Genomic DNA, 72089 nt, shown 5'->3' on the forward strand with positions numbered 1-72089 from the left:
GCGATCGCGCAGATCGCGTTCTCTGAGGGAATGGCGGAGATCATTATTGCCATCACGGCGATCCCGATTGCCATCCTGGTTGACCCTACGACCGTGGTTACCACAGCGATTGTCATGGTTGTCTCGTCGATTATCGTCTTGGTTGTTGCGGCAGTTGTCATCCTGACCACCATCATGACCACCATTTCCGCCTTGATGGTTGTCTGATGGGTCATTGTTGCGTGAGCCACGTTGGTTGGGTGACTGTGGGCGACTTGAGTACTAGCGACTGTGGCTTGATTTGATTGAGATAGACGGAGCCCGGGCTTGGTTTGCAATCTCTGCGGTCTGGGCTATAGCAGCCATCAGGTAGGCTTGTACATCATCATGAATTGCCTGGATTTCCGGGGTATTGGGTAGTTGTTGCATTATCGCCATAGCAACAGCTACGTTGGCGCTTGAAGTCCTAAAGACCTGCTTTTCCCCTACCCTATCAAAGGCATTGTTGAGATCGCGTGGCTGGAACCTTATGCGTCATGCCTCCTCTTCTGCCTCGGCTTTGGCTTGTCTGTGATTAAACCGGTCAATATTGCGTGCTTCGCGTGCTAGCCTTTCTTGTTCTGTTTCACCAACTACCGGTGGTTCGTCATTACTAACGACATTGATCAAGTCTCCTCGCCTTGGTGGGAAAGATGGAAATCATGGAAAACCCGGGGAGTGGTCTGGGATATCCAGATCATATTCAACTTCTCCATTATCACGATGCTGGAGCTCAGTGTGGATGGAGCCAATAGATGCGATGCTGGATGGGGAGCTTGAACCGCCCTCTTGAACTATGTGGACCGACCCTTCTTGATACTCCTTGATCCAAACCATGTTAACGAAGTTGCATGGCTTTGACCTAGGTCGATGTATAGAACACAGATCCGAGCAGCGTTGTATGTTGTGCGCGTAGTTGGAAGCAGTGTTCCGCAGGCCGTAGGGCTGAGCCTGGTAGTTCTCCATCGAGGCTTCACACTCGGAGAGCTGGAGACCCATCGCGGGGGCTGGTCGGCGACGAATGGAGCGCCCTTCAGGAGTAGACGTGACCATGAGATCTGTACCAAGTCGTGTAGGATGACTGGCCCGAGCTGGTTGGGTAGATCTGTTGTGGGTAGTGGTTACCTACTCGGTAGGTTGATTTTGAATCGAATGTACCAGAGCTAGGATTTCAGCAAGCTTGGTGCCGACCCGATCGATGGAGTCGAGCAGGTCGGTGTTGTCGATCTATCTCCCTTTGTAGCGAGGAAGCGAACGATAGGTTGTCGGCGTGGCTGAAGACGATGCTGGTGTTGCCGGAGCCAGGTCCAACGTGGTCGGAGCCATAGCCGATGCCGGTGAAGTAGTGGTCGACGCAGATTGGATCCGCGCCTCCTCCGTGGTCATGGCGATGAAGTTGTCGGTGCCAGTGGTCCAGGTGATCAAGCCGATGGTGAACGTGAGGCCGTTCGGCGTAGCCATGGATCCAGGGATGATGACCATCTTGTTCTTCTGAGGAGCAGTACGCACACCCCCTACCTGGCGCACCACTGTCGATGAAATATGGTCGGCAGTCTACCTAGGGGTATGCCCAAGGTAGTAGATTATCGACAGATAGATGCACAAGCTACGAACAAGATGGTGACGCAAAACAGACATGAGGTTTTATCCAGGTTCAGCCGCTGTGAAGGCGTAATACCTACGTTCTGCATCTGATTGTATTGTTGTATGTCAATGAGAGATGTTTTTGAGAGGGGTCCCCTGCCTGCCTTATATAGTCTAGGGGCAGGGTTACAGATCTGGAAACTAATCATAACCAATTACAATTGCCATAGATGGCCGGATAAGGATTCTTATTCTAACCGACCAGGATCTTGCTTGATCTCTAAGTCTGCCTTGATTCCTTGCACGGGACTCCGAGCAGATTGGCCGGGCCGCACATCGTCTTTTAGTGGGCCAGACCCCCTGGTTCAGGCCGGCCCAAGCCTAGTAAGGGTATAGGGGTTAATACCCCCACACCAACACAAGATGAGGATCACACAAGCTACGAGCAATCCACTAGAGTACCTTTTGGCTCCCCGCCGGGAAAAGGTCAAGAACCCGTCACAATCACCATGATCGGAGCCGGAGACAATCACCAACCTCCGCTTGACGATCTTCGCTGCTCCAAGCTGTCTAGGTGGCGGCAACCACCAAGAGTAACAAGCGAAATCCACAGCGAAACACGAACACCAAGTGCCTCTAGATGCAATCACTCAAGCAATGCACTTGGATTCACTCCCAATCTCATAAAGATGATAAATCAATGATGGAGATGAGTGGGAGGACTTTGGCTAAGCTCACAAGGTTGCTATGTCAATGAAAATGGCCAAAGATATGAGCTACAGCCGGTCATGGGGCTTAAATAGATGCCCCCACGAAATAAAGCCGTTGTACCCCTTCACTGGGCACAACGTAGGCTAACTGGATGCTCCGGTCAGTTGACCGGACGCTGAGCCTCCAGCGTCTGGTCACTCGCAGTCAGCCACGTGTCCTGACTTCAACAGTCATCAGTCTTGACCGGGCACTGCGCTTAAGTTGATCGGACACTGAACACCAGCGTCCGGTCGTTTATAGTAAGGTTCCAAAACCAACTTTTGCCGACAGGACGCGTTCGGTCATGCTCGATCAAACCCTGCCAGCGTCCGATCACACTGTGACTTCTTACTGTGCTGACCAATAACACGACCGGAGGCAGCCCTTCAGCGTCCGGTCGCTTAGCGACCCAGCGTCCGATCAGTTGACCGATGCCAGCATCTTTGCGACCAACTCTATTTTACCTCTAACTTCTTCATCATTGCTCAAATGTGCCAACCACCAAGTGTATCACCTTGTGCATATGTGTTAGCATATTTTCACAAATATTTTCAAGGGTGTTAGCATTCCACTAGATCCTAAATGCATATGCAATGAGTTAGAGCATCTAGTGACACTTTGATAACCGCATTACGACACGAGTTTCACCCCTCTTAATAGTACGTCTATCAAACCTAAATGTGATCACACTCTCTAAATGTCTTGATCACTAAAACAAAATAGCTCCTATGGTTTATACCTTTGCCTTGAGCTTTTTGTTTTTCTCTTTCTTCTATCCAAGTCCAAGCACTTGATCATTACCATGGCATCATCTTCATCATGCTATGATCTTTGTTTGCTTCGTAACTTGGAGTGTGCTACCTATCTTATGATCACTTGATAAACTAGGTTAGCACTTAGGGTTTCATCAATTCATCAAAACCAAACTAGAGCTTTCAACGGCGAGATCAGCCAGTGAAAAGACGAGAAAAGATCGATGATGGCTGCAGAGGAAGAAATGAATCCATTGCAATATTCCATTTCTTTCTGCTTTTGTACAGTTGAGCGCATGATTTAGACGAATGGCTGGTTCTGAACTCTTGTAACAAATGTAAATGATCAAACAGTGTCTTGCAGGAATTCCAAATTTTAATGGCTAAACCGTGTAAGTGATTTGAAGTAAATATGGCCTTGTGGAAAGCTATATTATCCAGAAATGCATCTGAAATTCATTGGGAAATATATGTTACATATATATGACTTTTTCTGCTTTCATTGTATATTTATTTAGGTACCATAATGAGAAAAATAAAATCATCGCATAACGCCACAACTTCCTGACGATAATCAGAGTTCATATGTTTCGAAGAGCTTCACAAGCAGAGAATTGCTGAATTGAATGTCAGAAAACTCTATTAGGTCAGTACCAATTTCAGATGAGTTATTTATATTTTGTTATTATGGTATATTATCCTAGAGTACAATATGTGTTCATTATTTCCCTCCATTATGTCATTCTTCTAATGCATAGAAGTTTCAACAGTTTGCATCTTTGCACTCTTTTGTATACGCAGCTGAGATTGTTCAGACATGATATAAGAGGAAGATTCCAAGTATTGTGCTTAAGCTGGATTTTGCAAAAGCATTCGCCACTGTCAACTGGCTCGGTTCAGACAGTATTCTAGCTGCTCGAGGCTTCAACTCCAAATGGAGAAGATGGATGCGGTGTATTCTCAACTCGAGATCTGTTGTTCTTGTTAATGGAGTCCCAGGGCCATGGATTTGGTGCAAATGTGGATTAAGGCAGGGCGACCCCATCTCGCCATACCTTTTTCTTCGAGTTGCTTACACCCTACAAGCACTCATTAAAAGACTTTCAAGCACCACCATGTTGGGCTTAGGATCTCCCGCACGGGTGAGCCGATTGTTCACCGGGCGAGCCGACCGGTCACCGGCGTTCTCGCACACACATTGGAGGTAGAAGATGGAGGGAGAACAGAGCGCGCGCACACACAAAACAAGCACCAGCGTTGGCCGAAGCTCTGCAGAGGAGATGGCTCTTCACTAAGTTGCAGTGCGAAGCTATATATACAACTCTACCCATCTAATCCTAGTACACAGACATGCCATGCTGCTACAGCGACTAGATGCGACAGTAGGGCTGACTTTGGCGTCTGCCCCTGTTGTGGCTACAGTGCGGCAGGAGAGCCTTTCGACGCTTGCCCCTGCCGCGGCTATAGTGCAGCAGCAGGGAGCCCTTTCGATGCCTGCCCCTGCCGCGCCAGATTACTTTAGACATCAGACATCCGATTGACCAGGCGTCAGGTGCTGTGACCCTGCAGTACGCGGATGATACCTTCAATTGTCCTAAGTAAGGATGAAAACGGAACAGAAATATCCCGAACCGAACCGCATCGTTTTCTATATTTAATCCGATCGAATCCGCATTTTCTTGTCCGACTTTACCGTTTTCACTTTCGTATTTCAGATGTTTCATATTTCAAATGTAAAAGTAGAAAACGGTTTAGACATTTTTCGACTGTTTTCTAATTTTCTACTTTTAATTTGAAATATTCTAGATTGAAAATTCGGTTTAAACCGAATTTGGCCAACTGCACGGGTCATACAACCCAATTACAGGTTATTCACCACACAGCTGCGTTCTTTCTACTGGTGGCCAGCTGCCCTCTCTTATAGACGGCATCCAGCCTCATCTCTCTTCACCTCACGAGATGGTGCTAAATGTCAGGAAACCAGCAACATCTACACGAAAGCTCACCTGGGCCATAGCCCATCAAGCTCATCGGTTTAACTCTCACCTGCAAAGTCAATCATTTGATAGTTTTTCATCAGCCGAATAAATCTTTGTTACTCAAAAGAAAAATTTGAATAAATCTTTAAAATAAAATACTACATCTATTCTAAAAAGATTAATAAAATTATTCTGACTCAGTGCGAGTTCTTGTTTCTATAATATGCACTTGTTAATTATTATATGCACTTGAACTTGATCATGTATGCACTTAGTCATGCACTTGGTCTACGGGTCGGTATTCCGTATTGAGTTTTCGTATATCGACCGTGTTCGACATAAATCCGTTCGAATTGGTTCGTTTTCGAAATTCTCGATAATTCGTAAGTTCGTGTTCGTTTTGGTGTCCGGTTTTACCGTTTTCGTTTTCGTTTTCGTATTTCAAATGTAAAAGTAGAAAACAATTTAGGAGTTTTTTAACCGTTTCCGACCGTTTTCATCCCGAGTCCTAATAGGTGAGCCCAGTGGAGTCTCTAAGCTCAAGGAAGTACTGGACATGTTCTCCAATGCAACTGGCTTAAAGATCTGAGATCAGAACAAGCGACGGAGCAGGAGCACTGGCCTGCAGCACTCGAAACCCCCGTGGGTACTACCGGGTAGGCAGGAAGGGGAACCAGTGACGGACTGACCGCGAGTCCCGCACGCCACGCCGAGCGAGAGTCGTCGGTCTCGGTCAGCCGATGCGGGCCGGTCCAAGCACGTACGACAGTCCGTTCGACTGGCCGGAGCCGGTTGCTTCCTCTTAAAAAAAAAAAAAAAAACTATTCATCTATCGGACAGAACAGTATTTTTCTTCCACGATAAATCAGCCAAAAACGATCCGTCGGCTTTAATCCAGCTCAGCCGGTTTCCCGCAAGCTTCCAGGCACGACATGCACGTGCGCCCGGCGGCACTCCGTAGCAAATTCAGCGTGACGCAAAGCCGGACTTCATCAACAGGCTAAATAGGGGCGTTAGCGGTAAATCCATCAGTAGTCGTCGCCCTTGGGTTTGTTTAATTTACGTAGCTAGTCGCCACCGCCATCTCGAACGTTTGTGTTGAACCACGCCGTGTTGCCGTGTTGGACTATGCAAACTCTGAAGACTTCACCCTGATTGGTCACACGTGGATTGTCCACTTCGGTATCTATAGGAATTATTATAATTAGCCGGATTTTTATTAATAATATAAGCGATAAGTCCACTTGATTCGTCCGTGCACATAGGATTAGGTTATTTTTTATTGTGCAGAAGAGTGGTTAATTTACGAATAGATATTAGGCCACGAGATAATCAAGTAATATACATCTTTTTTTTAGAAACATATACATCTAATTTTATTGCCACAGTGTGTTTTAGTGAACATGGGTTTACTAATCTTCTTTATTTCAAAATTTCAATTCTATTAGTGAAATATGTGTCATGGCACGGTCACGAAAGATAATGAAGCTTACATTAAGCTATTTCCACAATATATAATAAACAAGAAACTTAATAGATCTAATGGGTATTTATACTAGAGTACTGATTTCATGGCTGTTATTTCTAATTTTTAGCATTTTTTAAAGATCTTTTTCTTTAACGCGTTCAGTGAGGATTAACATGGATTCTCCGATTAGTAATAATAAGATGCTATTACAGTTTTTTCTAGTTTTAAGATATGCCATCACTATTTGCATACCTTGGTGAAGATGTGAGGTAGCCGGTATCTTCTCGCCGAGTGGGCCCACCATATCGATGTGTAGTGATGGTGTACTGGACCCTCATGGTGGGTGAGTCATGTCTAGAGGTGAAATCTATAGATGATGAGGGTGTGGAAACCTAACACCAAGGCCAAGCATGTGTGGTTGGGAGAACAGATCAGGAGTGCCATAGAATGTACGCTCATAGGGTGCATCAAGCAAAGATAAGGATGTTCACAATGCCAAATAAAGCTATCTAAGAGCAAAGCAAGCACACCTATTGTCATGTGTGAAGCCTGGAGCTTCGTGGCCCACATCAACAAGAGAGAGTGGAGCCTGCAAAAAGAAGATAAGGGCAATATGGGGCCTGCTTGGAACCTTTGCTAGCTCTCCTTGCCTGCACACATGGGCTAAACTAGCTCGGCAAAGCAAGATCAGTGTTTGATCCAACGTTTGGTTTACTTGCTTGTACAGTGCTTGGGTTCAGTTTGAGCAGATAGCGAGTTGGACGCAGCGAGTGAGCTTGCCCAGACAGGAGAGCCAATTTGGCTCGCCTCACCGGGCAAGGAAACCCTTGCCGAGAGCGAGTTTGCCGGGCGAAGCAAGCTTTTCTGCTGCCACCAAATCATGCACGTCCTTGGTTTTGAGGGAAAAAACGTCTAAGAGGTATGACACGTTCAAATGATCTATGTTATTATAACAAAACAATTTGAAAAGCACGATGTAATGGTATATTTCAAACCCGGAGACATAGGCCGTGTTCGGCTGGCTGGTTGCCGGCTGGCCAGCCACCTCACAAAAACACTATTTACGTCCTGCCAGAACAGTATTTTTCTCTCACAACAATCAGCCGGAGGCAATATGGGGCCTGCTTGGAACCTTTGCTAGCTCTCCTTGCCTGCACACATGGGCTAAACTAGCTCGGCAAAGCAAGATCAGTGTTTGATCCAACGTTTGGTTTACTTGCTTGTACAGTGCTTGGGTTCAGTTTGAGCAGATAGCGAGTTGGACGCAGCGAGTGAGCTTGCCCAGACAGGAGAGCCAATTTGGCTCGCCTCACCGGGCAAGGAAACCCTTGCCGAGAGCGAGTTTGCCGGGCGAAGCAAGCTTTTCTGCTGCCACCAAATCATGCACGTCCTTGGTTTTGAGGGAAAAAAACGTCTAAGAGGTACGACACGTTCAAATGATCTATGTTATTATAACAAAACAATTTGAAAAGCACGATGTAATGGTATATTTCAAACCCGGAGACATACAGTATTTTTCAGTCCTGCCGAACAGGCCGATACTTTTTGTTTCTTTTGCGATTTAAAAAATGATGACATACGATGGTGTGCAACCAATAAATTCATCTACTCCATCTGTTCCAAAATAAGTGTTTATTTTGGGTTCTGTGCAGGTCAAACTCTTTAAAGTTTGACAAGATTTATAAAAAAAATATTAGCAAAATTTATATCTCTAAATAAGTTAATTATGAAAATATATTCAACAACTCATTTAATGATACTTATTATACACCCTAAATATATTCAATATATTTGGTCAAAATTAAAAGCTGATTTTTCGGAATATGAGAATTATATTTATTTTGGAACGGACGGAGTATCTTGTATCTTTTGTAGCCGGCCCCGAGGCGTGGGTCCTTGTTCGTTTATATACTACCACCATACATGAAAGAAAATGAAAGTAGTGATTGAACCGTTGAAGTCCAGGATCGGGCTTCATTCTTCAGCCGCTCAAACCCAGGCTAGCCAAAAACTAGTCGCCGTGTTTGACCGGCGCCCTGTCCTGGTGTGTACAGTTTTCGTTGGCCGTCGGAAGAAAGGTTACCAGTTACCAGTTACCAGTTACCAGTTACCAGTTACCAGTTAACCACGAGCGGAAAGTGATCCCGACGGCGACGGCCCGACCTAAACATCGCTATTCGAGTTCAACGCGTGCAGTCAATAACGAAATGCTTATTCTAAGTGGCATTAACCTCTACGTGCTTATTGCTCAAACTTTATAGAGCACTCTAGACTTCTTCTAGAGCGAAGAACCCAGCTGGAGCCCTGAGTTCCACCGAGCAGGCAATGAAATTCTCCGCGATCGACACCGAGCAAGGACTTTCCGTCGGATCACTGTTATCCCGACGGAAAAACCACGCGCTAATCCAGGAAATTAGAAGCTTCGCAGCAATCACCTGCCAGGCTGCCACTGCCAGCAAAGCATAATGGGCGCATACCAGTCAAAGGTAGCTCGGCGTACAAAAAAGCTGGTGGACTCCGTTCCCGACGCCGAATTTGCTTACCGGAGCAAATCGGCCTCCCTATCCCCACCCCACCCCAGACCCCACCGGCTGCCAAACGCGGCGGCCGCGCGCACCAGTCAGCACAACCAAACGCCCACGCCACCGAAGCCGGCGGAGACAATGGCACCACCGTGCCGCGCGTACCCACCATGCGCGCGCAGCTACTTCCTCCTGCTGCTGCTCGCGCTGCTCGCCAGCTACCTCGTGCGCCGAGCGGCGGCGCAGTCGCAGCCGGCGGACGACACGCAGCTGCTGCTCCAGATCAAGAGCGCGTGGGGCGACCCGCCCGCGCTCGCGGGATGGAACACCTCGTCCCCGCGCGCGCCCTGCGACTGGCCATTCGTCGGGTGCGACGGTACGGCCGGGCGCGTCACGAACCTCACGATCGCCAGCGCCGGCGTCGCGGGGCCCTTCCCGGCGGACGCCGTCGGCGGCCTCTCGGCGCTGACCCACCTCGACGTCTCCAACAACAGCATCTCCGGCGCGTTCCCGACCGCGCTCTACCGCTGCGCTTCGCTCCAGTACCTCGACCTGTCCCAGAACAACCTCACCGGTGAGCTGCCCGCGGACATCGGCAGCCTGGGGAAGAGTCTGACCACGCTGCTCCTATACAGCAACGGGTTCAACGGCTCCATCCCGGCGGGTCTCGGCGCGCTGACGAGGCTTCAGACCTTGTGGCTGGCCTACAACCCGTTCCTTCCGGGCGTGCTGCCGGCGTCGTTCAAGAACCTCACCAACCTAGTCAGCCTCTGGGCACAGCAGTGCAACCTCATCGGCGACTTCCCGAGCTCTGTGCTTGAGATGAAGGAGTTGAAGTTGCTGAGCCTGTCCAATAACATGTTGACCGGAAGCATACCTGCGGGTGTTTGGAACCTGAAGAACTTGCAGCAATTGTTTTTGTACAGCAACAACCTCACCGGCGACGTGGTTGTTAATGACCTGGCCGCGACGAACTTAAATTACATCGACCTTTCGGAGAATTATAAGCTTACTGGAGCCATCCCTGAAGTATTTGGGACCTTGAAGAACCTTACAGATCTGTACCTCTTCAGCAACAACTTCTCTGGCGAGATACCAGCAAGCATCGGCCAGTTGCCATCACTGTCAATATTCAGGTTTGCCAATAACAGCTTTACTGGCACGCTCCCGCCGGACCTTGGAAAGTACTCAGGCTTGACCATTGTTGAGGCTGATTACAATGAGCTCACCGGTGCTATCCCTGAAGAGCTGTGCGCCGGAGGTCAGTTCCGGTACCTCACCGCCAAGAGCAACCAGTTGAACAGCTCCATCCCTGCAGGCCTCGCAAATTGTACAGCTCTGGAAACGCTGGCTCTAGACAATAACCAGCTCTCCGGCGACGTGCCAGAGGCTCTGTGGACGGCGCCAAAGCTTAATTACGTCACACTACGGAGTAACCAGCTCTCTGGGAGCCTTCCGGTCACCATGCCCAGCAACCTTGAAACGTTAGCCATGGAGAACAATAAATTCCGTGGCAGCATTCCAGGCTACTGCAGTTGCGCTCAGGAAATTCACGGCCGAGAACAACCAGTTCTCCGGCCCAATACCGGCCAGTATTGGTGACGGGATGCCGCAGCTCCTGACACTGGACCTGTCTGGTAACAAGCTCTCCGGCGATATCCCGAGGAGCGTTACTAAGCTCAGCCAGCTGACGCAGATGAACATGAGCAGGAACCAGCTCACCGGAGAGATACCGGCAGAGCTGGGCGCCATGCCGGTGCTCAGCGTCCTTGACCTGTCGTCCAACGAGCTCTCCGGTGCCATACCGCCGGCGCTTGGGAAGCTGCAGCTCACCTCCCTCAACCTGTCCTCCAACCAGCTTAGTGGCCAGGTGCCGGCCGCCCTTGCCATCGCGGCCTACGACAGCAGCTTCCTCGACAACCCCGGCCTCTGCACCGCCGTTGCGGGACCCGGGTACCTCGCCGGCGTGCGCTCCTGCGCCGCGGGGTCACAAGACGGAGGTCCTTCCGGAGGCGTCTCGCATGCGCTCCGCACGGGCCTCCTCGTCGCTGGCGCCGCGCTCCTCCTCATTGCCGCGGCCTTCGCCTTCTTCGTGGTCCGCGACATCAGGAAACGGCGCCGCGTCGCGGAGCGGGGCGACTGGAAGATGACGCCTTTCGTCGTGGATCTTGGTTTCGGGGAGGAGCCCATACTCCGGGGGCTGACGGAGGGACAACATCATCGGCCGCGGCGGGTCGGGCGCGTGTACCGTGTCACCTACACCAACCGGCTCAACGGGAGCGCAGGCGCGGTGGCCGTGAAAGCAGATACGGACCGCCGGGAAACTGGACGGGAAGCTGGAGCGCGAGTTCGAGTCGGAGGCTGGCATCCTCGGCAACGTCCGGCACAACAACATCGTCAGGCTGCTGTGTTGCCTCTCCGGCGCCGAGTCCAAGCTCCTCGTGTACGACTACATGGACAACGGGAGCCTGGACAAGTGGCTCCACGGCGACGCTCTAGACGCCGGCGGGCACCCAATGGCGAGGGCGCGATCCGTACGGCGTGCACCGCTGGACTGGCTGACCAGGCTCAAGGTGGCCGTCGGCGCCGCGCAGGGGTTGTGTTACATGCACCACGAATGCGTGCCGCCCATCGTTCACCGCGACGTCAAGACGAGCAACATCCTGCTGGACGCGGAGTTCCGGGCCAAGGTCGCCGACTTCGGGCTGGCCAGGATGCTGGTGCAGGCCGGGGCGCCAGAGACGATGTCCGCCGTGGCCGGCTCGTTCGGTTACATGGCTCCCGGTAAGGATCCTCATCCGTGCCTTGCTTCTTTACGGTGGATCTCGGTCACCATTTTTTTCCAGATTCTGCTGCATAACCGTGAAGTAACTACTGTAGCAAAGTTCCCATGTTCTTGTACTGCCGGACCTTATAGATTGGGCCTTTGATGCTTATCTGCAGAGTGTGCTTACACAAAGAAGGTGAATGAGAAGGTCGACGTCTACAGCTTCGGCGTCGTGCTCCTGGAGCTCACCACCGGCAAGGAGCCCAACGACGGCGGCGAGCACGGCAGCCTGGCGGGATGGGCAGCGGCACCTCTACCTGTCTGGAGGGAGCATCCCCGATGCCACAGACAAGAGCATCAGATACGCCGGGTACTCCGACCGAGATCGAGGTTGTTTTCAGGTTAGGCGTGCTCTGCACCGGAGAGATGCCGTCGTCGCGGCCAACCATGGACGACGTGCTGCAGATCTTACTCAAGTGCAGCGAGCAGACGCACGAGAAGAGCAAAACGGAGCGTGTCCCTGAGTACGAGGAGGATCCACTCCTGCTGCCACAGCGCGGTAGTCGCCGGAAACAGCTCTCCAACGGCACGGGGATTGACATCGAATCGAAGAGCGACTTCGACAGCATTGTCTGAAGAAAGGAACCGACCACCGCACATATCAGTGAGTAAGTTAGGACAGCGTTAATGAACAGCTATAGTGATGCTTCATACTACATTTCAGTAGAGTACAGCAGGGAAATCATGCTTCCAAACTTGTCACCAGACGTCTTGACTCTAAATTTGTGTTTGGAGCTGTAGATTTGTTTTAAGCGCACACATTAGACAACTAAAACAGAACAAATAGCAAAGGTTACGATTACAATTTCTTTCTGAAACAAATGCAGGTCTTGTGCACATGCATTCAAAATATTAGTACGATTAATAGAAGATAGAGATATGGCGTGTCCCTTCCATCTGGTGAGTGACACGTGATCCCGAGAGCTAAGCATTCGAATGTGATTTTTTTTACTTTTAATTAAGGCTTCGTTTGGCACAGCTCAGCTTTAATTGTTTTTTTTGAAAAATAGCTTCGTGAGCAACTTTCTAGGTAAAGCTGAACTGTTTTGAAAAAAATGTTTAGCAAAACAGTTTCGCCAACGCCTTCATTCATGGATGAAAGAGAGAAATGGGGGAGAAAGCTAGAATAAGCTACTTTTTCCAGCTTCATCCAAACTCATATCTTTGTGAGTCACAACAGCTCGTGAAGTTGCTCTGAGCTGTGCCAAACAGGCCCTAAGTAATCGAAAGTGCTAGCGCGCGGACGTTCGAATGGACGCGCGCCCGAACGCTCGTGCAACCTGCCTTCGTCCGCAGATTTTTTTTTTCTCTCGCCCCGCATACGAACCCCGCCTCATCGCAGCGTCGACGCGTTCGGATGACTCGCCTCGCACACGCACCCGCCCCCATCACGCCTCGATCGCCAGCCCCGTGCGCCCCGTCCGCAGGACACCGTCGCGCCGCGCGCCCGTTCGTCGGCCCCAAGCTCATCACACCCTATTCCTCGGCGCCCGTGCCATGCACCATTATTCCCCGCACCCCCTGACTCTCCGAACAACATGAAACACTTGAATGCAATATACTTATGAAACAAATGAACCACCTGAAACATACATTGGCAACATATGTGTAGAATACATACAACATCTAGATAAAACACCTGCAACTTACAACATGAAAACACTTACTGCAACATAAGACTAAAACATGTGAAACATTTGGAACACATTGTTGCAACATATATGGAAAAGATATGCAACATCTAGATTAGATTGCTTGCAACATACATATGAAACAGTTGAAACATTTTAAACAAACCTCTAAAACGTTTGCAATATGCCTCTGAAACACTTGCAACATGTGCAACATTCCCGATCTACTTTTACAACATCCGTATGAAACAATTGCAACGTAACTCTGAAACATCTAAAACACTTGCAACATATGCTTTCATCACAACATCTCCTTGCCGAGGTCGCGTGTCGTGGCGACCACGGCGTAGACAACGACCATGACCTTCTAGAGGGGATTGGCGACGTCCAAGATCAATTAGAGTTTACCAAAAAAAATCTAGAAATAAAATTCAAAAAAATATCCATTTTTTTTTTCTGGTAAGAATATGCAATTAAAAAAACCTAAAATCAGATTTGATCTTAGAAAATTGTTTTAGCTAAAAAAATATGACACTAGTTTCATTTTTCCTAAAATCATTCTCTATATTATAGCACCTAGCATAGAATTGTTTGAATCTTATATGATCTCTATTGTTGTTTTTTTAGTAGATTATCTTTTTATGTGTTATAAGTAGTCTTGCTGATGATCTAGACCACCTAGAAATTCAATTGACTTTGGTGGTAACACACGTGACATGTAACCACCTCTTACTTGATCCTATTTAATATGAACACAGGTGTTACTTGTACACACATGATCATAACATGCATGCACACTCAAAATATGAACGTACACATTCATACGCTTCTCCTTTAAGGCTAGATCTTGAGATTAATAAAGTCATTATAAACATTTCATTGAAAGTTTGTAATAATTTGTTAACTCAATTCCACAACATTCTCCCGTGTGTTTTGTGTTAATTTTGTGCTAATAATTCAAATCTCATCAAGTATATTTTGTTTGCATGTTTATAAACAAGAAATAGAAAATAAAAGGACGTTTCTTTGCATTACGATGGTATTTATATCATGGGGCATGTTTGAGTCAACACAAACTAATTATAACATATATAACTAGAGCATCTACCAGCAAATAAACATCAACGGAGACTATAAAAGATTTAAATAATTCTAAGGTAGGTACCATAATATAGAGCATTATCTTCGAAAAAAATTGAAACTGGTTTCATATTTTTCTAAGCTAAAACATTTTTCTAATATTAGTTTGGATTTTGGGATTTTAATTTTAGTATTTTCTTGAGAAAAAATATCTAGACAACTTTTTTGAAAAAAACTATAATTTTTGATAAAGTAATAGACTCCTGACACGTCATGTCAACTAAAATCACTTTCATCTTATGAACAAATTCGGGCGGTTTTAAATGTTGGATGAGATAAAAAAAAAGAACCTGTTTTTTTTGGTTGGATGAGGTAAACCGAACGGTGAAAGTTGAATTAGGTTAAATGGACTTTTCTGATAATTTTTTTAGTGGATTTTTTTTGTTTACTTCCTCCATACTCAAAAGTAAAGTCGTTTTAGACAACGACACAGTCTCCAAAGTACAACTTTAACTTCTTGTTTTTATAAAAATATTTATCGAAAAGTGATATATATATATTTTTATGAAAGTATTTTTCAAAACAAATCTATTTATATGGTTTTCACATTTCTAAATCAAACAACTTAAACGTTGTTTATGATTTATATTCTGAATGTTTGATTAAAGTCTTATTCAAAATGACTTTATTTTTTTTTTAGTACGGAGGCAGTATTATGCAAATAGACCCTGAGTCTCCGTCGCTCAGGCCCACGGCCCACACTAATTGCGTGTTTGACGGAGCACTATTATGCTGGGCTGACCAGTCTCCGGAGACGGTCAGAATGAAGATTTGGACAGGGGCCACACGACCCCTAAATTTCGTTGTTTATAATGGTGCAGTGAGGAACAGAATTGAATTTCCTCTAAACTGGCATCAAACCACGTACTTGCGGATACTTTAGACCGCAAAGACTTCCGGAATCCGGAGCACTTCCCATCTGAGGTCGGTCTTTCAACCCTCGACCGTATGAATCACTCCGGAGTCCGGACGGACCAAAAAGCCACGTAAACTAAATGGAAGTCATTTTTAAAGCTTAACTAAAACAAACCGGACTTTTGTGCCGTCAACGGTAGAGTTGTGTTAAACAGTGAAATTTTTTGTATTTTGGTCCCTTTTGAAAACATTTTTTTTACAAAAAGACCTATGTCAAAACGTTTGCTGAAAATAGATCATTTTTAGACGTCTTAGAACATGACGCCAAGGTATGAGGGTCGGCGTCGACTGACACGACGTCGAGGTCTTGCCACGTCACGGACGACCCCGGTCGACGGCGACACGGTGGCGCATGGGGTCCGACACGTCGACGTTGTGTCAGCCAACGCCACAGGCCCAACCTCGGCGTGGTGGGACTACGCGCCGAGCTATTGGCATCATCCGGCGCGCGGCCCAGGCGGCCCAACAACGCTTCGTGGCCCAATAGCTCGGCACTGGGTCACTTAACGCCGAGCCACCAGACTCGGCGTGGCCCGACTCAACGTCGAGGTCTGGACTCTTGAAGCCGCGCCGCGGCCCCCTTCTTCTTCCTCCCTCTATTCTGAAAGCGCCGGCTCTCCATTCGTCTCCCCCCACGGCCCCCACGAAACTCTAACCCCCAAATGCGACCCTAGGTGCCCGAATCTTGTCTCCCGAAACTTCCTCGAGGTAATGGTCCCTCCCCTCCTCCAATCTATCCATGTAGATGTGCTTGTATTGTCTCTAATCATGTGGAATCATGGGTGTATGGTGTTTTGGTATATGTGTATTTGCATTTGTAAAATGTATGGCTTAGGTTGATTGAGTGCATTGTTGTTTAACTGTTTTATGTGCTGAACATGTTAGGTTAGTTTGGTTTCTAGTTATTTTGGTCATTAGGGTTCTTTGTTTATTATAGGTGTCATTAGTGTTAGTTATTTGTTGGTATAGGTTGAAATCATATTTGCATGATTCAAATGAAAAATCTTTCTCAATGATTTCTCTTCTACTAACACGAGTTATACTAATATGAGTAGACATGCTATATTTATGTTTGTTCCTACAGGAAAAACCGAAGGTTGGTTCGATTTCAATCCTCTATTTTTAGAGAGAGTCAAATCTTGTTCTTAGTTTGGGAATCAACCATAGTACATGAAACTTAGAGATAGGTAAACTGCAATTTATGAAATAGCGAATGCACAACGATTATACTCACATCAAAACTAACAATGGCATGTCGCAAACTAAACCTAGCATGCCTTAGGGGATTAAAAGAAACAAGTGATACAGACGTTGCAAAGGTACTACGATTACACACTCACATGAAAACTAATAATGACATGTTGCAAACTAAACCTAGCATGCCTTAGGAGATTGAAAAGAACAACTCATACAAGCATTCCATATTTGGATTGACTAACAAAGGTTGGTCCTAATAATGCTCCTACATATTGAACTGAGTTGTGCCTTCCCCATAGTATCCTCCAGTTGACGGCGGCGGTGGTGGTGGCGGTGGAGAAGGAGGCCCGTGCTTCTTATGGTATGGGCACTGGCAGTACGGATTATTGCATAGTGCCTCCTCTACATCATTGCTATTGTCGTCGTCTGACTTGTCCCTGTTACCACTTCTAGGGCCATACTTTAGGTCAAAGATGCATCCCTGTAGATATGTGATGTACCGTTGATGGGGATAGATAGGAGGAGGGTCGACCCATCTACTGAAGCCACAATTATCTGGACAGCTTGAATCCTGAAAACCATCTACCAATAAGTACTACTACAAACCAAATGCAAATCTAAAAAATGAGAGAGTTCAAAGAAAATACAAATCCTCGCGGGCATCTGAAGAAACGACGGTCTCCACCGTCACAGTCGTTGTACATCTGCACAACGCAATACAAACCATGGCGGCATTTTGGTCAATCTTCAATGCGCTTGTCGTATGATCTAAGAGGTCTCTCACGGGTGAAGTCACTCTTCCTCTCCAAAGGAAATTCCTCTATTGGTTCTTTAAAAGAATTAGGACCCAGAGAACCCTCCCACACAATTGGAGGTCCCTTCCTCACCCCCTTTCCTCTCCCTCCGCCGAAACCCTTTCCACTCGAGGAACCTCCACTCGACATTTGCTAAAACTAAACCAGAAAACAAGTTGTGTGGATGTGGAGCAAGACATGGAGCAATATATATAGAGATGAAGGCAGGTTCACCATGAATGCTACTTGACAAAAAACTTATGTGCGTACTCATTTATTGAATCTGCAAAGGCTAGATGCTTCATCTAAAAAGCCTACAACCATGACTGGTCATTTCATCTGAAAAGGCTACACCTGTGTTTTGTCACTTCATCTAAATGCAGTACATCACTCTGATATTAATTTATTGCGTATACAGATACAACAGTAAATGAATCTAGGCTTTTCAGTGAGTTTTCAAATAGACTTTTCATTGACTGCAACAGTACTTGTAGCCCTTTCAGTGACTGCAACAACACAAGTAGCCTTTTCAGTGATACAAATAGTAGCACTACAGTCCTAGGATAGTTAACGAAGTACATGGCATAAGACCATCTGAAATAAAAGCATAGTGCATTACAACATAATAAAAAAAGTCCAGGGAATAAGTTCATCTGAAATAAAAGCAGAGTGCATTACAACATAGTAAAAAAAGTCCAGGGCTACACGACATCGCTCATGAATAAACCAAATACCTACTAAGTGCAACGAGGCCACTTTCCCTTCCTCTGGGCATCGGGATTCTCCTCCATCGCTGCCTTTGCTCGGCGCACACGCTTAAGCTTCTTCTCCCTCTCCGCCCTATACGCAGCAACACGCTTTCTTTCCTCCTCTTCCTTATGCTCCTTTTCTATAGCCTCCTGTCTGCATCTCTGTTCAAACCTCTCCTTAACCTCCGCATCCTACTCCTTCAGGCCTTCTAGATGCTGCTTGTCCGACTCCTTGATTTTAGTGTCAATCCACTGCTTAAAGTCACACAGTGGTGGAACGGTCTGCAAGAAAAACAAATTATTACCAAACAAATAAATAAGCAATACTTAATATCACAAGAAAATTAATTAATACACAATAAAAATTCCTCACAATCGATGCACGGCGCTGTTGCTTTGTAGGTTCCCATGCATAATTGGGACACATCTAGTACCTTTGTCTATATGTTTTCTCATCTTCAGAGATGTCTACCTTGCAAGGATCACCACAAAAGCACATGGGTCGAGGAACACCTTCAGGGAGAGGCTTTAGGTCGTAGGGATTTGCCCTCTGGCGACCATAGCTACAATTGAAAGAATTTAGTCATATTAACGGAGAACCAAACCTAAACCTAGGGTTTTCTATTTGTTGCACAAATAATGAATAAACATTGGAATTACCTTGGAATACGAGCTTTACCACGCCTTGGCATCCTAACATTACATAGAAAAAAATCAATCCAAAGTACCTTGCAACGAATGTAAAGCTACTAACACTAAATCACCATACCTCCCAAATAAGCTTTTCATTACAAACCCTAAGTAAATTTGAATCCCAACAAACACAAAATTTAACTCAATGATTATAAACCAGAACATATACAACAACAACCATACATTTGGGTCATTCAATCATTTGAACCATCATACATTGCACGAATGACATGAACATGAACCAAACCTATAATGCCAAGTTAAAAAAAAACACAAACAACCGAATCTAAATGAATGAAATGAAAGAGGAGTACCTTGGCAAAACGTTCTAGTCATAAAAAATTGAAATATAATGACCAACAAATAACTAAAATACATACTAACCCTAATGACCAACAAATACTAACCCTAACGACACCTACAATAAACAAAGAACGCTAATAACTAAAATAACTAGAAACCAAACCAACCTAACATGTTCAGCACATAAACAGTTAAACAACAATGCACTCAATCATCCTAAGCCATACATTTTGTAAATGCAAACACACATATACCAAAACACCATACACCCATGATTCCACATGATTAGAGACAATGCAAGTACATCTACGCGGATAGATTGGAGGAGGAGAGGGACCATTACCTCGAGGAAGCTTCGGGAGACAAGATCCGGGCACCTAGGGTCGCATTTGGGGGTTAGAGTTTCGTGGGGGCCGTGGGGGGATTTGGGAGACAGAGAGCCGACGGTTTCAGAATGGAGGGAGAAAGAAGAAGGGGGCCGTGGCGTGGTTTCAAGAGTCCAGACCTCGGCGTTGAGTTAGGCCGCGCCGAGTCTGGTGGCTCGGCGTTAAGTGACCCCGCGCCGAGCTCTTGGGCCACGAAGCGTTGTTGGGCCACTGGGCCGCGCGCCGGATGGTGCCAATAGGTCGGCGTGTAGTCCCACCGTGCTGAGGTTGGGCCTATGGCGTTGGCTGACACAACGCCGACGTGTCGGACCCCATGCGCCACCGTGTCGTCGTCGACCGGGGTCGTCCGTGACGTGGCAAGACCTCGACGTCGTGTCAGTCGACACCAACCCTCATACCTTGGCGTCATGTTCTAAGATACCTAAAAATGGTCTATTTTCAGCGAACATTTTGGCATAGGTCTTTTTGTAAAAAAATATTTTCAAAAGGGACCAAAATATAAAAAAAATCACTGTTAAACAGGGGAGAACACTTCCCTCTGCACTTTACCGAACACCTCCACTTCCCGCGTTCACCGCGGCGGCCGTGCCCATGCACCACCGACGCCACGGCACGAAACACAAGCCCGCCGAGGCATGGAGGCACCACGCCCGTGCCTCCCTGGCCTGCTGCTGCCTGCTGCCCTACGCGGCCCTGCAGTCCTCCCAGCCGGCGGCGGATGAGGCGCAGCTGCTGCTCCAGATGAAGCGCGCATGGGGTGACCCGCCCATGCTCGCCGGATGGAACGCCTCGGTCGCGGGCGCACACTGCGCGTGGCCATTCGTGGGCTGCGACACGGCGGGCCACGTCACCAACCTCACCCTCGCGGACGCCAACGTCTCAGGCCCGTTCCCAGACGCCGTCGGTGGCCTCGCAGGCCTCACGCACCTCGACGTCTCCAACAACAGCATCACCGGCGTGTTCCCGACCACGCTGTACCGCTGCGCTTCGCTGCGGTACATCGACCTATCCGAGAACTACTTCGGCGGCGAGCTCCCCGCGAACATCGGCAACCGCCTGGCGGCGACCCTGACCACGCTGGTCCTCAGAGGCAACGAGTTCAACGGCACCATCCCGAGGTCGCTCTCCAGCCTCCTCAACCTCCGGCATCTCGAGCTCGACAACAATCGACTCGTTGGCACCGTCCCGGCTGGGCTCGGTGCGCTGACGAGGCTTCAGACGCTGTGGCTGGCGTCCAACCCGTTCGTCCCTGGCGAGCTGCCGGCGTCATTCAAGAACCTGACCAGTCTAGTCAGCCTCTGGGCGGCGCAGAGCAACCTCGTCGGCGACCTCCCGAGCTATTTAGCGGATATGCAGGAGTTGGAGGTGTTGGACCTCTCGGAGAACTCGTTGACAGGAAGCATACCTCCGGGGGTTTGGAGCCTGAAGAAATTGCAAAAGATGACAGTGTGGCAGAACAAGCTCACCGGCGACATGGTCGTCGACGATGGCTTTGCTGCAAAGAGCTTGACCATAAGTGACGTCTCCGAGAACAACCTTAGTGGAGTCATTCCGGAAGTCTTCGGGCATTTACAAAACCTCAGAAAATTACACCTCTTCAGCAATAACTTTTCAGGCGAGATACCAGCGAGCATTGGCCGGTTGCCGTCTCTATGGACATTGAGATTGTACAGTAACAGGTTTACCGGCACGCTTCCGCTGGAACTCGGGAAGCACTAGGGCTTGGGTTATGTAGAGGTTGATGACAACGAGCTCACTGGCGCCATTCCAGAAGGGTTATGCGCCGGAGGCCAGTTCCATCACCTCACCGCTGAGGACAACCACCTGAACGGCTCCATCCCAGCGGGCCTTGCCAACTGCGCAACTCTGGTAACCCTGGTCCTATACAATAACCAGCTCACCGGCGACGTGCCATAGGCCGTAACACCCTCAGTGTTACACTATAAATCATTTACTAAAATATGTCATGAACATTATATTTATATGTTAATGCATGTAATATAGAGTGTAGATCAAGTTCCATAACTCAAAACGATCAACGGAAGTGCGAAACAAAAGTTAATTCTATAGTCATGTTTTATTACTTAGGGTTTAAAACTAATTTTTATTAAGCAAAAATGCTATAGAACATGTATGTGACACTTGAATAATGTTTGAAGTACAAGCTTAGTAGATGACGATGAAATACATGCGGTCGAAAAATAATATCACTAGCTGACATTTCTAATAGCTTGGAAATCAAATTTGAAGCAAAACCCACACAAGACTTGGTCAGTTTCTTAAGTCTGAAAATAGTTTGACAAAGCTATGTATGGTAAATTTTGCTGAGAAATTGGGTTAAGGAGTGATGTTGTATTGTGGCTTATTTTAGTAACCTAATATACCCTCTTAGCTAGTTTGGGGATTGGATCAACGGTTTAGATTTTTAGAACGCTTTCAAAACCGTGCACAACATGCTCTCGGCTGGTTTCCTCACGTGGCCGTGGTCACCGTGCCTCGGGGGCATGGCGTTGCAGCATCGGCTCATCCGACGCACACACACACGCGCACCGCCGCGCTCGGCGGGTCACTAGGGGGCGGTTGGCCTGGCCGCACGGTGTCGTTGCCATCGCGGGCCCGACGCCCTAGCCGATTCGATGCCGTCTGGCCGCTCTGCCACACCGTGTCGTTGCCGCTGCCGTCGTGTCATGTCTGCATGCCTGCGCTGCGCTGCCTCTCTGGCAGGGTGGATGCCTTCCGCACGTGGCCATGCACGCTGCCGCTACGCCATTAATAGCACTGCAGCGCACGGGCCATGGCATGTTGCTGACGTACTCGCTCGTCCCCTACGCTTGGATGAGGGTCCCACGGCCACGGCACCCGCACCCCGCCATGACACGTACCAGTCGAATCCTGACCGAGTCCCGCTGCCGTCTCGTCCGCTCGCGTGCCCCTGCTTTTCTCTTTGCCGTCGCCGCCGCCTTGCGCCCACGAGTGCGCCTGATATAGGTCACCTCTATTCAATTTGTCTCGTCCGCACTTGCGCTCTCTTGTCCTCTCACCGCCTATGCCACCCGTAGCTTTGATGACGGCCGGTCGAGCGCCAATTTGGCGTTTCCACCCCGGCAAGCCGTTAAGGCCGCGCTTGGCCGTGGGCGCGGATAGCTCGCTTGCCCTTCACCCACTGTCCAATTCGCCGTACCACTACCTTCGCCTAGGTCTTTCCTTCGTTCCACGCACCTCAACTAGTCGCTACCGGCTCGCCTTCGTCGCTGACGCGATCGTGTCACCGCAGTGCGCTGCCGCATTCTACCACCGCACGTGGCCAGTCCAATTCGGGGAATCCCCGGCCAAACCATCACCACAGCCGCACCTTGGGTACGATAGTGATGCTTTAGCGTTAGCTAGCTCTCCCCACGGTGGCTGTGGCTAGCCGACGTGGTCGCGCCACTGTCGCGCATGGCCGCGCGCCGTGGTCGCCACTTCCGTGAGCTCCGCCGCTCCTGTAACCTAGGCTGGCGTAGGCGTTAGGGTTGTAGACGGGGGTCGGCCCGTTAATGGGGCCGACGTGGGTCTCAGCCGGCCTGTGTGGCCGCTCAATGCCTTCGCCGCCGCACCGGCGCGCGCGCGAGTGGCCGAGGGCCTCAGCGTTGTAAAGAAGAGAAAGTTCCGAGGGTTTTTTGCATAAGTGTTGTCTCTTGGAATAGTAACATAGACTGCGGGTTAGTTTGTCCAGAGTTTAGGGGCGTTTTTGCATATGTGTCGCGCGAGCGGGCTCCCCCGTCGCGGGTCGTTTGAGCACGTGGGCCACGCCTGCGGGTCGCACGTGCGTGCGCGCTGCGCGCGGATGGGCCGCGCGAGGTTTGGTTTTTCTTTTTCCAGAGAATTAGTAAATGCTTTTCCAATTTAGTTTTGAGCTGATCTTTGAAAAATTATTGTAAATTCTATAGGTGTCCAAAAATAGTGAAACAAAATTTGTTAGGTTCATAAAAATGTGAGCTATCTATTGGTGTAGTTAGTTTATAGTTATCTGTGAGGATGTTAGGTTCATTAATTCATTTAGGAAAGCTTAGCATTATTTAGTTTAATATTTGTAGGAATTTTTGTGACAAATTGGTAATAGCTTTGACCATAAAAAATTTACAGTATATTCAATGTATTATTATGTGCTCACTGTAATTTTTGTAGTCTTAGAATAAGTTGATAAATATGGTATCTAGTACTCCTTAGTTGCTAAGATAATACGTGAAATGTTTCATACCTGTTGAGTGGGAATAATAGGTAACTTAGTGTCTTAGTCATTAGAGCTAGCTTAGTAGCTTGATAGATGTATTCTTATTTTATGTTACTGTTACCGTATTACTAAAAGTTGCATCATCATTTCATGCATGTAGATAACGAGTTGGTAGAGTTCGTGACCGCGAGCGAGCAAGAGTATGAGGAGGTAATTGAAGAGTATGAGGTGGAGATTCTTATCCAGGAGGGAGCCCTAGAGCCACCAGCGACTGACTTTGCTGACACCACACCTGCCCAAGGCAAGCCTCGTTGCATAACCCTTATTTTGAATGATCACTGGATATATACATGTGATGTGCATTTATGTTATATGTATTTTATGAAAACTACATGCATAGATGTACCTATCTATGAGTCCTACTAGCATAGGTCGAGTAGCTGCTATGCTTAGGATTTTTTGGTAGCGTGAGTAACCTGTCGTTACTCACAATAGGTGATTATTATTATCACTCTTATGATAAAATGGTGAAAGGAAAAATGGAGACCGGGCAGGGATATGATATGGGTATTGGTGGGTGTAAGAGGTTGTGTTCCGTGGCCAAAGGGGCATAGCTTGGTTACACTATTTTTCCTGTTCGTGTCTGTTAAGGACCGACCGTTGCATTGGATTCTAGTCAGATCACAGACTTATTATCCTGAGCACATACTTGTTTATGGGAGCAGGAAAGGCTCGTTGCTCTCTTATCATGGGTTTCGGCTCTTTTCGAACCGACTGATTAGAGGCAGGGATGGTGGAGGTCTAAGCACCACACTGAGTCCGGGACTCAGTGTGGGGGCTTGGAGTCCAAGTTTAGACGAAGACCTAGACCCCTTGACAGGAGAGTGATGGGTTGGTCCTGCTTGTGCCTGAGGTACAAGCGGGGCATGTGTTTTGGGGTACCCAGCTAGGCACATTGATTCACGAATCGCCGGGTAATCTGGTATGACTTGTCTACAATCTAGCACCGTAGTAAGAACTGTAAGATGAAAGATGGTGAAATGGATCTGTTTGCTCAACTTTTGCTTGAAAGTAGAACATGTGCTTACCTAGAATGGTTAGATAATGAACTAATCATGACTGCTTATAAGAAACATACATAAGGATTCACTGCTAATATTGCTTTCCATAAAAAGGAAACCCAGCAAACCATAATGCTTATCATATCCTTTGGAGTCGGGAAATTATTCCCACTAGTCGAATAAGTCTTGCGAGTACATTGTGTACTCAGGGTTTATTTACCCCTGTTGCAGGTGTAGCTTGAGGAGTAGCTGTTGTGTGAAGGATTCTTCTGGTGGGCACAGACGGATCCTTGTATTTTACCGATAGATGTTTATTTTAATTCTGCTGTTAAAATTCCACACTCTAAACTTGGTACTATAATAATGTATTTCTAATAACTCTGGTTGTATAAAATGGACTAAGTATTATAAACTCGTTCTCATTATTAGATCCTAGAGTAAAAATGTTGATTATTTGAGTTCTCACTTGGGGTGGGCTCAACAGAACTGCTCGAAGTATCTCGCCTTCGGGGTGCTTAGTTTCTGGTGAAAGACGAGCGCCTCCGAAAGCATGCTATTTCGGGCGGTTTTGCCATAGGTGGTATTAGAGCCAATAATGAGTCTACGAGTTTCATAACTCTTTTCAAAACCTAAAATTTGACCAACACAAGTTTTGAAAAAAGTAGGATGCGATAAAATTATGTAAATAAGTATAAGCCTTAGCAATATGGTCTATCTAGGATAGCGACACTGGTTTTATCTAATCAATTTTCTGTAGGTACACTAACTTACACTGTGTAAGAATCGTTTAGCATGCAGAAAGTGAGTGTGTGATGTGCCAAATTTTTTTTGCGAATGTTGCTATATTCTGGCTTGAGGGAACGGGTAGGCTGATGCATGCATCATGAAAGTAGAACCTTGCTTAAACTAACTTTCCCCCCCCCTACACATATAAATTGGATTAGTGAATTGATAGGATAACCTAAAAGAATGCTTTAATAAAAGTCTTATCATTTCTATAAATCTCTTGTTCCTAATCTGGAGAGTTGTTCCTAATGGCTGGTTCCTATCTGTTTATAGATGAACCTGAGCATCGGTCACAGGAGCACTAGTGCTGGAGCAGGCCATGGTCTTGGCGAAGGCCAAGGTGAAAGTGGCCGGGGCAATAAGAACAACAACAGGGAGAGCCATGAGGCCCCACTTCTGGCTCCTCCTCCTCCTCCTCCACCACCGCCGCCTTCGATGACTCATGCGGAGATGATGGTGGAGATGTTGGCTGCTCGTCGTGAGTCAGCCCGTGCCATGGAGCTGTTAGCACAGGCTATCGGTGGCGTCGCCCATGGAGGCCACAGAGGCAATGGCAGGAATGGGGGTGGTGCCCATGGTCTTGAGGGACCCTATTCTTACTAGGATTTCTTAAAGACGCACCCACCCATGTTCACGCCGACTGCTGAGCCTCTAGATGCGGAGCATTGGCTTCGTATTATGGAGCAGAAGTTTCAGCTGCTCACTGTAACTAAGGAGCAGAAGGTGCGCTTTATAGCACAACAGCTGTTGGGTTCTGCTAGTGCATCGTGGGACACGTTCAATGCCATGCAGTCGGTGGATCACCATGTGACTTTGTAGGAGTTTACTGCCACTTTCAAAGAGTACTACATTCCTGCTGGTGTGCTGAACAAGAAGTTGATGGAGTTTCTAGACCTGAGGCAAGGGAGCATGTCTGTGATGGACTATGTAAACAAGTTCAACCATTTGTCACAGTATGCTAGGACCCACATTGATACCGATGAGAAGAAGAGGGACAGTTTCTATCGTAGCCTCTCTTGAAGTCTATAGAAGGAGTTGTACACAGGAAACTATTAGACCTTTGGTGCTATGATGAATACTGCTATTGACATAGAAGGACTTCAGCATGACTCTCAGGCTGAGCGGAAGCGCAAGTGGGTGGTTACTGGGTCTTCCAGTCTCCCCCATGCTTAGAACGTATAGGTTATCAGGCGGGTGCCCTATCAGTCTTTGGGTGGGCAGTCATTACGCCATCCTCAACAGACCTACCAGGCACCTCCCATTCAGCACCGTGCACCTACTTAGTAGGTGCAACAACAGCAGCCCTAGGGACGGTAGGTTCCGTCTTATCAGGGGCTCGGGAGTGTTCACAGAACCAGCCTACATAGTCTGCTCAGCCCTCAGCTAACTCCTGTCTGATCAAGCGAATGATTATTAAGAAGAAGGTGCCCATGAGCCGCTCTAGGCAAGTTAATTTCATTGAGGCTGAGGAAATCTTATAGAATGAACCGGTGATGGCTGGTATGTTTACCATTGATTCTCACCCAGCATATGTGTTGTTTGATTCTGGTGCATCTCATTTATTCATGAGCATGGGGTTTGCACAGAGGTAAAATACATCTCTTATGGCTATACCTATTGCCTATAGAATCAGTACTTCAGGTGTGCAGTTGTGCGTTAATACTCGGATAGACATAGTTGGATTAGTACTAGCCATTCACACTTACCGCCTTCAGTTCTTGGTGCTGCCTGGCAAGGCATTGATGCAATTCTGGGCATGAACTGGTTGTGAGTATATAGGGTAGTCTTGGATCTTAAGCAGAGAGTTGTTGAGTTATGGCTTCCTTCTTCTGAGGATAGGATGTCTCTTCTTATGCCCTTAGATCTAGTCTTACAAGTTGTTGCTCATGTTGAAGCTTCTCCTAATCTTGCCTCTATTCCTGTGGTCTGTGAGTTCCCGGATGTCTTTCCTAAAGATCTACCTAGGTTGCCACCGGATAGAGATATAGAGTTCTCCATTGAGCTAGAACCTAGCACTGCTCCTATCTCCCAGCGCCCGTACCACATGGCCTCAAAGGAATTGGCTGAAATGAAGATGCAGTTAGAAGAGTTATTGGAAAAGAGATTTATCCATCCTAGTTCTTCACCATGGAGTTGTAACACCCTTGGTGTTATGCCTTAATCAAAACACTAAACCATATCATGAGCATCATGTTTATGTATTATTGCATGTGGTAAATGAGAAATTAAATTTTATTACACTGATTCTTGAATTGAGCTCTAATTTATTTCTTGTCCAAATACTCTCCAGCACAGCTCGACTCACTATTGTCATCCTAATCCAGCTACATCTCTCGTTATTCATCTTCTTCATAAACCCCGTAGCACGCACAAGGCACATGCTCTGCTTAGCCCACGCAGCACGTGCACAATGACGACCGACCATAGCAACAGTATCGCACACGCTACGCATTAATCTCAATCACAAGCTCTGCCCGCCGCGCACTCCGCTTGCTCGCTGCTTAGTTGCTTTGCAAACAAAGGGCAGACACCTTTTTCCACATGCAACACTGTAGCAGCGTGGAACACTATTCACGTGAAAAAATACTGTTCACTGTGGAAAACCTTTTAATGTTGTACCATGAGGTACAAGACCGTCGGTCCTTCATTGGGCAATGAGCCACAAAATGTCCTTTTTCTTAACAATGGAAACAAGGATTGACTGGGGTCCTACCCTGATGAGACTGAGCACCTTTTAATGATGTACCATGAGGAAGAAGACTATCGCTGGCTTGCTGATTCCGAGAGTTCATCTTCACTTCACTTATTTCACTTGTTTGCTTCTTAGCATGCTTACCCTTCCAAGGCTGAATTCCTTATAAGTGATACTCCACCCATCTAGGACTATCTTGTGTGGATTCATCCGAGCAGCACGTAGTGCACAAGCAGCTATTTTTGACCTGTGGTTTTCTGCTCCATTAATCTCTTGACCTGCATGAAGGCACCAGCACCTTTCCCTCTCATAATCATGGAAAGTCTAGTCCACCACCCGTCCAGCACGTCATGTGAGCAGAACTGCAGCAACACAAATTCACTATAGCACCATAGAAAACACTGTAGCGTCGTAGAAAACATTATAGCTCCATAGAAAACACTGTTCATCTGAGATTGATAGACGACCCGAGCAGCATGCTCCGGCCAGCAACAGCTGGAGGTCACACCACCGCACATGGCATGGAGCCAGAGGGCAACCCTACCAACTCGTTCCGTGCTTCCAGACTACCTAGCTCGTCGTGACCACTCACCAGCGCTATATATGGTTATGCTCCGCTCCGCGCAGGGCAAGCAATTGCTAAGCTCTCTGGTGTCTCTTCTCTTGGATTGCCTCCGCAGATCGATCACCGTAGGCGGCACTTCATTCAATTCCAAGGTAGCTAGCCAGCAAGAATTCCTTCATTCTCCTTCTCCATTATTTCCTTGACCCATGGTCTCATCCATTATTTCTAGATCCACAGCCATGTGCAAGTCAACAAGTCCAATAGCATGATTAGCCTCCTCCAATAATCTCATTTCTTCATCTCTAGAGCTCATTTGAATTTATTGTGAAATAAATTTTGTTAGATTCCTAAATTCATGATCTATCTGTTAGTGTAATTAGTTGGTATGAGATCAATAGAGCTAGCTTGTTAGCATGATAAGCGTGTTCTTATTTTTAAGAGTTGCAGTTGCCTAAATATTAATTATTGCATCATCATCACTGCATGCATATAGAGAACGAGCCACTAGAGATCATGACCTTCGACGAGCAGGAGTACGATGAAGTCGTCGAAGAGTACGAGGAGGAGATCCTCGTGTAGGAGGACATTCTAGAGCCGCCCGTCACTGACTTTGCTGACACCGTGCCCGCTGAAGGCAAGCCCCGGTGCATAACCCTTATTTTAAATAATAACTGAATATATATCTATGATGTGCATTTATGTTACAGGCATTTTATGGAAACTACATGCATAAATATATCTACTTATGAGTCCTACTAGTATAGGTCGAGTAGCTGCTATGCTCAGGATATCGGTAGCGTGAGTAACCTGCCGTTACTCGCAAATAGGTGATAAATATGATCACTCATGATAAAATGGTGGAAAGGAAAATGGTGACCGGGCAGGGATATGGTTGGGTTTTGGTGGGTGTAAAGGGTTGTGTCCTACAGGCAACAGGGCATAGCTCGGTTACACTTTTTCCCTATCTGTGTCGATTAAGGACCGGTCGTTGCATAAGGCATCGTGGGCAAGTCACAGATTTATTGTCCCGAGCGCATACTTGGGTATGGGCACAGGGAAGACTTGTTGCTCTCTTGTCATGAATCCGGCTCTTTTCGGACCGAATAATGGGAATAGGAGATGGTGGAGGTCCTTGCACCGCACTGAGTCTAGGACTCAGGAGTGGGGGCTTGGAGTCCAAGTTTGGACGGGGACCTAGACACCTAGGATAGGAGAGTGATGGGTTAGTCCTGCTTGTGCCTGGGGTACAAGCGGGACGTGTGTTTTTTGGGCACCCAGCTAGGCACATTGATTCACGAATTGCCAGGCGATCCGGTACGGCTTGTCTCGTGTTTAGCACCATAGTAAGAACTGAAAGTGAAAGGAGAAGAAATGGAACTGATTGCTCAACTCTTGCTTAAAAGTAGAACAGGTGCTTATATAGACTGGCTAGATGATAACTTAATACGGCTGATAATAATAATATATAACTAAGGACTCACTATTAGTATTGCTTTCTACCAAAAGAAACCAGTGAACCCTAAAGCCTATCATGTTCCTTGGAGTCGGGAATTTATTCCTATCAGGTAAGTCTTGCGAGTACATTGTGTACTCAGGGTTTATTTACCCCTATTGCAGGTGATGCTTGAAGAGTACCTTTGTGTGGAGGATCCTTCTAGTGGGCTCAGACGGAATCCTCGCCCCATACTGCTAGATGTTAATTCTTTAAATTCTGTTGTTTATTATTTTGCACTCTGGTATTTGGTATTGTAATAATGTACTTTTAAGAAACTCAGATGTATAAAATAGACTTGTATTGTAACTCGTTCTCATTATTGGATCCTTGGGAAAAATGTGGATCTTTCGAGTTCTCCCTCGGGGTGTGCCCGACGGATACCGCCCGCTGTAGACTGCTTTCGGGGTGCTTAGTGTCTGGTGGAAGATGAGTGCCTCCGTAAGTGTGCTATTTTGGGCGGTTCTGCCACAGTTGGTACCAGAGCCAATAATGATTACGAGTTTCATCACTCTTTTTCAAAACTTAAAAATTTGACCAACAAAAGTTTTGTGAAAAGTAGGATGCGATTATATTAGGTAAATAAATATAAGCCCTAGCAATATGGTATATCTAGGATAGCGGCACTGGTTTTTTCTAATCAGTTTTTTGTAGGTACACTGACTTACGTTGCATAAAAAATCGCTTAGTATACGGAAAGTGAGTGTGCGATGTGCCGAAAAATTTTCCGAATGCCGCTATATTTCGGCTTGAGTGAACGTTTAGGTCGAAGCATGCATCATGATAATATGATCTTACTTCAACTAAAATCCCCCTTCACGTATAATTGAATTAGTAAATTTATAGGACTAACTAACGGAATGCTTTAATAAATGTGCTGTCATTTATCTAATCCCTTGATTCTGATCGGGAGGGTGCTCTAATGGATGGTTCATATCTCTTACAGATGAATCTAAGGTCTAGACGTGGGAGCACTAGTGCGGGGGCAACTCACGGTCTTGGCGAGGGCCAAGGCGAGAGTGGCCGGGCCCATGAGCCCAACGGGGAGAGCCATGGGGCTCCACTTCTAGCTCCTCCTCCACCACCGCCTCCGTCGATGACTCCCACAGAGATTATGGTGGAGCTATTGGTTGCTTGTCGGGAGTCAGCTGCTGCTCATCAAGAAACAACCTGTGCTATGGACATTATGGCGCAGGCTATCACGGGCCTTGCCCGCGGAGGCCACGGGGGTCATGGTGGGAACGGGGGTGGTGCCCACCGTCCTAAGGGACAATCCTCTTACCAGGACTTCCTCAAGACTCACCCACCCATGTTCACACCATCGGATGAGCCTCTAGAGGTGAAGCACTGGCTTCGCACACTAGAGCAGAAGTTTCGGCTGCTCAGAGTGACCAACGAGCAGAAGGTGTACTTTGCGTCCCAGCAGCTTTTGGGGTCCGCAGGTGCCTGGTGGGAAACTTTCTAGGCTGCGGAGCTGTCGGATCATCTGACAACATGGCAGGAGTTCTCCACTGCCTTTCGAGAGTTCTTTATCCCTACTGGTGTTATCAACTAGAAGGTGACGGAGTTTCTAGAGCTGCGCCAGGGGAGCAGGATGGTAATGGAGTATGTGACCCAGTTTAACCACTTGGCTCAGTATGCTGGCAGTCAGGTGGATACAAATGACAAGAAGAGGGAACGTTTCTTCTGGGGTCTCGCTCCTCTCCTTTAGGAGAAACTATATCTGGGGAACTATCAGACCTTTGGGGCTCTGATGAATGCCGCCATTGCTCTTGAGGGTTTTCAGCGGGCGTCCCAGGCCGAGTGGAAGAGGAAGCAGGTGGCAGCTAGATCCTCTAGCCACCCTCACACACAGAAGATACAGGTTGTTCGGCGGGGGCCCTATCAACCATCTAGCAGGCCTTCATTCTAGCAACCCCAGTAGACTTCGCAGACTTCCTCTACTCAGTACCGTGCACCTCCATAGTAGGTGTAGCCACAGCAGTCTCAGGGATAGTAGGTCCCACCTTGTCAGGGGTTTGGGAATAGGCCAGGAGCTTGCTTCAAGTGTGGCAAAGATGGCCACTATGCCTGAGCCTGTCCCCAGAACTAGTCAGCTCAACCATCCACAAATTCTAGGCTTATCAAGAGGACCGTCATCAAGAAGAAAGTGCCCAGCAGGTTTGGTCAGGTGCACTTCATGGATGCTCAGTAGGTTGTGCAGCAGGAGGCAGTTATGGCTGGTATGTTTACCATCGACTCCCATTCAGCTTTGGTGTTGTTCGATTCTGGTGCATCACATTCCTGTATGAGCATGAGGTTTGTAGAGCAGCACAACTTATCACTTATGGCTATACTATATGCCTATAAGATCCATACTACAAGTTCCCAAATGTTCATTAATACCCACACAGATACAGTAAGTTTGGTTAGAGTTAATAAAGGATTATAATTTGGAAGTCCATTATCACCCAGGAAAGGCTAATGTTGTAGTAGATGCTTTGAGCCGTAAGTCACATCAGGTTGAGGAAATACCTTTGTCTCTCAACCACACAGAGGTGCTAGCTCATATAGCATTGACCTCTGAATTGCTGGAGTAGATTATTTGAGAACAGAAGGAAGACCCCAAAGAGATTTCTCACATCAAGAAATTGATGGCTAAATGTAACACCTCGGGTGTTAGCCTTGCATAACTTGACTTGCATAACATGAGCATGAGCATCAAACATTCATAAATCATCATTTACAATTGAAACATTTGATGGAAACATATGAAACATTGCTTGTTATCTTGTGTTTCTTGAAACATATGCAACGTTTGCTTGTTTTTGCATGTTTCTTTGTACGTATGCAAATAATCATGAATGAAAACATGTACTTGGTAGATGTGAGTCACAAAAACATGTAACCACACTTGGGTTAGCAATTAGGGTATGGTTCATGAAAGTCACTTTTCATAATCAAGCCTTTAAGGCATATTTCATGTGATTACTTTAAATAGCTCTATGAGTGACTACTACATAAAATGATTGAGTGACCTTGCAAATTGCTTAAACATGCTTAGGATATCATTATGAACAACTTTGGTATTTAGGGCTAGGGCTAGTTTGGTCATTAGTCATGGTTTGGGTATGTATCATGATTTCAAAGTGACATGTTTGACCAATTTGGAACTAGGTGTTAGAGACCTTGCATAAAGGAGATCACTAAAGCAAAGTTGTAGTATTTGGTATAAGGAACAACTTTTATTTTTGGGTCATTGATTGATTCAGCTCCTAACATGCTTGAATTTGGATCACAAGAATCAGCAAATTAACATTTCAATACTTAACAAAATTTTCTAAGTCGTGGGTCACTGACCGACTGACAGGCTCACTTTGGGGATGATTTTTCTCAGTTTCGGTTGCGAATTAGCATGAGATGATTGAACAACATTTGTAGCTGGTACTTAGGACTACGAAAGTCATTTAGATCATTTATGAATTGGAGCCACGGATTAGCAGTTAAATCAACGTGAAAACTCGCTGTCAGGCTGCTCCTATCGCGTCTAAACTAACTGAATCGACCGTCATAGTGGTCGATCGGCTTCAGACACCGCACACCGCGTGGAGGTCGCCATGGCCGCGCGTTGCCAGCGCCCTGACCACGCCAGCCATGACGCGCTTGAGCGTGGCATTATCACGCCAGCACCCGCCTGCTCCTGTCCGCGCCCTCAGTTTCACTTTCTCGCTCCTCCTTCGCCGTCCGCAGCACCCGCAAGCGCAGCCGCCGAGCTCTCGCAGCGCCACTATCGTTGTTGATGGCACAAGCCACGCCTAGCCACTCCTTCATCACCGCAATCCCTCCACTGTCTCCCCAGCACCCCATTGCTTCTCCCAGTGCCCGCTGTTCGAGTTCGGTAAGCGCCAGCGCCGTGCAAATGCTCACCGGAGCCCCGTCGCCAACTCTGTCGTCGTGGCCACGCTGCCATAGTCCACCTTCCGCTCCGTTAGCTAGCGCGCTAGGTCCTCCAGTGTTCGTAGGTGCTTGTCCGCACGTTAGGTTGAGCCACCGAGGTCATCACCGGCGTACCGCCGACGTCCCGCCTCGCCGAGCCGCCATGGCCACCGCCGTCGTCACTAGCGTCGATGATAGGGCCGGCCACGTAGACCAATCGACGCGTTAGGTCACAGGGATCACTCAGTGATGATGTCACCACCGGAGGACTCGCCGTCGACGAGCTATGGCCACGCGAGCTTGCTCAGCGCCGCCGGCTCTGTTTTGGTCTTGCTGACCGGTGGGTCCAACTGACGCGTGGGTCCCTGCTGTCAGCGACTCTAGGTTTTAAAGATAGTTCAAAAATTCCAGATTCAAGTGTGTTTTGTTATTTTTGTATCTTCAGTTTGATAGCTCCTAAAATTGTGAAATAAATTTGTGAGTGTTCCTTAGGAGGTGTAGTATTTAGGAAAAATATGTTTTTAACATTTACAGTAGAAAGTTTTGGAGATTTAAATAGGGATTTGAAATGTGCTTTTGAATGCATTCAAATTTGTTTATTTTATATCTAGAGTTCCTGTGCTCCAAAAATTATGAAATTTTTGTGGTAAGCTATTCTTGTCATATATGAACTCTGGTAAAAATTGGAGGACCAGTGCATTGGTAGATTTATAGTTATAGATTTTTCTTTTATGAATAGTCAATCCTTGCATGAATTTTTATAAATTATTTATGAGTCCAAAATTCATGAAATTTGTTGGAGGTAATCCTAGTGCCATATGGATGTTAAGAAAAATAGGAAATCTGTTGCTTGACACTTTTCAATAGGATTTTCCATTTATGCTATTTCAAGCCTTGCTGCCTTATCATTTTTGTATAGAATGTTCTACTTAGTAAAATGACATAAAATTTTTATAGTAGTCCTTTGATAGCATTAGTAAGGCACTGTAAATTTTTGAGAGTTTATGAAGTATATCTAATATATGTTTATTATTTAACCTAGATATCTAAATAAAATAATAAAGGCAACTAAATAAATAGTTTGGGCTTCACCATTATATTATCTTAAATGTATTTGGTATGCTTAAACTGTTGGTAGATCCTATGTTGTCAAATTTTGCATGATTACATGAAGTAGAAGTATTATTACTTTATGTTGCATATTAAATAGTTTCCGGACTGATTCTAGGGTTTGATGAGTTGCATGCTGAAACTGATGTGTACTGTAAAAATGGTTAATAACAAAGTTGTAGAGAATTTGATAAGCTTTCCAGCAAGTCTAGGATCACTGTTTTTGGATTAGTAGAACTCCAGTTATGAGTGAAACAAGTAACTACTATTTGTGGCATAGTCGATGCATTGTCGAAGTAGATTCTGTAATAATCGAGAAGAGATATGCACCTACTCAATAAACATGATGCACTTGTTAACATTATGCATTTGTAATACTTATGCCATACTCATGCATCTAGGATCAGAGGAAGCGATCACGTTGCTGGAATTCGAAGAAGCAGAGGAAGGGAACCAGCAGGAGGATCCGCAAGCCGCAGCTCCTGAAGGCATGGAGCAGAACCCTGAAGAGCTTCCGGAGTGCCCTAACCACCGCCCTACTTCCTTTCTGCGAGGCAAGCCCCGGAGCATTATAAGTCTCCCAGTAATTTACAAATGTTTACTTACGTATTTATGATTGATGCATTAGGTTATAAGAGTTGAATGAAACCACTTGATGCATGTACATTCCTTGTCCATATATTACACCTTTAACCGGTATAGGTCCAGGATCGAATATATATGCTTAGCCATGCTTAGACCGGTAGAAGTCGGGTGATGTCCTGTCACCTGCGAGATATAGGTGGATATCGGAGCATGGTTGGCTATATTTGCTATCGTGGAACAAGAACCATGGGGTAAAAGTAAATTGAGACCGGACGAGAAGTCGATAGAGAAGCGACAAGACATGGAGGTCTTGGGTGTGGATTTATCCCCATCTGTGTCGATTAAGGACCGTACCATTGTTGGCGCTTCTAACAAGATTGGACACATGCCTCTCACTTAGCTGGCCGGATAACTCATTCCGACCGCGAAGCCGAGTAATTCAACTCAGACCGAGAATCGTTCTGTTGTGCGCTCCTTCCAGGGAACTATCAGACTGAGCCCAAGGGCAGGCTTGGCCTGAGCATCCTGGCATCTGGTGTTCCAGATTGTGCGGCGCAGTACGGACCCGCGAAATGTGTACCGGAGTTGTACCAAAGGTGACCTAAGGCTATCATGGCTAGTAGACCTGGGTTTGTGTTAGGAATAAATTCCCAGCTGGTTGAAATCGATTCGAATCGCCGTCTCTCCCGGATAGTGAGAAACTTCGCTAGTCCCAACATCGTAGTAATTGTGTTATGAAACATGATGGTTTGGATGAAAATGAAATTACAATACCTGCTATGGTTACTATTGTATGCTTCTAAATGATATATCACATGTTTGGCACAGGATAGTTGCTAATCTAGAAATGGATAGTTATAATTAACTTGATAAAGGAATCATAATTGTACAACGGGTAAATTGCCTTTTACGCAAAATAGTGTCAAGTTACGTCCACTTATACGGCCTTGCATAATCCTTGGAGTCATTTTATTTCTGGTTCATGATGGGTAAGTCTAGCTGAGTACCTTCTCGTACTCAGGGTTTACTTTCCCATTGTTGCAGATGGCACTGTGTATCATGGGTATTGCATGAGTTGCTTCTATCCCGCTGTGGATGAGGAGTAAGCCTTGGGTAGGCTTTTTTATTAATTCCTATCCTTGCTTTTGTGGACCGTGATCTGGCTTGGCACTATATCAAACTATGTTGGAAACTTTATCTTCAAACTTATTTGCTTCCGCTTTATTTATCAAACTCAGTTTGTAATAACTTTTATTCGTACTCTGATGATGAAAAGTATCTGTGAACTTTATGTAATATGTGGCATGTATGTTGAATCCTGTACGATCTTGGTTGTTGTAAATCGTTTATCGAGACCCATCGTGGTACTTGATGGACTACCAGGTTTATATGGGTTCAAGTATGATAGTGCAACCGCTTGCGGATTGCCATTGTACTTGTATTCTTATAAATTGGTCGGTTCTACGACACTAAAGGGCATGGCTCTCACTTTAGTGTTGATGAACATGGAGTGGTGAGATATAAGGATAGACTGGTGGTTCCATCTAATGAAGAGCTGAAAAGAAAAATTTTGAATGAAGCTCACCATTCAAAGTTGTCTATTCATCCTAGCAGTAACAAGATGTATCATGATCTACGCCACTTGTACTGGTGGTCTAACATGAAGCAGGACATCACCTGACACATCGCGGAGTGCAACACTTATGGCAGGGTTAAAGTAGATCATATGCATACCCCAGGATATTTGTAGCCCTTGCCCATTCTAGTTTGGAAATGGGAGGATATTTCCATGGATTTCATTGTGGGTTTACCCCGCACAACCAATGGTTATAACTCTATCTGGGTCATTGTGGACCGCCTCACCAAGTCAGCTCATTTTATTCCATTGAAGACATCATATACTACCAGGAAGTATGCAGAGATATACTTTGATCAGATTGTGACCCTACATGGAGTTCCCCTGACTATCATCTCTGATAGGGGATCGGTTTTTATGTCTCGTTTCTAGGAGCAACTCCAGGAGTGCCTTGGGACAAGTCTCCTCCATAGTTCAGCTTATCACCCTAGACTAATGGTCAAACAGAAAGGGTGAACCCGGTGCTTGAAGACATGTTGCGAGCTTGTACCATTTCTTTTCCTGAGAAGTGGGATGACTGCCTGAAGTTAGCTAAATTCTCTTACAATAATAGCTATCAGGAAAGCATCCGCATGGCACCATTTGAAGCTCTATACGGAAGAAAGTGTAGGACGCCACTCAACTAGGTTGAAGTGGGGGACCATGGATACTTTGGGCCTAAGTTCATCCAAATGGCTCGACATCAAGTGAGCATTATTCGGAGTCACTTGAAGGCAGCTCAAAGTTGATAGAAAACTTATGCTGATAAATGGAGAAGGCCCTTGGAGTTTACAGCTAGAGATCATGTATATCTCAAGGTGTCTCCTATGAGAGGGGTGCATCGGTTTGGCATCCATGGCAAGCTAGCCCCTCGATATGTGGGTCCATATCAGGTGTTGGAGAGATGTGGTCCAGTGGCTTACCGTCTACAACTTCTAGATATTCTATCTGCAGCACACAATATGTTCCATGTATCACAACTGAAGAAGTGTTTGTGGGTTCCTAATGAAGCGGTGGAAATAGAAGGACTTCCCCTCCAGCTAGATTTAACTTATGTGGAGCACCCTATCAAAATCTTGGATGAGAAGGAGAGAGTGACCAGGAATAGAGTGGTAAAATTCTATAAGGTGCAGTGGCAAAATCATTCTAAGGCTGAAGCCACTTGGGAACAAGAGAGTTACCTATTGCAGCATTACCCCCACCTGCTCGCTGGCTCGGATAGTTAGTTGTTGCATCAAAATGTATTTCCCTATCTCTTTCTCACACTAGGCACATGAAATCTCGGGTCGAGATTTTGTTTTAGGGGGGTAAATTTATAACACCCTTGGTGTTACGCCTTAATCAAAACACTAAACCATATCATGAGCATCATGTTTATGTATTATTGCATATGGTAAATGAGAAATTAAATTTTATTGCACTAATTCTCGAATTGAGCTCTAATTTATTCCTTGTCCAAATACTCTCCAACACAGCTTGACTCACTATTGTCATCCTAATCCAGCTACATCTCTCGTTATTCATCTTCTTCATAATCCCTGTAGCATGCACAAAGCACATGCTCTGCTTAGCCCACGCAGCATGCGCACAATGACGACCGACCGTAGCAACAGTATCGCACATGCTACGCATTAATCTCAATCACAAGCTCTACCCGCTGCGCACTCCGCTTGCTCGTTGCTCAGTTGCTTTGCAAACAAAGGTCAGACACCTTTTTCCACATGCAACACTATAGTAGGGTAGAACACTGTTCACATGGAAAAATAATGTTCACTGTAGAAAACCTTTTAATGCTGTACCATGAGGTACAAGACCATCGGTCCTTCTTTGGGCAATGAGCCACAAAATGTCCTTTTTCTTGATAATGGAAACAAGCATTGACTGGGGTCCTACCCTGATGAGAGTGAGCACCTTTTAATGATGTACCATGAGGAAGAAGACTATCGCTGGCTTGCTGATTCCGAGAGTTCATCTTCACTTCACTTATTTCACTTGTTTGCTTCTTAGCATGCTTACCCTTCCAAGGCTAAATTCCTTATAAGTGATACTCCACCCATCTAGGACTATCTTGTGTGGATTCATCTGAGCAGCACGTAGTGCACAAGCAGCTATTTTTGACCTATGGTTTTCTTCTCCATTAATCTCTTGACCTGCATGAAGGCACCAGCACCTTTCCCTCTCATAATCATGGAAAGTCTAGTCCACCACCCGTCCAGCACGTCATGTGAGTAGAACTACAGCAACGCAAATTCACTGTAGCACCATAGAAAACACTGTAGCGTCGTAGAAAACACTATAGCTCCATAAAAAACACTATTCATCTAAGATTGATAGACGACCCGAGCAGCACGCTCTGGCCAGCAGCAGCTAGAGGTCACACCACCGCACATGGCACAGAACTAGAGGGCAACCCTACCAACTCGTTCCGTGCTTCCAGACTACCTAGCTCGTCGTGACCACTCACCAGTGCTATATATGGTTATGCTCCGCTCCGCGCAGGGCAAGCAATTGCTAAGCTCTCTGGTGTCTCTTCTCTTGCATTGCCTCCGCACATCGATCACCGTAGGCGGCACTTCGTTCAATTCCGAGGTAGCTAGCCAGCAAGAATTCCTTCATTCTCCTTCTCCATTATTTCCTTGACCCATGGTCTCATCCATTATTTCTAGATCCACAGCCATGTGCAAGTCAACAAGTCCAATAGCATGATTAGCCTCCTCCAATAATCTCATTTCTTCATCTCTAGAGCTCATTTGAATTTATTGTAAAATAAATTTTGTTAGATTCCTAAATTCATGATCTATCTGTTAGTGTAATTAGTTGGTATGAGATCAATAGAGCTAGCTTGTTAGCATGATAAGCGTGTTCTTATTTTTAAGAGTTGTAGTTGCCTAAATATTAATTATTGCATCATCATCGCTGCTTGCATAAAGAGAACGAGCCACTAGAGATCATGACCTTTGACGAGTAGGAGTACGATGAAGTCGTCGAAGAGTACGAGGAGGAGATCCTCGTGCAGGAGGACGTTCTAGAGCCGCCCATCACTGACTTTGCTGACACCGTGCCCGCTGAAGGCAAGCCCCGGTGCATAACCCTTATTTTGAATAATAACTGAATATATATCTATGATGTGCATTTACGTTACAAACATTTTATGGAAACTACATGCATAAATATATCTACCTATGAGTCCTACTAGTACAGGTCGAGTAGCTACTATGCTTAGGATATCGGTAGCATGAGTAACCTGCCGTTACTCGCAAATAGGTGATAAATATGATCACTCATGATAAAATGGTGGAAAGGAAAATGGTGACCGGGCAGGGATATGGTTGGGTTTTGGTGGGTGTAAAGGGTTGTGTCCTACGGCCAATAGGGCATTGCTCGGTTACACTTTTTCCCTATCTGTGTCGATTAAGGACCGGTCGTTGCATAAGGCATCATGGGCAAGTCACAGATTTATTGTCCCGAGCGCATACTTGGGTATGGGCGTAGGGAAGACTTGTTGCTCTCTTATCATGGATCCGGCTCTTTTCGGACCGACTGATGGGAAGAGGAGATGGTGGTGGTCCTTGCACCACACTGAGTCTAGGACTTAGGAGTGGGGGCTTGGAGTCCAAGTTTGGACGGAGACCTAGACACCTAGGACAGGAGAGTGATGGGTTAGTCCTGCTTATGCCTGGGGTACAAGCGGGATGTGTGTTTTTGGGGCACCCAGCTGGGCACATTAATTCACAAATCGCCAGGCGATCTAGTATGGCTTGTCTCATGTTTAGCACCGTAGTAAGAACTAAAAGTGAAAGGAGAAGAAATGGAACTGATTGCTCAACTCTTGCTTGAAAGTAAAACAGGTGCTTATATAGACTGGCTAGATGATAACTTAATACGGCTGATAATTATAATACATAACTAAGGACTCATTATTAGTATTATTTTCTGCCAAAAGAAACCAGCAAACCCTAAAGCCTATCATGTTCCTTGGAGTTGGGAAATTATTCCCATCGGGTAAGTCTTGCGAGTACATTGTATACTCAGGGTTTATTTACCTCTATTGCAGGCACTGTTCACCTAAACGGTTGTTTAGCCCGTTTAAACACTGTGTAAACGCTACATGGTGGTGCGCTATTTTCGTATAATCACCTGATTACCCTATTTAATTGGCTGATTAGCCCGTTTAATGGGATGTTTTGCCCGAATAATGGCTAAACGGTAGGTGACCGACTGTTTACCGTTTAGCGTTTAGGAAAACACTAGTTGCAGGGGATGCTTGAAGAGTACCTTTGTGTGGAGGATCCTTCTGGTGGGCTCAGACGGAATCCTCGCCCCGTACCGCTAGATGTTAATTCTTTAAATTCTACTGTTTATTATTCTGTACTCTGGCATTTGGTATTGTAATAATGTACTTTTAAGAAACTCAGATGTATGAAATGGACTTGTATTATAACTTGTTCTCATTATTGGATCCTTGGAAAAAATGTGGATCTTTTGGGTTCTCCCTCGAGGTGTGCCCGATGGATACCACCCGCTGTAGACTGCTTTCGGGGTGTTTAGTGTCTGGTGGAAGACGAGCGCCTCCGTAAGTGTGCTATTTCAGGCGGTTCTGCCACAGGGGTTATCTAGCTATTTTTGTAAAGAAGAAGGATGGTACCTTGTGGATGTGTGTGGATTATCGCCTAAAAGCATCTAGGCCCCTTGTTGGGTTTCGGTGATTAATGACAATACAAGATTACAATAACTAACGTGTGTTCTGCAGACACAATTAAGTTAGGTCATGGTAATAGAGATCAATTGGGCAATCAAGGTGGTCATGCCCCTACGATGGAAATCATTTCGGTTTTCAAAGGATGGATGACAAGGTTAAGGATGACTAGTTCTAAGTGTCGATTGGAGTCGGAGAGACACTTAGAGTAGTTTAGGACTTTGTTTTTCCTTTGTTCGTACTATTAAGGGGGGTATGGATGGGTAGCTTGACCTAGATGAGTCCAGTGAGTTAGGTGTGGTGCACACTTGTTAAAACTTGCACTAGGTAGCTCCACAATAGCCCTATGATCCTATGGAGCAATCTTCATTCACATATGTTCGAGAGTTAGAAGTGAATGGAGGGTCAAATGCTGACCAGGCGCTGGCTCCGGTGTGACCGGACGCTGGCCGCAGGGTCAGATCAGTTCATTTGACCAAGGTGATTATGTTCGATGCGATCGGACGATGAGTGGTCGAGTGACTGGACGCTGAGGACCAATGTCCGGTCGACTCTAGTAAGGTTCTAGAAGAGTGAATCTGCGACCGGACATGTTCGGTGAATACTGACCGGACCGTGAGGATCCTATGTCCGGTCAAGTACAGTAAGCATCCAGTGAGGGTTTAATGCAACCAGACATGTCCGATCAGTGGTGATCGGACCCTGCCAACATCTGGTCAACACTTAAACACTGGTGTGCAGGTTGAACTGACTGGAGCGTCCGGTCACCTCACAGAGGCACATAACGGTTCATTTTTCAGGCTGCCTTATAAATAGAAGCTCCACTCGTGTGTGGAGTCACTTTTGCTCATTCCAACAGCTGAGAAACATGTTTGTGAGTGCCAAGAAGAGCAAGGTCCTAGTGAGGTTATTGAGATTCATGAATCCAAGAGAGTAGCCTCATTAGTGAATCAAGAGTAGCAAAGTGTGCATCCATCGTTCTCATTAGGCTTCGAGTGGTCAAGTGAGAGTTCATGCTTATTACTCTTGGTGATCGCCATCACCTAGATGGCTTGGTGGTGATTGGGAGCTTGGTGATCACCCGACGGAGCTTGTGAGTGACCCAACTCAAGTTGTAAGCGGTTTTGGGTGATTCACCGCGATGGAGTGTCAAAGAATCAACCCATAGAGAGCACTTGATCCTTGCGCGGATCAAGGGGGAGCTACACCCTTGTGTGGGTGCTCTAACGAGGACTAGTGGGGAGTGGCGACTCTCCGATACCTCAGCAAAACATCACCGTGTTCCTCTCTCCCTATTTACTTTGAGCATTTACTTTAAGCAATTCAACACTTGTTTTTATATTCATATAATTGCCATGCTAGAGTAAGTTTGGAACATAGGTTACAAGTCCTTTGTGCATTAGATTGATAGAAACACTTTTCTAGGCATAAGGGGTTAATTGGGCTAACCGTAGGATTTAATTATTGCAAGAAAATTTAGAATTAGCCCAATTCACCCCCCCATCTTGGGCATCTTGATCCTTTCAATTGGTATCAGAGCCTCGTGCTCACGTTTTTAAGCTTAATCGCTTAGAGCAAGATGTCTCACAGGGATGGACCTCCTCCTATCTTTGAGGGAGATGACTTTCCATATTGGAAAATCCGCATGGAGGCGTACTTAGAAGCTCTAGACGTTGGTATACTTAGAGCCGCCACACAAGGCTTCCCAAAACCTTGAGATGCTACACACTTACAAGGCGATGAGGTTAATTATGAAAAGTGGAATGCAAAGGCTCGAAACACCATCTTTAGAGGCCTTTGCAAAGATGTGTTCAACCACGTAAGGAACCACAAAGATGCCCATGCACTATGGTCGGACATTTATGCGCTCCATGAGGGAACCAAGAGTGAGCATGAGGAACGCTATCATCTTGTGATTAAAAAGATAAATTCATTTGAGATGCTTCCCAAAGAATGTGCTAATGAGATGTATTCATGTTTGAATGTTCTTATAGAGGAAGTCAATGGGCTTGGACTTACTCAAATGTCACCATCCGACGTTGTGAGAAAGATCTTGAGTGTCCTCCCCATTGATAAATATAGGCATATTGTGACTGTGCTACACCAAGGTGATCTTTCCACCGCTACACTGACACAAATCTTAGGAAAGATCAATGCTCATGAGATGTACATGCACATCACACCACAAGATGGCTCATCCTCTACCAAGAAGAAAGAGAAGGACTTAGCATTCAAAGCTAGCCAAGATAAGGGCAAAGCAAGACTTGAGTATGAGAGCTCAAGTGATGAAGAAGATGAAGATGAAGATCTTGCTCTCATGGTGAAGAAAGCCGCCAAAATGCTAAAGAAGCTAAACAAGAGTGGCATCAAGTTTGACAGCAAGAAGAAGAAGTTCTTCACAAGCTCTAGAAGAAAGCCAATCTCTGAAATGGATTGCTTCAATTATGGTGAACTTGGTCATCTAGCACATCAATGCACCAAGCCCAAGAAGAACAAGTTCAAGAACAAGAACAAGAGCAAGAAAGATGACTCAAGTAACGAAGATGAAGATGAGAAGAAGAAGAACAAGCCATACAAGAAGAGAGATGGCAAAAAGGGGGACTTCCACAAGAAGAAGAGTGAAAAGGCCTACATCGTCGGTGATTGGCTCACAGACATTGATTCATCTAGTGGATCATCCGATGATGATAGTGAAGATGAGAAGGTGGCCACCATTGCTATTGATCTTTCATCTTCACCGCCACCATCGCCATCATCCTCTACACACCTATGCCTTATGGCCAAGGGTGAACGCAAGATAACCAATAATGATGATAGTAGTGATGATCAGCAAGCTAGCGATGATGATAGCGATAGCGATGATGATGATTCACCTTCATATGATGATCTTGTCAAAATACTAAGAAAATACACTAAGATCATTAGAAAGAGTAGAGCTAAAAATGAAAAGCTTGATGCTAAAAATGACTCACTCTTAGCTAAATGCGATACATTGGAAAAGGCTAATGTTGAGCTTAAAGAAACAAATGATGCTATATCATCCAAACTTAAGGAGCTCAAATCTTCTAAGAAAGAGCTTAAAGATAAATATGATAAACTTGAGTGGGTGCACAATGAGCTCATCACTAGCCACAACAAGCTAAAAGATGAATACACCACTCTTAAGATCAATCATGATACTCTTGTTATTGCTCAAGAATTTTTACCAAATGAGCCACATGATGCTACTAACCATGTTGTTAAGATTGATATAGCTACATCATGTGACGATTTAATTGATGAGAGCATTGAGCAAGGATCTAGTGGCAAAGGCAAGCAAGTGGTTGAGTGTAATGACTATGATGAGTATATCAAGCTCAAGAGTGATAATGAGAAGCTAAAGAAAGATCTTGAAGAGATCAAAAGCCACAACGCCATTGTGCTAGAAACTCTTGATCATGATAAAGAATTGATCCTTGAGAATGAGAAGCTCAAAGAAGAAAACAAGAAGATCAAGGAAGAGAAGAAAGATGATGCTCTAAAGGAAGAAAATAAGAAGCTCAAGTTGGAGAAAGATCATCTCAAGATTGGGTTGAGCAAGTTTGCTAGAGGCAAGCACCTCCAAAGTGAGCTACTCATGAACACCGTCATGAAGATGGATAGAAGTGGCATTGGATATGTGGCAAGTGTAGAAAAAAAGAAGGCTCAAGTTCAACAACAACAATCAAAGCCAAAGCCAAAGCCAAAGAGATGTTTTGAGTGTGGACAAGAAGGCCACTTTGCTCATGAGTGCTAAACTCCACCGCCACAACCTTTGCCCAAGCATGCTAGACCCTTTGCCTTCAATGCTCACTACATGCTTAGAAAGGATTCTAGTGGAAAGATGAAAGTCATGTTCTTAGGACCCCCTAACAAGAATAGGCCTAAGAAGATTTGGGTGGCTAAGTCACTTGTTGAGAAGGTGAAGGGCCCTCAACAAGTTTGGGTTCCTAAAGCTTGAATCTCTTGTGTGTAGGTGAACTACAAGACCGGTGGAAGTTATTGGGTTATTGATAGTGGTTGCACTCAACATATAACCGGTGATCCTTGTATGTTCACCTCACTAGACGAAGAGGTAGATGAACAAGAGAATAACATTTGGAGATAACTCAAAGGGCAAGGTTAAAGGATTGGGCAAAGTGGCAATATCAAATGATCATTCCATCTCCAATGTGCTTTATGTTGCTTCATTAAGCTTCAACTTGCTATCTGTTGGACAATTGTGTGATCTTGGCTTCCAATGCTTGTTCACCGAGAAGGAGGTTGTTGTATCCAAGGTAGATGATAATCAAGTGATATTCAATGGATTTAGATACAACAACTTATATCTAGTGGACTTCACCTCTGAAGATGCAAATTTGAAAACTTGCCTATTCACCAAAACAACACTTGGATGGCTATGGCATAGAAGACTTGCTCATGTTGGTATGAGTTCACTCAAGAAGCTAATGAAGAATGATTTGGTGAGAGGGTTGAAGGATGTAAAGTTTGAGAAGGACAAGCTTTGTAGTGCATGTCAAGCCGACAAGCAAGTTGCAAATACCCATCCAACAAAAGCTTTCATGTCAACCATAAGAGTGCTAGAACTCCTACACATGGATTTATTTGGACTAACAACATACAAGAGTTTGGGAGGGAATCTCTTTTATCTTGTGATTGTTGATGACTATTCAAGGTATACATGGGTATTCTTTCTTCATGACAAATCTAAAGTTGCATCTTGCTTCAAGAAGTTTGCCAAGAGAGCTCAAAATGAATTTGAAGTGAAGCTCAAGAAGATAAGAAGTGACAATGGAAAATAATTTGACAATACAAACATTAAAGCTTATTGTGATAAAGTTGGGATCAAGTATGAAGTCTCCATAACTTATACTCCTCAACAAAATGGTGTAGTTGAGAGGAAGAACCGGACTTTGATCACTCTTGCAAGGACAATGCTAGATGAGTACAACACCCCCAAATCTTTATGGGCGGAAGCAATCAACACCGCATGCTATGCATCAAACTGCCTATTCCTTCAAAAGTTCCTTGACAAGACACCTTATGAGTTGCTCAATAGGAAGAAGCTAGACGTCTCCTTCTTTAGGGTGTTTGGTTACAAATGCTACATCTACAAGAAGCGGCAACACCTAGGGAAGTTCCAAAGACGTTGTGATATTAGTTTTCTTGTTGGTTACTCATCAAAGTCCAAGGCATATAGAGTATTTAATCATGCCACCGGCTTGGTTGAAGAAACATATGATGTGGAATTTGATGAATCTAACGGCTCCCAATGAGCACATGAGAATCTTGATGATGTAGGTGATGAACCATTGAGGGAGGCTATGAAGAATATTCTAGTGGGAGACATCAAGACAAAAGATGTTGAAGATGATATACAAGACATTGATCAACCTTCTTCATCAAGTGTGCCACAAGATGGTGAAAAAGATGGGAGAGTAGAAAATGAAGATACTCATGTCTCCCATGAGCAAATGGTGGTACAAGCACAAGATGTTGATGCTCCACAACCTCCTCCTCAAGTGGTCAATAGAAGAAATACACCTCTCCTACAAGATCATCCACAAGATCTCATCATAGGGAGTCCATCAAAAGGTGTAATGACTCGATCTCAAAAACTTGCTTCATTTATAGCTCATTACTCTTTTGTCTCTTGCTATGAGCCTACCAAGGTAGAAGAAGCTCTTAAAGATCCAGATTGGATCAATGCCATGCATGAAGAATTGAACAACTTCACTCGCAATGAAGTTTGGACTCTTGAAGAGCGACCAAAAGGTGCAAGAGTCATTGAAACAAAGTGAGTGTTCTGTAATAAGCAAGATGATCAAGGTGTCATTGTGAGGAACAAGGCAAGACTAGTTGAAAGGGGTTCTCCCAAGTTGAAGGTTTGGATTTTGGAGAGACCTTTGCACCGGTTGCAAGATTAGAAGCCATCTGTATCCTACTTGCATATGCATCACATCATGAAATGAAACTATATCAAATAGATATGAAAAGTGCATTTTTAAATGGCTTTATTAATGAACTAGTCTATGTTGATCAACCTCTCGGGTTTGAAGACCTTAGATATCCTAATCATGTTTATAGGTTGTCCAAGGCACTATATGGGCTTAAGCAAGCCCCAAGAGCTTGGTATTAGCACCTTCGGGACTTCCTCATTGAGAAAGGCTTCACCATTAGGAAGGTCGACACCACACTATTCACCAAGAGGCTTGATGGGCATATCTTCATTTGTCAAGTATATGTTGATGATATCATATTTGGATCATCAAATGAAGACTCATGCAAAGAATTTGGTGAATTGATGTCAAAAGAGTTCGAGATGTCAATGATTGGTGAACTTACATTCTTTCTTGGTTTTCAAGTCAAGCAAATGAAAGAAGGCATCTTCATCTCTCAAGAGAAATACACAAAAGATCTTCTCAAGAGATTCAAGATGGATGAATGTAAGCCAATCAAGACACCAATGCCTACCAATGGACATCTCGACCTAGATAAGGGAGGTAACCCGATTGATTAAACTCTCTACCGTTCCATAATTGGTAGCTTATTATATTTAACCATATCTAGGCCCGACATCATGTTTAGTGTGTGTATGTGTGCTAGATTTCAAGCTAATCCTAAGGAAATACATTTAATTGCCATAAAAAGAATCCTTAGGTATCTTAAGCACACACCAAGCATTAGCCTTTGGTATCCCAAAGGAGCTATATTTGAATTGGTTGGCTATTCTGATTCGGATTATGCCGGTTGCAAAGTTGATAGAAAAAGCACATTCGGAGGGTGCCATTTGCTTGGTAGATCACTTGTGTTTTGGTCCTCCAAGAAACAAAATAGTGTGGCTTTGTCTACCACCAAAGCGAAATACATTGCCGTGGGTGCTTGTTGTGCACAAATATTATATATGAAACAAACTTTGCTAGACTATAGTGTAGTTCTAGAAAAGGTACCTCTTTTGTGCGACAATGAAAGTACGGTAAAACTTGCAAAATAATCCGGTTCAACACTCTCGCACCAAGTACATAGATATCTACCATCACTTTCCAAGAGATCATGTTGCTAAAAATGATATATCACTAGAAGGTGTAAGAACCGAAGATCAATTAGCGGATATCTTCACTAAACCGCTAGATGAGGCTATATTTTGTAGATTGCGGAATGAGCTCAATGTGCTTGATTTTAGCAACTTCACAAAAAATTGAGCTTATGTTGTCCCTTGCATTGCATTGTAATATACAACATGTTTAACGCTTTATAATGCATATAGGGCTTGTCTAACATGGTTAAGATAACCGCCGAAAAGCGTGTGAAGAAGCTTAACCTTGGATCAAACTTGACAAGCAACTAGATTTACTTACAAGTAATGCATATGTATGAATGTTGTTTTGTCGTTTTATTCCATTTGCCCTCTTATTGCCTATTTTCTTAAAAAGAATTATAGCCTAAGGCAAAATATTTTGAAAAATATGAGGGTTTGAGAAAGGTCACTCACATCAGTCCCAATTGATGTTTATTTGGATCTTATTTGAGTTGGGACTTAATTGGGAACAGGTAGCGCGGAGGAACTTTGAAGATTTGCTAGAAAAGAGTGATCGGACGCTACACCAGACTCTACAGTCCAGCGTCTGGTCAGTTCATAGGAGGTGAACTCGCTACGAAGGAGTGACCGGACTCTGGCTGCGTCCAGTCGGTGTAACAACCCAAAAATCCATACACCAAAAATATCAACTACAAATTTTTTTTCTTAAAACTCCCATGTGTTGATGAGTGTCATGTATAGAAACTCAACCTAAGAGATGCATTAGGTCTAACCCCAACCTAAGTCAACACATAAGCATGGCATGCCATTTGTTAATCATGTTTATTTAAATACTGACAAATGAAACATAGCATACATTGTTAACTCACATGGTGATTTGGATTTTCATTTGTTTTATGTAATGCCTAACAACTCCTTTAAAGAAATAAACCATAAAGTAATTATTACTCAAACCAAAGAATAAATGTTTAAAGAGAAAACTAATTCTATTTTTGTATAACAAAACTACACTTATTTTTGTTATACAAAATAGCTAAATAAATTCCTAATATATATACAAAAGAATGTTGTGGGTCTCATATCTAAAACTACAATGACTAAGGTACACCAATTTTGAATTCAAAATTTCAAACCAAATTGGAATTCAAACAAAGGAGGAGAAAAATAAAAACGGAAAAGGGGAAGAAAAGCAGAAGGCCCACAGCTGGCTCGGCCTGCTCGGCCCGCTAGTGCGCAGCAGCAGCCAGCCTCGCAGCCCAAGTAACCGATTGGCCCAGCCTGCTTCTCTCCCCAGCCAGCCCAACTCACTCACCTGGCTTCGCTGGCCCACGTGCAGCCACAAGCAGGCCTGGCCTAACCGCGCCGGCCCAACGCGCCAGCACGCCAGCACGCCATCACACGATGGAAGCCGCTGCCAAGCGGGGCCCAGGTGTCATCACCCACCTCGATCCCCCCTGCTTTTCCCAATCGTAGAGCAGAGACAGGAGCAGGAGCTCCATGTAATCGCCTTGGCCGCATGATCGCACCATCAACCAATCAGACATGCTCAAGGACACCAGCCGGACCGTCCAAGTCTGACAGAAGTCACACCCATGGCATGACCCTGCCCCCCACCCCTCGCGCGCGCCTGCCATGGCCATGGTCGGGCCGTGACCATGTCGCTTCCCTGTCCCCCGCCTTGCTAACCAAGGAACACGAAAACGGTTTTGCCATCGCACCCATAGCCCCAACGCGACCCCATAGCCCTAGCCTCGACACGATCATAGCCCTCTGCACGCCCCTTGGCCATCCCCAGCCGCTCGCTCCATGCCTGGCCGAGCTCCGGCTATAAAAGCCCTAACCCCGGCTGCCCAAACACGTCCCCATGCCCTGCCGCCACCTCGTGGCCATCCACTGCACAACCGAGCCAAGAAAGAGAGGGGATAGAGGAAAAAGAAGGAGCATCGGCGCCACCTGATGTCGCAGGAGTCGCCGTAGCGAAGGACGACACCTCGATCCACACCGACGACGCTGCATGGCACTACACTAGCTCTTCACTACACTCGCCTCACCACTGCGCCACCATCCTATCTTCCACAACACCAACAGTGAGCCCTAGTCTTCTCCTGCTCACTGTCGGACCTCGCTGTGTCGGCCATGGCGCTCCACACCAGGAGCGCGTAGGCCAAGGCCATCTCTGGCCTCTAGGTCAACATGCATGCACACACTGGCCAAGGAACGAACATGTCATGCGCTCAATTGTGAGAAAAGAGGACCGCTGCGACGCCACCTAGCCTGCGCCGTTCACCACCGGATCGCCGCCATGGCCGAATCAAGCCACCACCGTGGCCAAAGCCACCGGAGGCTCTAGAGGTCCCCTTGACCTGCTCGATGAGCCTGCTGGAGCACCGTAATGCTCACATGCACCACATGATCGGGTTTTGCCGCTGCCATCGCGCCATCCCCGTACGCCGTCATGCTCGAGCAGCCGACGCTGTGGCTAGACCACTGGGAAACCCTGGCCGCCGCGATAGCGTCACCATTGAAGTCACCATACCTTGGAGAAGCCGTAACACCACACTACTATAACACCCTGGTGTTTAGCTTCCACATTTGCACTTGCATTTCATGGACATGAGCATCATTCATTCATTCACAAGCTTATATCACATGAAACATGTCTTTGAAACATTGCAACGTATCGTTATGTTTCATGTGTGTTGTTTCCTTTATGAAATAAAGAGTGTGCAACACTTAAGTGCAACATGTGCCACTCACTTTAGTGAAACAAATTTTGTTAATACTATGCAACAAGATCATGAAACATGTGAAACATGACTATGAAACAATTATAATAATTCATGTGTTTTTCATTATTTCAGTACATACCTTGCTTGATTCTTGTGTGACCAATGTATGGTGTGGCTAAAAATTCTTTTAAGTAACTTAGTTACACCTAGAATGTCATTTGGGACATTGTTCATGTTGATCACTTTGACTAATTAGGTTCCCAAGTCATGGTTTGACCAAATTTGACCCCTGAACCCTTTTGTTTGACTGTTTAAAAAGTGTGGCTTAGGATGTTTGCATGTCTGAGCAACCTAAAACAAAGTTGTAGCAAATTTTATAAGGAACAAACTTTGTTTAGAAGCCAAGTCATGAAAATGTGCACAACATGTTCAAAAAGGACCCACAACTCAGCTTTGAAGGTGGATTCAACACTTGAAAAATTTGCTAAGTCCTAAATGCAATTTCAGTTTGAATGGGCCAACTTTGGCTTGATATAACTCGTGATCCATTGAGAATTAGCTATTGATTTCTAAATCAAAGTTGTAGCCCTACTATAGCTCTACAACTTTCATGTTCATTGTTTCCAATAATATGTCATGGTTTAGGAGCTAATCACTGTCAAACATCGCCTGTCAGTCGGGTGATGGATCACTGAATCAGAGTTCAGGCTAGCTACAGTGATCACCGTTTCAGAAAATGTCCGACGCGTGGGTGACACTCATCGTCGGTCGCCTGACGCACAGGCCACGCACCGCGGCCATCCTAGCGCTGCTGGCCACGACGTGAACACAACGCGCGCCTACCCGACCAGCCCGTCAGCCCATTTTTCATTTCTTCGCCTCCACCGCGCGCAGCAAGCGAGCTCAAGCCGCTCTGCCATTGCCGCTCCAACTTCACCATTGCCGAGCTCACGCACCGCTGCAAAAACACGCACTACACCTTCACCGTAGCACCGCCGTGTTCGCCTCTACGTCCTCCACCACTTAGACGAGCCGTTCGAGCTTAGGTAAGGTCACTGTGACCATTCCAGCACCGCCGCCATGGCTGAGCTTCGCCGGAGTTGGCACTCACCGTGGCCAGCGCACCACCGCACCGTTCCTCCATCACTAGCCCTCGTCTCGTCTTCCCCATCTCATGTAGTTCCTCATGTGAAGACATTACCGACCAAGCCAGTCCGGTCATGCCAGAATGCGGCCGCGCACCGCCGTGCGCCACGGCCGAGCCGCCGTGCGCCATGGCCTGCGTGCTTAGGGGCCGCTAGGGCCTAGACTTAGGGGGTCAATCGACGCGTGGGACCTTGGGGAGCATGCCGATGCTGTCAGTTTCACCGAAGGAGCCGCCGTCGGCGAGCTTCACCATGTGCCGCGCCGTCGTCGCTGCCTCCCTTGTTTCGTCTCACTGACCAGTGGGGTCGGCTGACACCCAGGTCCCACACGGCAGTGACTATTTGAGTCATAAGCTAGTTCAAATTCCAGTTTTGAATGCTATTTTGAGAATTTTGTATCTTCAAATATGTAGATCCAAATGTTGTGATTCAAATTTTGTTAGACTCACTGTGAGGTCTAGTATTTAATAAAAATATGTTTTGAGCACATTATGTAGAAATTTTGGATGAATTAAATAGGAACTTCAAAAGTGTTTTTGAATGCATGAAAACTTGTTTAAATCATATCTTGAGTTTCTGTGATCCAAAAAATGTGAAATTTTGTGGGTAAGCTAGTACTGCTTAGTAGAAGCCCTGGTTAAAATTTGATAGTCATTGCATGTGTGGTTTTTGAGTTATAGATTTTCCTTTTATCATTGGTGGATACTTGTGTGAATTTTTGTAAATTATCTAGGAATCCTATGGCCATAAAACTTGGTAGGTAGTATCTTAGTACCTTAAGGATGCTTGAAAAAATATGAAATCTGTTGCTTGACACTTTTTACTAAGGTTTCCTAATTATGCCATTTTAAGCCATTCTACCTTACTAATTTTGTGTAGGTTGTTATACTTACTCAAATGGTGTGAAATTTTTATGGTAGTCTACTTAGGGCATGTAGTGTCAACTATAATTTTTATAGATTTAATGGTGTAGTTTTCATATATGTTTACTATTTCCTCTAATTAATTAAATAAATTAAGAAAGATATTAGAGGAAATGTTTTGGTGATGAACACCCTACTTTCTGGTGTTCTTGTGACATGTGTGACATGTGAGTAGAGTTAGTTTTGTCCAATTGTGTGTTTACATCATAAGTTGTTAATTATTTGTTTGCATTATGTCCCTCTGGATAGATCTAGGGACTTTAGAAAGTTCCCTAGGATATTTTGATTTTCTGTGGATGTGGTGAATACAAGAGTTGTAGATAATTTAGGTATCTAGCTCCTGTCAAAATTTGAGGGCATTTGGACTAGTAGTTTAGAAACTACAGCTGTTTAAAGTTAGGTTCCAGTTTTTGCTTACTCTCTGTCTTGTGAGGACAGAGTTCTGTTGATTTATGAATTCGACCTGGCAAAGGTTTGAATCATGCTTTGAGGTCTGAAAATGAATTGTAGACAATTTCATAAGGTTTCCAGATTGGCTTGTTGCGTATTAATTGGATTTATAAATCTCCAGTTATGGCTAGTTTACTGTACCGCTACATAGTCTTCATTTTGCTGAAATACAAATGCTTGAGTGTATGCTTGATGCAATGTTTTCGTTGATTGTTAGGGGTTAGCCTAACTTAAGAATATGCTTAGGTGCAAGTGCTAGGTCATTAACTGAAGATGAGCAATTATACATTAGGTTGTATAAACTTGGTAAGTAAAGTGATTTGAATAGGGCTTAAGTTAGAATATGCAAACTACATCGAACGTGCGCATTCCCCGAGCATCCCTGACATTCGTTCATGTGCATCCATGATATTTATCATACGCATTCATGCAATAGGTGTGCCGGAGGGAGTGACGTTGTTGGAGTTCGAGGGAGCCAACCAGGAGGAGGAACCTGAAGTGCAGGAAGCCGACGAAGCAGTCGCCGCGGAGGAATTGCCCGAGTGTCCTGACCACCAGCCTTCCTCGTTCCTGAAAGGCAAGCCCTAGAGGATATTAAGCTTCCCATGCTTTTACAAATACATTGAGTATCTTTTATTGTTGATGATGCATTACGTATAGGAATTGGTTGGAACCAATTGCTGCATTATATATCCTTCTTTGTCCAGATATCGCATTGTATCCTATTTAAGTTCAGGAACGGGTTAAATGCTTAGCCATACTTAGTGTGGTAGAAGACAGGTGATTTCCTGTCACCTGCGAGCTTTAGGATGAGGTGGATCATGGTTGGCTATATTTGCTATCGTGGAAAAGAATCATGTTAATAATGAATTAAGACCGGGCGGAGTCTTGTGTATGTTTGGATATAGTGACTCCGTCTGAGTCGTTTAAGGACCGATACGCTGTATGTCCTCATGTCATATTGAACGCAGCCTAACACTTAGCTGGCCAGATAAGTCATTTCAACCGCGAAGCCGAGTAGCTCGACTCAGGCCGGGGATGCGAGCAGTGGCGTGCATTCTAGAGGTAGTAAGGATGTGCAGAGAGCCATTGGCATAAGTCCAAGGCGGGTTAGAGTCTCGAACAACCTTGGCTGAGTGGTTCTCTGAGAATGCCGATCTGTTTGGACTCGCGACTCCTGAATCGTACCAAAGGTGACTTGTTTGCGACCCTGACGGGGAAAGCAGGGTTTGTGTTTAGAAATACCCCTTTAGCTAGATAGGAATCGATTCAAATCGTCGTCTCTCCCGGATAGTGAGAACTTGACTGAGCAGCGACAATGTAGATTCAATTACTTTAACGATATGGTTAAATGGATGATGATGATACGGTTGCCACAATGAATACCTGATATGGTTATTAATGTTTGCACCCTAATAAAATGATTGCTTAGTACATGTGCTAATATAGTTGACAGGTTAATGGCTAAAAGTCACTACTAGTTCATGTTAAGAGTTGATCATATTACTTATGCTTTTCTACAAAAAGAAAGTATCAGCCAGATCCACTACATTAAGCTATGCATAATCCTTGGTGTCATTTGTTTGGTTTTTGATGGGTAAGTCTAGCTGAGTACATTCCCGTACTTAGGGTTTATTCTCTCTTGTTGCAGATGACATTCTATATCAGGGATTCTGTAAGTATTGTCTCCACCTGGCGGGTGACGAAGACTAGATCATGGGCATGATCTATGTTCTCTTATCTGAATGCTTTTGCGGGCTATGATCAGTGAACCAGTATGTGTATTTGAACTCGGATGTGTGAGTTAAACTATTTGCTTCCGCATGTTTACAAGACTTGTTTTGTAATAATGATGACTTTGTGATGATGTAATCTATTTGCGAACGTCTGCGAAATGTTGTAACATACGATATGTTATGTTGAATTACTGTGATCTTGATTGTATGCAAGTTGGTTTGAAATCCTTCGAGATTTTGGTTGACTACCGGGTTTATATGGGCTCAAGTTTGACAATTTGGTCGTTTCGATGATTGTTTTTATACTTGTGCTCTTATAAATTGGTCGGTTCTGTGACAACTACCGCACCCGTACACTTCCGGCAAGGCTCGCCAGCGAGGTATGCCACTGGCGGGAACCCACCGCATGGAGGAAGGGGGGAAATTTCTTCCCTGGACCACCCACCCATACACCCGGTTCACATAGACCATAGAGAGAAGAGAATAAGGGTGGACGCGGTTCACCGAAAGGAGACGCGGTCCACCGTAGACCGACGCATGCGTCCACCGTGGACTATGCCTGTGAACCAAGCCTAGTGGAGGCCCATGGCTACGACGTGGTAGCGCCACAGCTTGCCATGTGTCCAGGCTAGCCCGGCCCAAATCCAGCCCATATCCAGGCCCAACCGGCCCAATTCGGACCCGGTCCGTGTTGACCATTGACCGGTCAACGTTGATGGTTGACCTGGCCCCACATGTCAGTGTCACAAAGACTCCAGACCCACCTATCAATAAATGATGTCATGCTAACGTCATGACGATGTCACGCGGGCCCCACCTGTCAGTATCAACACAGCCTAGGTGACGTCACGATGACGTCAGCTACTGACGTCAGCAGCACTGGCCCCACATGTCAGTGACTATGAACCATTGACTGTTGACTTGCCCATTGACCTAGCGTTGACTTTGACTGAACCTACAGGTCAGTGACCCAAGAGCCTCTGGCCCCACCTATCAGGAACGATGATGTTGATGACGTCATGCTCACATCAAGACGATGTCAGTAGGAACCCCACTTGTCAGCTCAGAGCTGAGCCAATGACGTCACGCTGACGTCAGCACACCACGTGGACCAGTCACAGCATGACACGTGTCAGCCTAGGATTAATTCAGCCTTTTTCCATTTTTAGAGAGGAATTAAACTTTAGAAATTCATAACTAATTCATACGACCTCAGAAAAATACGAAACTAGGACCAAAATTCATCTAAAATCGAGCTTTATGCAATGAACCCATGTTTGAGTGCATTTGGCTCTTTTGAATTTTCATTGCTTCTTTGTGCTATTCTATAGACGTCGCTAATGCAACTATAATATGATCATTGCAGAATAGGAGGAGAACCAGACGGACGAGGATCATGAGTACTGTGAGGAGAACAGAGATGACTACACTGAAGGTGCCACATCCCACCCAATCTCGTAGCACCTATTACGTATGGCTAACATAGAACTGTTATTGCTTTACCTTACTACTATACTCATACTATGATAAGACTTGCATGGTAGTATGCTTACTTGATGGCCTTTACCTTGACACAACATTACCCCTGCATACCCTGCTATTAGGCTAGACACACGCTTACTGCTATATTTCATTGCTTACACTTCTACTATGCTTATACTACATTAATGCGTGGTGGAAACTGGTGTTATCTAGACTATGGGGAGAGTGCTACGTGTGTGACTTGGGCATGTGGAGGGTGAGGGTTGTGTCGACCAAGTTGGAGTATACAATGAGCCTAGGGCAAGTCTTGCTATGGGATACTACCTGGGCACCCCTAGAATGGATACCTATGGTGGGTAGATGTCATGAGGTGGTCCTAGGTGTGAACCTGTGATGGGAGGAGCCTAGGATGGAGGTGCTATGGTGGCACGACAAATGGAAACCCTAATGAAGACATTCTGGCTTGGTCATCCATAAGGACTTACTAGTACTCAGATTCACCGAGAAGCCTTATGTACCACTCACCCTATATGGTGTGGGACGGCCGAACTACTTGGTAGGATATTGCCACTACTGCTAGGTTGATAGCGGACAGTGTAAGGAGGTACAGGGCGCGGAGGATTTCCCCCACACCCTTCTGAGACTTCATGGAGGCCTTGCGGACCCGGCTCATGACTCACAGTTTTAGCCACCCTAGACTAGACTTGGGGTGTACCAGGGCTAAATGGTAGAGTGGCATTATCCTAGGCTAGCAAGCGGCCAGAATTAGCCTAGTTGACGATGGTCAACGAGGAAGGCAGATCTTGTGGTTATGTAAAACCTCTGTAGAGTGTATGGTTGATCGATCGATACATGTGCCGACTTGTCGGCTATGGACCTTTCCTGGGTTTCGCTTAAACTAGATAGTGAGATGAGTCCTTCTCTTCTTCCCCCGTGAGAGAGTGTCGGTCGTAGCTAGGGGCTACGGGCCTTGAGATAGTGCCAAGAGGGAGTTGGCCTGTCGACTGAGTGATGGAATGGTGATGGTGTGGATGGTGGTATAACGATCCTAGGACCAAAACCTGGCTCTGGTAGGGAATGGGGTGGAATGGATGTGGGAATGGTGTTAAAACTTGACCAACTATTATTATATACTTGACATGCTAATACATAGGAAACCCTAGCCTTATAGATTCCTTTTGATTATATCCAACTTGCATCCAATTTCCACAAAGCAATGCTCATAGGGTGGGAGTGGCCAGTACAAATCATACTGATAAATTTTGGCACATAGGTTCTGCTGAAGAGTACAGCTCCGAGGAGTTTGACGGTTGAGGGGTTCATGCCTTTGCTCGAGTTTGGTGATCTTACCTTTAAGCTGTTCTAAATGAATGCTACTTTTGATTCCGCCAATGCGGCGATGTAATAAATTATGTAATTCCGCACTATTTGTACTCTAATATTATTGTTGTATGGATGTGGTATTCAACTAGAAACTTGGGTAATATGATCTATAATGGTCTTATTACACTTCAACTCTATGGATTTCCCAACATAGAAATCTGGTCGTTTCAGTTGGTATCAGAGTCATACTTAACCATAGGACAAAACCCTCAGAAATGGATGATAGAATAGGACATGGACAGCCCCTCTTTTGGTTATATACCGACCATGCATTTACTTTTATGCAGGGCTTATCTATTATTGACCTGCTAACACCGGTTCCTTAAAACATGCAGATGGCAACGAACGTCGACTGGCCGCCTCTAGGACCGCTACCTCTGGATCACGCCAAGCTTACCTTTGACCTACGTGAGCTCGGGGGTTTTGCACAAACCCTCTGCCAAGTTCTTGTCATGTTAGGAGTCCCCAACGAGCTTGTCAAGGTCACCTGCACCGGGAAGCCAGCTCAGGAAGGAGGAATCGAAGGACCGATTGTCACCTTAGTCGAGTTCCTAGCTAGCACTACCTTACCTTCTATCCCAGCTTTCATCGAGTTGACTATAGAGGACACAGTCGAGGAGGGACTGCAAGCTATCTCACACAAGGCACTTCACAGAGTGATGAGGGACCACTACGAGCACCTGAAGATGATAGAGTTCCATCTACTTCCCCAGGCCCTTGTCCTCAGCCTTACCCCTAGTGAGCAGAGTTTCACGACTAGTAGAGTTATCCTTGCTGAGGAGGATAGATGCCTTCGTGTCTCAGCTATCCACCTACTAGAGCAGGATAGATACATGACCTAGCTAGAGTAGAGGAGACGTCAGGACCAGGCCCTTCAGTGGGAGTACTAGGAGCGAGACTCATAGGGAGCACAGGAGCGGGCAAGTCTACTGGAGACAGTTGCCAAGCTACAGGACAAGGTCAACCATCATGAAGAAGTCCACAGAACCAAGGTCACAGACTTACAGGACAAAGCCATCGACCTAGGCAATAGAAACTGCTACCTCGACAGCAAGGTCTTGGAGTTGCAGAGAGAGTTGGATGACAAGAAGGCTGAGTTCAACTGCAGAGGGGATAGAGAAAGGTCCAAGGGGATTGATATGCTGAAAATCCAATCTCGGAACAAGACCATGACTCAAGAGCTAGAGGAGTTTAGGAAGAAGGCCGTTCGCAACTAGGGTCACTTGATTGAGGCACTCAGGTAGAATGAGTACCTTCAAGACAAGTGTGAGAGGACATGGTAGGCTTGGCAGAAGTCTGACAGGAAGCGCCTCAGGGAGATGAAGGGTATGTGGGATCAGCTACCCAAGGAGATTCGTAGCAAGACGAAGCCTAGGATAGAGGAGTTTGAGTTAGCCCTGACTCGCCTCAACCTAGACGCTTTCCCTACCCTACCTAGAGCCAAGCCTACTGAGGAGCTCGCCAAGGCCTTGAAGTATGTGTCCTGACTTCACAAGTCTGACGAGGAGATCGAGATCGAGAATAGTCGTATCCCAACTGCGGTGTACGAGTTAGAGTAGAATGACCCTGCGTGGTCATGAGTCATGTCAGTAGCTTCCATAAGTTGTACCCCATGATGTACCCCTTATGAGATGTAATATGAGACACTATGCATAGTATGATTCTCGCAAGTCTTCAAGTGTAGCTACTGGAGATGATGCTATGTAATAAAAACCCATGTAATGAATGTTTTGGATCTTATTGCATCATATGGATCTTATTGCTTCTTTTGTAATGAGTGTTGGATAGAATAAATGTTTCTTTAAATCATAAAAATCATATAATCATACTAAGTTATAAGCACTTATGGCACAAACACTAAAATTTCTATGATCCGTGTTGCAGATGCTAAACCGCCGATCTAATCACCTAATGAACCGTGGACATGCGCCCACCCCTGAACTAGTTGAACCAAATGGGGGGCATGGTGGCAACAACCGTTGCCGTGGCCAAGGCCGTGGATGTGGAGGGATACCCTTCAACCTGGAGAATACCCCGCCGCCTGAGGAGAACATTCCACCACCACCACCACCGAACCTGGCAGAGGTGATGGCACAACAGACCCAACTTCTTGCAGTTCTTATTAATGGAGCAAACTGTCATTAGGGAGGTCAGCAGAATGACTTCCAAAGGAAGCTGGAAGGATTTCTGAAGCTAAGGCCACCTACCTATGATGGCACCGACCCTGACTCACTTGTGGCTGATGACTAGCTCAAGGAGATGGAGAAGAAGCTTGACCTCACTACTTTCACTGATGATGAGTGTGTTGGAGCTACCACACACTAGCTCATAGGTGCAGCACGCGCCTGGTGGGACAATTTCAGTGATTCCCATGAGGACCCTGCCAACATCTCGTGGGATGAGTTCACCGAAGCATTCACTGAGTATCACATTCCTAAGGGTATCATGGAGGCCAAAGCTGAGGAGTTCCACAACATCAAGATGGGAAAGGATAGGGTGACTGAGTACACTATGCGTTTCACCAATCTTCTACGCTATGCACCTCCCTATGTTGTGAACTCTGAGAAGGAAAAGCTATACTATTACCGCAAGGGACTTAACCCACACATCAAGCTGAAGTTTGGCGGTATTGAGAGTAACACATTGCATGCTCTGGTGGATCGCTGCATCCAGATTGAGAAGGATCGTGTTGAAGCTGGAGAGGAGTATAGGGAGAGGAAGCGTAAGCCTGAGGAGTCCTTCTGTGGTCGTGATCGCAAGAGGTTCCACAGAGATGCACCATCTAGGGAACGCTCTCACCATAACAGGGATGACAACCCTAGATCGAGTAGGGGTAGTGGAGGCTACACCGCCAAATACTCCCGCCCTGCTCAGGATTGTTACACCCGAGACCGTTATGCTTAGGACCGCAATAATCAGGACCGTTTCAACCGTTCCCGCTCTGTGAATGAACACCCAGCATAGAATTGCTTCGCACCAAACACTGGAAATTGGAAGGCACCTACACCAACCCCTATAGGCGGTATGCCTTTCACCTGTTTCGCTTATGGCCAACCAGGTCACAAAGCCACTGAGTGCCCATAGAACTCAGCTGCTCAGAAGTCTTAGTTCAAGGGATCTGCTACCCATGGATGTCTCAACCATCTGGACGCCGAGGAAGCACAAGCTGCCCCTAACGTGGTGTACGGTATGTTTTTAGTTAATGGCAATACTGCATCAGTTCTATTTGACTCTAGAGCAACTTGTTCTTACATATTATCCAAGTTTGCACGAGAACATGACCTGCCTATAACCCCACGTGAAAAGCCTATCATCACCAGTTCACCTTTAGGAGACCTAAAATGCACCCACATATGTAAGGGAGTGAGTCTTACCATTGAGAGTCTTATCTTTAAAGCTGACCTAACCCTGTTACCTTTCACAAACCTAGATGTCATCTTAGGTATGGATTGGTTAACCATTCACCGAGGTATCATATCATGTTCACCTAGATATGTCCAAGTGACCCACCCATCAGGCCAAGTCATTAGATGTGAACCCCAGTCCGGAAAGTCCACCTCTATCCTATGTGCCCTTAAAGCCAGTTTAGAATCACAGAAAGAAGAGCAGACAGTTCATGATGTGCCTATGGTTAGAGACTATCCTGATGTATTCCCTAAAAAATTACCGGGTATGCCACCAGACCAGGATGTAGAGTTCATCATTGATCTTTTGCCAGGAATAGGACCGATTGCCAAGAGACCCTATCGCATGTCAGTTGATGAACTAGCCGAGCTCAAGAAACAGCTTGATGAGCTCATCTTGAAGGGATATATTAGACCTAGTGCTTCACCCTGGGGATCCCCTGTTCTGTTTGTTAAGAAGGATGGCTCAATGAGAATGTGCATTGATTACCAGAACTTGAACGCAGTCACCATCAAGAACAAGTACCCCCTGCCAAGGATTGATGATCTGCTTGATCAGCTTCGAGGTGCAAAGTATTTCTCCAAGATTGATCTCAGATCTGGCTATCATCAGATGAAGATTCGAGACGGTGACATCCTGAAGACAACTTTTGTGACTAGGTATGGGCAGTTTGAGTTCACTATGGTATCCTTTGGACTCACGAATGCTCCCGCCTACTTCATGAACATGATGAATAAGGTTTTCATGGATGATCTGGATAAGTTCATGGTAGTATTCATTGATGACATTCTTGTTTATTCACCCACCGCCGAAGAACATGAACATCATCTAAGAACCGTGCTTGAGAAATTAGCACAACATCAGCTCTACACAAAGTTTAGCAAATGTGAATTTTGGCTATAGGAAGTTGCCTTCCTAGGCCATGTACTATTAGCTGAAGGTGTCATAGTTGACCCAGCCAAGATTGAAGCTGTGAAAGGGTGGGATCAACCCTGTAATGTGATAGAAATCAAAAGTTTCTTGGGATTGGCCGGATATTATCGTCGATTCATCGAGAACTTCTCTAAGATAGCCCATCCAATGACCAACCTTTTGAACAAGACTAAGGAGTTTGAATGGATGCCTGAGTGCGAACAAAGCTTCCAGAAATTGAAACAGAAGCTTACCACAACTCCGGTGCTAGCATTGCCTGATATTAGCAAGGATTTTGTGGTCTATTGTGATGCATCCCATCAAGGACTTGGTTGTTTATTGATGCAAGGTGGAAGAGTGATAGCATATGCTTCTCGATAGTTGAAAGAACATGAGAATCGTTACCCAACCCATGATCTTGAGTTAGCCGCAGTTGTGCATGCCTTGAAGATCTAGAGACACTACTTGATAGACAACAAGTGTGACATCTACACCAATCACAAGAGCTTGAAGTACTTTTTCACTCAAGAAGATTTGAATATGAGGCAACACCGATGGCTAGAGTTGATCAAGGATTATGACCTGGAAATTCACTACCATCCGAGAAAAGCTAATGTAGTCGCAAATGCTCTCAGTCGCAAGAGTTACTATCACACTTTGATCACTGAATTCGTACCACCTGAGCTCAAGGAAGAGATTGAAGATTTCTAGCTTGAGATACTACCGCATGGCTTGTTGAATGAGCTCTACATATAATATGATCTCACAGATCGCATCCATCAAGCTCAGAAAAGTTGTGAAGAGATTGAATATCTCCGTGGTCTGATGAAACTAGGCTACAAGACCAACCACCAAGAAGATGAACAAGGAACCATCTGGTTCAAGGACATAATCTGTGTCCCTTCTGATCCAGCACTACGAGAGGAAATTTTGTCTGAGGCCCATGATTCTAAGTACTGTATTCACCCTGGAAATTCAAAGATGTATCAAGACCTGAAGAAAACACTTCTGGTGGAAAGGCATGAAGACAGACATTGCAGGACATGTGGCATGATGTGACACCTGTAATAGGGTCAAGGCTGTACATCAAAGGCCTATAGGATTGCTAAAGCCTCTTGACGTTCCTGAGTGGAAATGGGAGAGCATATCCATGGATTTCATAGTTGGATTGCCCCGTTCACAGAAAGGCAATGACTCCATCTAGGTGATTGTTGATCGCTTGACCAAGATTGCTCACTTTGTACCAGTTAAGACCAAGACCAATGCTGAAAAATTAGCAGATCTATATGTTGAGCATATTCTTAGAATACATGGAGCTCCCTCTAGTATTGTATCTGATCGTGGTCCTCAGTTTGTGTCCCAATTCTAGGAAGCCCTGCACAAGTCCATTGGAACCAAACTTGATTTTAGTACCGCTTATCATCCACAGACAGATGGACAGACAGAACGAGTAAATCAAATCTTAGAAGACATGCTTCACGCTAGTGTAATGAATTATGGCTCTGATTGGGAGAAATGCCTACCCTATGCAGAGTTCTCTTACAACAACAGCTACCAAGCTAGTATCAAGATGTCGCCATTTGAAGCTTTGTATGGCAGACCTTGTAAGACACCTTTGATGTGGTCCCAATAGGGAGAAAGATCGTTCTTTGACTCCGCTAAGATTCAAGATGCCGAAGAAGGAGTTGCTCAAGTGAAGGAGAATTTGAGAATTGCCCAAAGTCGATACAAGAGCTATGCTAACAAAAGAAGAAGAGAACTTGAGTTCAATGTGGGAGACTTCGTCTATCTCAAGGTATCCCCGCTATGTGGAATTGTTAGATTCCATGTGAAAGGAAAGCTTGCCCCTAGATTTGTTGGCCCATACAAGATTTACAAGAGGATTGGAAAGCTCGCCTACAAACTTGAGCTACCTGAGGAATTGGTGGGTGTACATCCCGTATTCCATGTCTCACAGCTACGCAAGTGTTTGAGAGAGTCCAATGAAGTAGTTCCAACTGATACACTTGACATTCAAGATACCCTTGAGTATAAGGAACATCCTATCAGAATTCTAGGAAGAGATACCAAAGAGACCCAGAGCAAAACTATTCCTATGTGTAAGATCCAATGGAGCAATCACACAGAGAGAGAAGCAACATGGGAGAAAGAGTCTGACCTCCGGCTACGATATCCATACCTCTTCGAAGAGTATGTTACGCTTTAATCTCGGGGATGAGATTCTGTTAAGGGGGTTGACTGTAACAAACCAAAAATCCATACACCAAAAATACCAACTACAAAAAAAATTTCTTAAAACTCCCATGTGTTGATGAGTGTCATGTATAGAAACTCAACCTAAGAGATGCATTAGGTCTAACCCCAACCTAAGTCAACACATAAGCATGGCATGCCATTTGTTAATCATGTTTATTTAAATACTGACAAATGAAACATAGCATACATTGTTAACTCACATGGTGATTTGGATTTTCATTTGTTTTATGTAATGCCTAACAACTCCTTTAAAGAAATAAACCATAAAGTAATTATTACTCAAACCAAAGAATAAATGTTTAAAGAGAAAACTAATTCTATTTTTGTATAACAAAACTACACTTATTTTTGTTATACAAAATAGCTAAATAAATTCCTAATATATATACAAAAGAATGTTGTGGGTCTCGTATCTAAAACTACAATGACTAAGGTACACCAATTTTGAATTCAAAATTTCAAACCAAATTGGAATTCAAACAAAGGAGGAGAAAAATAAAAACAGAAAAGGGGAAGAAAAGCAGAAGGCCCGTAGCTGGCTCGGCCTGCTCGGCCCGCCTGCCCAAGCGACCGGTTGGCCCAGCCTGCTTCTCTCCCCGGCCAACCCAACTCGCTCACCCGACTTCGCTGGCCCACGCATAGCCGCAAGCAGGCCTGGCCTGACCGCGCTGGCCCAAGTGCTAGCACGCCAGCACGCCATCGTGCGACGGAAGCCGCTACCAAGCGAGGCCTAGGTGTCATCACCCACCTCGGTCCCCCCTGGTTTTCTCGATCGCAGAGCAGAGACAGGAGCGGGAGCTCCACGCAACTGCCTCGGCCGCATGATCGCGCCATCAACCAATCGGATGCGCTCAAGGATGCCAGCCGGACCGACCAAGTCTGATAGAAGTCACGCCCGTGGCGTAACCCTGCCCCCCCCCCCCCTCACGCGTGCCTGCCATGGCCATGGCCGGGCCGTGACCATGTCGCTTCCCTGTCCCCTGCCTTGCTGACCAAGGAACACAAAAACGGTTTCGCCATCGCACCCGCAGCCCCAACGCGACCTCGTAGCCTCGGCCTCGACATAATCATAGCCCTCCACGCGCCCCTTGGCCATCCCCAGCCGCTCGCTCCATGCCTAGCCAAGCTCTGGCTATAAAAGCCCCAACCCCGGATGCCCAAACACGTCCCCTTGCCCCGCCGCCACCTCGTGGCCATCCATTACACAACTAAGCCAAGAAAGAGATGGGATAGAGGAAGAAGAAGGAGCGTCGGCACCACCCGACGTCACCGGAGTCACCGCCGTGAAGGATGACACCTCGATCCACCCTGACGACGCTGCACGGCACTGCACTGGCTCTTCACTGCACTCGCCTCGCCACTGCGCCACCATCCTATCTTCCACAACACCAATAGTGAGCCCCGGTCTTCCCTTGCTCACCGCCAGACCTCGCTATGTCGGTAATGGCGCTCCTCACTGAGAGCACATAGGCCAAGGCCATCTTCGGCCTCTGGGTACACATGCACGCACACACTAGCCAAGGAACAAACATGTCATGCGCTCAATTGTGAGAAAAGAGGACTGCTGTGCCATTCACCACCTAGCCTGCGCCGTTCACCACTAGACCGCCGCCATGGCCGAATCAAGCCAACACTGTGGCCAAAGCCACCAGAGGCTCTAGAGGTCCCCTCGACCTGCCTGATGAGCCCGCTGGAGCACCGTAATGCTCACGCGCACCACATGACTGAGTTTTGCCGCTGCCATCATGCCATCCCCGTATGCCATCATGCTCGAGTAACCAACATCGTGGCTAGACCACTAGGAAACCCTGGTCACCGCGATAGCATCACCGTTGAAGTCACCGTACCTTGGAGAAGCTGTAATGCCACACTACCGCACCCCTACGCTTTCGACGAGGCTCACCGACAAGGTATGCCACCGGCGGGAACCCACCGCGTGGAGGAAGGGGGGAAATTTCTTCCCTAGACCACCCACCCATACACCCGGTACACATAGACCACAGAGAGAAGAGAAGAAGGGTGGACGCGGTTCATCGGAAGGAGACACGGTCCACCATAGACCGGCGCATGCGTCCACCATGGACCGTGCCTGTGAACCAAGCCCAGTGGAGGCCCACGGCTACGACATGGCAGCGCCACAGCTTGCCACATGTCTAGGCCAGCCCAGCCCAAATCCAGCCCATATCCAGGCCCAACCGACCTAGTTCGGACCCGGTCGATGTTGACCGTTGACCGATCAACGTTGATGGTTGACCTGGCCCCACATGTCAGTGTCACAAAGACTCCGGACCCACCTATCAATAAATGATGTCATGCTGATGTCATGACGATGTCATGTGGGCCCCACCTAGCAGTATCAACACAGCCGAGGTGACGTCACGCTGATGTCATGATGACATCAGCTGCTGACGTCACGATGACATCAGCTGTTGACGTCAGCAGCACTGGCCCCACACGTCAGTGACTATGAACCATTGACCGTTGACTCACCTGTTGACCTAGCGTTGACTTTGACCAGACCCACAGGTTAGTGACCCAAGAGCCTCTGGCCCCACCTATCAGGAACGATGACGTTGATGATGTCATGCTAACATCAAGATGACGTCAGCAGGAACCCCACTTGTTAGCTCAGAGCCGAGCCGATGACGTCACGCTAACGTCACGCTGACATCAGCACATCACGTGGACCAGTCACAGCGTGACACGTGTCAGCCCAGGATTAATTCAGCCTTTTTCCATTTTCAGAGAGGAATTAAACTTTAGAAATTCATAACTAATTCATACGACCTCAGAAAAATACGAAACTAGGACCAAAATTCATCTAAAATTGAGCTTTACGCAATGAACCCATGTTTGAGTGCATTTGGATCTTTTGAATTTTCATTGCTTCTTTGTGCTATTCTATAGACGTCGCTAACATGACTATAATACGATCGTTGCAGAATCGGAGGAGAAACAGACGAACGAGGATCATGAGTACCGTGAGGAGAACGAAGATGACTACACTAAAGGTGCCACATCCCACCCAATCTCGTAGCACCTATTATGCATGGCTAACATAGAACTGCTATTGCTTTATCTTACTGCTATAATCATACTATGATAGGACTTGCATGGTAGTATGCTTACTTGATGGCCTTTACCTTGACGCAATCTTACCCCTACATACCCTACTATTAGGATAGACACACGCTTACTGCTATATTTCATTGCTTACACTTCTACTATGCTTATACTACATTAATGCATGGTGGAAACTGGTGTTATCCAGACTGTGGGGAGAGTGCTGCGTGTGTGACTTGGGCGTGTGGAGGGTGAGGGTTATGTCGACCAAGTTGGAGTATACGATGAGCCTAGGGCAAGTCTTGCTATGGGATGCTACCTAGGCACCCCTGGAATGGATACCTATGGTGGGTAGATGTCATGAGGTGGTCTTAGGTGTGAACCTGTGATGGGAGGAGCCCGGGATGGAGGTGCTATGATGGCACGACAAATGAAAACCCTAATGAAGACATTCTGGCTTGGTCATCCCTAAGGACTTACTAGTACTCAGATTCACCGGGAAGCCTTACGTACCACTCGCCCTATATGGTGCGGGATGGCTGGACTACTTGGTAGGATATTGCCACTACTGCTAGGTTGATAGCGGACAGTGTAAGGAGGTATGGGGCATGGAGGATTTCCCCCACACCCTTTCGAGACTTCATGGAGGCCTTGTGGACCCGGCTCATGACTCACAGTTTTAGCCACCCTAGACTAGACTTGGGGTGTACCAGGGCTGAATGGTAGAGTGGCATTATCCTAGGCTAGCAAGCGGCCGAAATTAGCCCAGTTGACGACGGTCAACGAGGAAGGTGGATCTTGTGGTTATATAAAATCTCTACAGAGTGTATGGTTGATCGATCGATACATGTGCCGACTTGTCAGCTCTGGACCTTTCCTAGATTTCACTTAAACTAGATAGTGAGATGAGTCCTTCTCTTCTTCCCCCATGAGAGAGTGTTGGTCGTAGCCAGGGGCTACGGGCCTTGAGACAGTGCCAAGAGGGAGTTGGCCTGTCGACTGAGCGATGGTATGGTGATGGTATGGATGGTGGTATAACGATCCTAGGACCGAAACCTAGCTCTGGTAGGGAATGGGGTGGAATGTGTGTGGGAATGGTGTTAAAACTTGACCAACTATTATTATATACTTGACATGCTAATACATAGGAAACCCTACCCTTATAGGTTCCTTTTGATTATATCCAACTTGCATCCAATTTCCACAAAGCAATGCTCATAGGGTGGGAGTGGCCAGTACAAATCATACTGATAAATTTTGGCACATAGGTTCTGCTGAAGAGTACAGCTCCGAGGAGTTTGACGATTGAGGGGTTCGTGCCTACGCTCGAGTTTAGCGATCTTATCTTCAAGCTATTTTGAATGAATGCTACTTTTGATTCTGCCAATGCGGCGATGTAATAAATTATGTAATTCCGCACTATTTGTACTCTAATATTATCGTTGTATGGATGTGGTATTCAACTGGAAACTTGGGTAATATGATCTACAATGGTCTTATTACACTTCAGCTCTGTGGATTTCCCATTGTGGAAATCAGGTCGTTTCAGTCGGTGTCCACCGGATGCGTCCGGTCGCGATTCTAGAGGAATTGGACCTCTCTTGAATCGACCGAACACTAGGTGGTAGCGTCTGGTCGCTACCACCGGAGTGTCCGGTCATTAGATCTCGTGCGGCTTTCAATCTCTTCTCTTCTTTCCTTTCCCGTCGCGTTGGGGGACTCATATATTCGCGTGTACCGTACCTTGCACCGCATCCACTAAGCCCTAGCCGCCGTGAGTCGCCGCAGCCGCAGTCTCTAGCCACAAGCACGCTGTCGCTAGCCCACGCGCACGCCGCCACCTGCCCGCGCGCACACCGCCGCCTACTCCCGCTCCGCCAGCGCCTCCGCATGTCGCTTCTGCCCTAGCGCCACACCATTCCTATGCACCACCGAGCCGTTGTGCCAAGCTCCAGTGTCCTAGCTCCACCGTTAGCCCTCGCCACTAAGATTCACTGCTAGCTCTCACCCATTGCTCTGCGCCAGTAAGCCCTTACTCCAACACCATTGTGACCTAACCCGCACTACTATTACAAGCATTAACTTCAAATTGCAATCAGGGCCATTGATTCATCGCGAACCCTAACCCTAGCGGTCCTAGTGTTCCCCCCGCGTGACGTATCTCTCCTTTTCTTTGGATCGTTAGTTCGTCAGGTAGCAAGCCAGTCAATTCAATCTTATACCCACATTGCTTGCTCTCATAAGGTTTCGCATCTATTAGATATATCATATTTACTTGTATATCCATCTATTCCATCGTGTAGCGAGTCGGTGCCATTGAGGTGTTAGTGGCAGTTGTCAGTCAACTTGGAGCTAAGCTCACGAGTACGGATCGAGGCCAAACCTCAAAAGTGTTAGTGGACAGTTGATCTTGTCAGTGGCCGTGGTTCTAGTCAGATCAGATAGCTCACACCAAGAATGTTGGTGGTGTTCCAGGAGATGAGGATCGGAGGGCCTCGCCTTGCCAGCCTATAGGACCTAAAGGAAAGGCAATGAAGTAGGTTGCATCAAAGAAGCACAAGTACCCTGATGTAGAGATAGCGAGAGCAGCAGCAGTTGCTGAGGCCGCAGAGCATGCCAAGAGAGGAGGTGCCCATAGTGGAGTTGTCATTGCAGATCATCTGGCACTAGACGCGCAGGGTAGACTTAAGCACATTGATTGTCTTCATGGTAGTCTAGCTAGGACTGTCATGATGGTAGGACAACATCTTCCCATTATGGATCCTTAGCCCTAGGGGGAGTCACAGTAGGAGTCACAGCAGCATCCCCCACCAGCAGAGCCTTAGCCAGCTCAGGAGACACAGGAGGGGTAGCAGTCATAGCAGCCTCAGGAGGGTGAGGAGGGCCAGCAGGCCAATGAGACTGAGTAGGCACCCTAGCCACTACTATGTCGCTCTAGTTGTACCTAGGTTCTAGTGTCACCGAGGCCATCGACATAGCAGAGGGGATCATGTCCACCACCTCGTCCATAGGGTCCGCCTCCAGTGACCCACCTTGACTTGAGGGCCACCATGGCCAAGTAGATTCAGCAGCTTTGCTTTGTGGAGTTTGATGTGTGGTTTCCACCCAGG

General features: G+C 46.0%; 2 pseudogenes; both read left to right on the plus strand.

Moving 5' to 3' along the window:
* The first annotated feature begins 9139 nt into the window (after window positions 1-9139).
* LOC136456526 (receptor-like protein kinase HSL1) lies at window positions 9140-12850 on the plus strand (annotated as a pseudogene).
* Window positions 12851-20299: 7449 nt separating this feature from the next.
* LOC136460991 (receptor-like protein 52) lies at window positions 20300-28847 on the plus strand (annotated as a pseudogene).
* The last annotated feature ends 43242 nt before the right edge of the window (window positions 28848-72089 follow it).

This window comes from Miscanthus floridulus, chromosome 6 (genome assembly GCF_019320115.1).
Source record: "Miscanthus floridulus cultivar M001 chromosome 6, ASM1932011v1, whole genome shotgun sequence".
In the NCBI taxonomy this organism is placed as follows: Eukaryota; Viridiplantae; Streptophyta; class Magnoliopsida; order Poales; family Poaceae; genus Miscanthus; species Miscanthus floridulus.